This window comes from Ochotona curzoniae, unplaced genomic scaffold (assembly GCF_017591425.1).
Source record: "Ochotona curzoniae isolate NIBS_2020 unplaced genomic scaffold, NIBS_Ocur_1.0 contig_3527, whole genome shotgun sequence".
In the NCBI taxonomy this organism is placed as follows: domain Eukaryota; kingdom Metazoa; phylum Chordata; class Mammalia; order Lagomorpha; family Ochotonidae; genus Ochotona; species Ochotona curzoniae.
The window spans coordinates 373,537-445,625 of record NW_024465897.1 but is presented as its reverse complement, the minus strand read 5'-3'; the positions used below and the strand labels follow the sequence as shown (position 1 = coordinate 445,625).

The 72,089-nt window shown below is 41.1% G+C and overlaps 1 protein-coding gene across 1 annotated transcript; it reads right to left on the bottom strand.

The window, feature by feature from the left end:
• Positions 1-27,365: 27,365 nt before the first annotated feature.
• On the bottom strand, positions 27,366-64,949 carry LOC121157579 (steroid transmembrane transporter SLC22A24-like). Its single transcript, XM_040981863.1, has 10 exons — positions 64,548-64,949; positions 63,245-63,348; positions 52,730-52,884; positions 52,469-52,637; positions 41,154-41,277; positions 38,965-39,080; positions 37,877-38,091; positions 28,651-28,759; positions 27,999-28,202; positions 27,366-27,426 (listed from the first exon to the last, which is right to left on the bottom strand). Exons 1-10 carry the CDS (start codon positions 64,947-64,949, stop codon positions 27,366-27,368), a joined length of 1,659 nt encoding a protein of 552 aa, XP_040837797.1.
• Positions 64,950-72,089: the final 7,140 nt, after the last annotated feature.

The window sequence follows — 72,089 nt, the reverse complement described above, 5'->3', positions numbered from 1 at the left end:
CTTGTCTGTAAACAGGGAGCTCAAGGAAAGTTAACAAGAATGCTTGGTCAAAGCATTATTAGAATGGGGAATAAGTAAGGAATACTGTCTGCCATCAGTTAGCTGACTAGACAGAGCACAAATGTTCACCTTTCATCAAGGAGAACATGAATACACCTGCAAGGATTCACTGGGAGCAACATGTATGCTGGGTGAAGGGCCCTTTGCTTCCTCTTCCTGGAGCCTCTTTTCAATAGGTTCCTAGCCTTGAATCTGTCACCCCAGCTTATCTTGTTGGATGTATTCCAACAACAAGGGATTTTGAGAGGGGGAGGGCACACCACAGAATGGGGCTTCCTAGAGTCCAGGGAGAGGTAAGACTTGTTTTTAAGCTTTTACTTAAGCTGTTTATCTTTTACAAACCCTGACTGGTTGACATAGAATCAACATTTCTCCTGGAGAGAGAGAGAGAGAGAGAGAGAGAGAGAGATCAACTATCCTTTGTAATCAATAGAAGATTCAGGCTTAGGCAGTTTTGTAGAGCTACAGTTGCCAGTGAATTAAATTGTACTTGGGGGATTAGGATAATTTGTGTCACTTCCTATAGGTCATTCAGGTATTGAAAGGACAGGTTATATGATAAGTGAAGGAGGTGGCCAGATCTTTAGCTTCCTTGGCCAGTCCTTTGGTTATGTCTATTGGGATCAGTAAAGGGCTGAGTGAGGGCTACCCTGTGATTTTGAGTAACAAATTGACGCATTAAGAGCACAGGTGTGACTTATCGATTACACAGTAGCATCATTTTCTCTAAAAAGCTTTTTTGTTTTCTTTTTCATTTCTTCATTGACACATTGGTTATTCAGCAGCATGCTATTTAACTCCCAAGAGGATGTGTAAACAATGGTCTTACCCACTTTCCTGAAGCCCTTGACCCTTTGTGTCCTAATAAACTATGTAAAGATTATCAAAATAAAATCATAATTAAAAAAATAAAAAACGAAATCATCATTTCTGTTGTTGACTTTGTTTTATGGCTTTTCATTTAAGGGAATATATAATAACTGTGTAATAGAGACTATCATATCCAGATGTAAAGATACAATGCGGTATGCATCTACTTCCAAATCAAAGATGGTTTCCCAATGAAACTGTTGGATATGTCTTGACAATAGGATGCTGGACTCTCTGCCATTGTCTGTACCTGCAATGCCAGGATACACTAAAAGAACAGAGTGTTGGAGTTATGACTGCTTATGAAGGACTATGCTATTATAATTACATAAGGGAAACCAGTTGGGGAGAGGGGATTTAGCAGGGGGTAGGGGAAATCCCAGAACCTATGGAATTGTATCATAAAAGTCAAAATAAAAATAGATGGAAAAAAGAACATAGGTGCTTCTTTTTCTCTGGAGAGTACATTGAGAGTAGGAACTAATAAGGTGAAGTTATAAACCCCATGCCATCATGGAGGCAGGCATTGACAAATTGTGATGTAGCAAAGGAGGGAGTAGTTGACCAAGGCTGTGCAAGTCATATTTGCTGAAGGCTCCACATTATAGCAAATAGTGGAGTGTTGGGAGCCATGCAGTTGGGTCAGATGGCATAGGTGTGTGATGAGAACCACTGCTTGCTTAGCAGGCTAAGAGGAGTTTCTGGCTGCATGGCAGGGCTTGGCTGAATGTCTCTGGTCACCTCATTGCTGCCTCACCCCATTGTATGGACACTCAATCACCTCTCTGATGTTTCATAGAATTCTCCTGAGGATGTTTTTTTTTTTTTTTGATAATGTGAAATGATTCCCGTAGCTGGTATAACACCTCATACTGATCAATCATGTTATGATAAAAGCATCTTTAGCTACGTAAGGGTACAACACACAGCTAAAAGTATACAATAGTACAATTGAGCCCACGATGTCTCCAAACCTCCTGTTATGTGCCCACCTTTGTCCTGAGGTTTGCCCTAGTATAAGTAATGCTTTCCTTAAGAAATGGCTTGATAATATCTTGGAGTAGAAGGCAATCATGGACGTAACAACAGTTTGTTTACCATGTGCCTCGAACTGTTACAACACATGATAAGATGCATTTTAGTTTCTCACCACAGAAAGCAAAAGTATATGGGGCATCTTCTAAAGGGAAATAAATGTGAACCACACAAAAATGGCTTAAAATCTCAAAATTATACTGGCACTTATATTTATGAAAAGAAAATAGTTTATAAAAACTTCTGGGTTTTTTCTTTTTCTTTTTTTTATTGTTATTAACATTGTATTATGTGATACAGTTTTATAGGCACTGGGGATTCCTCCCACCCCTCCCACAACCCTCCCCCCATAGTGGATTCCTCCACCTTGCTGCATAACCACAGTTCAAGTTCAGTTGAGATTCCTTCATTGCAAGCATATACCTAGCATAAAGTCCAGCGTCTTATTGTCCAGATAAGTTCAGTGGCCTCTTGGGGAGACCTTCTCTGGTCTGAAGGTAGAGCTAACAGAGTAAAGTTCCGGTCAGTTAAAAGCCCCAACAAAACCTCAGCATCGATATACAACATTATGGAATTAATTGACATAGTATTGAGTAAACAATATGTTAAAAATAATGCAAGTTTAATTCTTCAAAACATCTGGGTTGAGACAGTATCAATGACAGGTTCAAAAAATAACCAACAACCAAACAAAAATTACAGGTTAAATCAAGGCAAACATGTGGTATCTAACCTTTTGGGATTCGCTCATTTCCCTTAGCATTATAGTTTCCAGTTGGGCCCCTTTAGCCACAAAGAACTGCATTTTGTTTTTTTTAATAGCTGAGTAGTATTCCATGAAGTAGATAAACCAAAGCTTTCTTATCCAATCTTCTGCTGATGGGCATTTCGGTTGCTTCCATGTTTTTGCAATTACTGATTGTGCTGCTATGAACATAGGGATGCATGTTGGTTTGTCGTGAAACAGGTGTTTTGGATATATTCCTAGGAGTGCTATTGCTGGGTCATATGGTATGCAGATTTTGAGTTGTTTGAGTGTTCTCCAGACTGATTTCCATAAAGATTGTACCAATTTGCAGCTCCACCAGCAGTGGAGTAGGGTTCCCTTTTCCCCGCATCCTCGCCAGCATGCGTTGTTGGTGTTCTTGTTTATGTGGGCCAATCTTACTGGTGTTAGGTGGTACCTCATCGATGTTTTAATTTGGATTTCCCTTATTGCCAGGGAGCTGGAACATTTTTTCATATGTTTGTTTGCCATTTGGACTTGTTCCTTTATGAAATGTTTGCCCATTTCCCGTGCCCATTTCTTGAGTGGCTTGTTTGTTTTGGTTTTTTGGTTGTTTTGAAGTTCTTTGTATATCCTGGAAATTAGCCCCCTATCGCCTATATAGTGTGCAAAGATCTTCTCCCACTCTGTGGGTTGCTTTTTTACTTTGTTGATTGTTTCCCTTGCTGTACAGAAGCTTCTTAGTTTGATGAGGTCCCATTTGTTTATTCTGTTCTCAACTGCTATTGCTTTTGGTGTCCTTCTTAGAAAGTCGGGACCTACTCCTAGGTCTTGCAGGGTATTTCCTACATTTTCTTGCAAGAGTTTGAAGGTTTCTGGATGTAGGTTTAGGTCTTTTATCCATGTAGATTGGATCTTAGTGTATGGTGATAGATGTGGGTCTATCTTTTTGTTTCCTCTGGCTATCAGCCAGTTGTCCCAACATTTACTAAAGAGGCCTTCCCACTTGCTTGGACTGTCATTGGTCTTTTTGTCAAAGATTAATTGGTTGTATCTGTGTGGGTTCCCTTTTGGTGCTTCTATTCTATTCCATTGACCTTCCTCTCTATCTTTGTGCCAGTACCAGGCTGTTTTGATAACCACTGCTCTATAGTATGTCCAGAGGTCCGGGATTGTGATTCCCCCTGCTAACTTCTTATTCTTCAGGATGGTTCTAGCTATTTGTGGTTTTTTGTGCTTCCAGATGAACTTTTGAATCATTGTATCCAGTTCCGTGAAGAATGTTTTGGGCAATTTGATTGGAATTGCGTTGAAAATGTATATTGCTTGTGGTAGTATAGACATTTTAATGATATTGATTTTGCCTATCCTGGAGCATGGGATGTTATTCCATCTTTTGAGGTCTTGTTCAATTTCCTTTTTGAATAGTTTGTAGTTTTCTTCGAATAGGTCTCCTTCACTTTTGGTTAGATTTATTCCCAGATACTTCATACTTCTCTCTGCTGTTTTGAATGGTATCCTGTTGGTTAGATCTTCTTCCATCTTGGTGTTACTTGCGTACGCTATGGCTGTTGATTTTCGTTCATTAATTTTGTACCCTGCCACTCTGCCAAACTCTCGTATAAGTTCTAGCAGTTTCTGTATTGAGTCTCCTGGTTTTTCTATGTATAGGATTATGTCATCTGCATATGGTGAAAGCTTGACTTCTTCGTTTCCTTTCGTTTGCCTATAAAAACTTCTCCCTTATTTGTCACGCATATTTAGGGAAAGAAATTAGTTTATATAGCTGAAAGGAAGTTTCTTGTAAAGGCCCTCTGTTTTACATTGGCTGAGTTGCCTTGATCCCTTTCACTGCCCTTTTACAAAAGGACAAAAAAGCAATTAAATCAACACTAAGAACAAAAACATTTGAATCAGCATGATGTGAAGGTGAAGATAATTAATGCATGATTTAATTATAAGGTTTAGCAATGAATCTATGTTATGTGATTTTATAAAATCCTTTGATTTATGATTTTTTAAAATTCTGTACTCTTTAATATTAGTTAGTTTGTGTTTAGTAAAAATTGATCTTGAATATAAGTAAACCACTTTTCACTATGTAATTGCATGTGCTGCCAACCATGGAGTTCCTGGATTCAGCTGGGTAACTGCAGGTTTGAATGAGTAATGGTTTGTTGTATATGTTTTCCTTGAAGTAAAATAATATTTTTTAGGATTGTTTTTGTATTCTCTTAACCATGAAGTAAAAATGAAACAATTGGATAGTGTGCAAAAGCTTGTAATTATTTGTGTATAAATAAAGAAGGCAACTTTTTCTGAGTTGTCCATTATGAGCATCATGCCATAGTGGTCTACGTCTTATCTCTTCTTCATATTGTCTAGCTGATCCACTCATCCTTTGTGAGCTCTCGAGTCAGCTGGAACTGGTCTCTGGCAGTGGAGTCAGAGCTGGCACATTTTAAGTCTCCTTTGAGCTGTTAACTCAAAGGGCAGTTCCCATAAGAATACCTCTGAGAGCCAAGGGGTTGGTTTGTGATAGAAGAGCGAGTGGAGTTCAGAAATGTGATGAGAGAAGAGGCTAGCTAGAGGTGACCCAAAATACATCACAGGCAAGGGACCTATCCTTAGAATATTGGGTTGAGCTTTTTGGACAGTTAGGCAACTGGGGTGACAATTGGTCCCATCTGGTGCCCCAGGGCACATAGAGGAAATCTGCCATACCCAGGAAAGACAAGGTTGCTTCTTTGGTGTTGGGCAGCATCTGTGACCAATTTTTTTCAGTCTGGGTGATGGCCTTAAGTGTGGGAATGATGAGTCCTACCTTGAGAGACATAGTGAAAACTTAGATGGAGAGACCTGATAGCCACAGTGAGGTAAAAAATTTAATAAAGAAAAGGTGTTGGTGTGGCTACCCTGGAGGAAGGGGCTGTGGAGGAGAAGGTCAACTACATACTGGATAGGTTTGGAGTGGAAGGGTGAGGGATGATAGGTCCTTAGAGAGAACCAATCAAAAAGGTTGGGCTGTCCTTGAATCCTTGAGGTAGGACAGTCCAAGTGAGTTGGAAAGAGAAGTGGGAGTCAGTCCATCCACAGAAAGGCCAAGAGCTCCTGGGCTGGAGATGTAGCACAATGGAGAAAAAAGACATCCATTAAATCCAGGACTGAGAAAGAAGTACTATCAGTGGGGATGGTGAAAGCAGATTGTGACATTTGGGAGCCACTTGATGGAGAGAGATGACTGTTGAATGAGCTACCTGAATGAGTCTGTAGCATTGTAAGGCTTTGAAATGGCTAAGAAAGGAGTGTTAATGGGAGCGTTGGCATGTTATGGGAGGCCCTTTCAAAGCAGATCAGACATGATGAGCTTTAGACCCTTTAGACTGTACAGGGGGAGAAGATATTTGCAGTGTGTGGGAAATGCCTGGGATCCTTGAAGGGAATCTGAATGAGATGGTGGTGGGTCAGCACAGAAGGACTTTGGATGTCCCACGCTATGGGGTAATGAGGAAATATGAGAATGACACAACCATGAAGCAACCAGTCATGATTAGGAAATAGGCTTTGGACTCAGATTTGACCCTGCACTTAGAGACAGGTTCTTCATGAGATGAGGAAATTTGGAATCTTAGGAACACTTGCTTGCTGCATAACTCTAAGTCAGGGGAAGGAAAATAATGTTCTCCTGTGAACTCTGATATCTGGGACTGCTCCATAAATACATGGGCCACAGAGCTGCTCTTCTTTAATGATTTACTACTGCTTGTGCACTGGGAAGTCAACCTCCTCCACCCCCTTGAAGTTGGTACAGAAAGCGTATGGCCTGTGAACTGTAAATACTGAGCAAGTCACCTATGACACAAATACTTACACAACCACCATCTCAGCCCATAACGCAACTTTATGTTCTCTGCTGTCAAAATAGGTTCCCAGGAATCACACTGTGGACACACAGTAAAGTCCAACATCTAAGGAAAAGGTCTGTTGCTACTCTCGCTTGTATGTCTCAAATGGCACACAGCTCACAGTTGGGGTAGCCAGAATATCTGTTCTCATAAGCCTTTCAGACAAGCCTAAGTATTCAAGTGCTCTTATAAAGCTATTGTATCCCTAACAGCACAGTGCTAGCTTAAAAACAGACACAAAGAGAAAGGGAACAGAATAGGAACCCCTGAAATAAATCAGTGCAATCCTGGCCAACTTATCCTTGACAAAGGACCCTGGAGGAAAGGACAGTCTCTTCAACAAATAGTACCTGGAAAATTAGATTAGAAAAAAGATGTTGGGTGGGTCTCAGGATGGGGCGTCTCATGCCTGGATCCCGGGCAGCTGCCATGTGCACGTGGTGAGCTGTTTCCCGGGCCTGCTGGGTTCCGGGGGCTGCTTCCTTAGGGGTGAGTAGACTGAGGGGGCAGGTATCCGGGACTGGCCAGTTCCGGAACCCACCCGCCACCTTCATGGGGTGGTGAATGGGATTTGGGAGGGGCACAACCTTGGGTCTGGGAATTTAAACCTCCAGCAGCCTCCCGGCAGCTGGTGGGTCTCAGGACGGGGCGTCTCATGATTGCATCCCGGACAGCCGCTATGTGCACATGGTGAGCTGTTCCCTTGCGGCCAGTGAACCATTTGGTGCTAGGCTCCGCCTGCTGGCCACCTGGCCAGGAAGCTCTGGGTATTTGCTTCTTTGAGTCGCTGCTTGATTAGCTCCAGGTTGAACCCATTGTGCTTCTTGGACCTGGAACAGGCAGTAACTCTTCCTTTGCAAAACTTGTAATCACTAATAATGCTGAGCACCAAAAACCAGTCCATGCAGAAGCTATGGCTTGGGGCTTGTCCTGCAAAAGTAGCTCAAACAGCTGGCGAATGTGTCAACTGGTAATGGAACAGAATAGATCAGGCACGAGTGAGCAAACCTTAGCCCACAAGTAAAGCTAGAAACCAGGAGGGAGCATAGGTCATGCCGAGCTAGGCTCTTGTACCTACTGGTCTGTGGGAGCCAGGGACGCTAAGCCACAGTTTCTAAGGCAGAGTTCGGGACAGGGGAGGGACTGTGCCAAGCTGAGTCAGAGCATCCATTGGCAGGCAAGTGATCTATGGCTGAGAACAGACCCAGTTGGGGAGCAAAGAGGACAACCCTAGCTGGGCTGAGGTTCCCACCAAGAGGCACGTGGCCTGGAAGGGGGGCTGCATTCTGATCTGGAAACAGTTGTAGTCTCCCTTGGCATAAATGTGGACTGGGATTGGATGCACCGAACCGGGCCGGACCCCGACTCCCCCTGGTGTTCTGGAGGACCAGGGCAGATGTGGGATGGACTAGGCAGGGTCTCAAACCCCTACTGAGCCATGTGTGAGCCATATGTGGGTATGGATAAACCATGGCTGGGCTGGAATATCCAACAGCAAGAACCAGATTGGGTGGAAGGCCAGTCAGGAAAAGCCACAGTTCCTGCTATGACAGGAGGTGGACTGAGTAGGGTTGGCTCATGGACCCACTGGTAAGCGTGAAACCTGGCATTGGGAGAGGTTCTAATGGAGGAGCCTGGGCAACTCCTCTGGCAGGACACAGACCCGGCAGGTGAGCGCAAGAAACATGATAGGAAACAGCCCAGAAAAGGCCATGGAAAGCTACACACTGGCATACAATTGGCAGACGTGGGGGCAAGACCAGGCTGAATCTGTCCACGTCATCCACTGGCAAATCCAGGCACCAGTGTAGGTCGACCCAGGTTCAGTCGCAAAAAAGCCTGGTGCACAATATGGAATGTTGAGGTGAGGTTGCCTGTACTGGAAGGGACCGCAGTGCCCAACCAGCCTGAGAATAAGAAAGGAAGTGGGCAGAACCAGCAGGGGAATAAGGGAAGTTCCTTTGCTGGACAGCTACTTCCACAGCAGAGCATAGGCTGGGATGTGGGCAGACCAGACTAGGCAGAGCTACCGCACCTGTGTGCCTCATGTGGACTACATCAGGGAAAAGCCGGGCTTGGTGGATTATTCCTACTGGTGCAAACAAAATTAAAGTGGGCGAGGGTTGTTTGGGCTTAAATGCAGCATCAGCTGGAATCTGGGAGTGGGAGAGGCCTGGGAGGGAAATAGTGGGCTCATCCCTCTTGGGTTACCACTTCCACAGGAGGACGTAAAACTAAGATAGCGGCTGGGGTTGAATGGGGTGTGGGACAGATTAGATTACTGCTACACTTACTGGCAAACCAGGGTAGGGGGTGGGCCTCGTGGGGGTTATTGTGGGTCGCTCCAACTAGGCTGCAGCTCCCACTGGTTATGTGAGGGCCAAGTATGTGCTGGGCAGAACCAGGCTGGACTGCAACACCCATTGGTTCCAGTGGAAGTCGGGAGTGAAAACAGAACCAACCCAGCAATTGCAACCACCAGCTGATTGGAGCGATGGACGGTGCCTGGCCCTGTACTTGTTCGTACATACAAGAAATTTCTTTGGAGATCTTCCTAATCTAAATGCTGGACTCAGAATCCTAATGAAGAAAGGAGAGAAGACAGAACAGGTCAACCAACCATCTCAGCTATGATGGACTATGTCAATCAGTGGATTTTTCAAAGACCGCATAGTGCTTGGAGTGGCAAGATTGACAGCAATTCATAACTGTTGCAATATCAAAACCACTTGAGCAAGAACCTCAGAGCATGCCCTACATCCGGGACCTGGGGAGGGTGAGAAACTGGGTGGGCCTTCTCCCTTAATAGCCCCCTTTAAACATGAAGGTAACAATATGGAAAACATACTAGTATTATCCACTTTCCTGTAGCCCTTGAACCTTCTTACCCTAATTAACTATGTAAAGAATGTCAAAATAAAATTTTATTAAAAAAAAAAGAAAGAAAGAAGACCTTTATGTCCCATGTTGTGCAAAGCTAAACTCATTATGGGTCAGAGATGCAAAGTCCTGAAATGATGAAACTAGCAGAAGAAAACACAAGGACCCAGTTCAAGACAAAGACATCAGCAATTTACTTTCAGTAAGACCCCCAAAAGTACAGGCAAGAAAAATCCAAAACAGACTGATGGGATCCTAAGTTCAAAATCCCCTCCATTTCACTCCTGAGAGTGATAATGCCCCCTCTCTCCCTGTGCTCTCACCTGGGTGAGACAACTACCCAGTCCTTAGAATAATCACCTGAATCCAGTTGGGTCTCAACCTGTGTGCTGACTCAAGATGTCCCAAAGACAATGGCATTCTGCTTTGCTCTGACCACAAACACTAAGCAATTCTGCTAATTCTAAACCCCTTTTTAGAAAGAGCTTATAAACTCTGTATCTCTCAGGGTTCATATTATCTGCAGGATTTGGCCCCTTCACTCCTTTTCAAAGCAAATAAACCCCATTTCTGCTCACTCCTCAGCTCCTGTGAAATGTTTCACAACCTCAGGCACAAAGCCTTGCAAACCAGCCTTTCATCTGGGAACCACACAGGGATCTGCCGCCATCTTCAGGGACAGACCTCATCCTGCAGATAGAATTTTCATAAAATTTGATGACATTGGAGGACAGACAGTCCTTTCTTTCCTCTCAAAGATTGCTGGTGTCTCGTGACTCCAGGCCGCTAGACTCCTCCTCATTGTCTGCTAGTTTCATTACTCAGGGACAGTTGTCTGCTGATGTCAGATAGCAAACATCACCCTTCCACAAACCACTCCTGTTTTCTTCCTTTTAATTGCCATTTTTGGACAACAGCCTGTTTACCCACTAAGAAAGGGAATCCCATTGACATGACTTTCTCAAAAACTTTCCCCAGCCCTCAGACAATGGCTCAGTGGCTAAATCCTTGCTTTGCATGTACTGAGATCCCATTTGGGTGCTTGGTTTTGCTCTGGGTGCTCCACTTTCCATCCAGCTCCTTGCTTGTGGACTGAAAAAGCAGTGGAGGATGGCCCAAAGTCTTGAGACCCTGCACCCGCATGGGAGACCTTGAGGAGTCTCCTGGCCCCTGGCTTTGGTTTGGTTCAGCTTTAGCTTTTGTGGTCACTTGGAGAGTGAACCAGAGGACCAAAATGACAGAAGAAAGACACCTCCCACTTAGCAGATATGCCAGTCCTGAATGGCAAAATCCAGGTGTCTATGGGTTATCTGACTGATTCTAGTGCAAGAGCTACCAATTTCAATGCCATGGATTTTACTCTGGATACCATCCACTCTGCCTTCAAATGAAAGGCATAGATAAGACTCTACTTGAGAATAAAGTGGAAATTCAATGTAGATGGTGAAAAGTGTTGTCAACGGAGCCTAGTCCCACCCTAATAGTCATGGTAGCTAGGAAAACCAGCCAAGAAGAAGTGTTCAGTAAAGAAAAGGAAGACAAAAGCCCAGTGATGGACACTGGTGGACTTGAGGCAACACCATCAGTGCAGGAGCATTGTGTCTAACTCAAAACATGGAAAGCCAGATTAGAAAACGTTCTGCTAGGTCTGGTGATGGTTGAGTGGCTAAATCCTCACCTTGCATTCACCAGGATCCCATATGAGCTTGGGTTTGTGTCCTGGCTGTTCTGCTGCCCATCCAGCTCCCTGCTTGTGGCCTGGGAAAGCAGCAGAAGATGGCCTGAATCTTTGGAACCCTGTACCCATGTGGAAGACCCAAAAGAAGCTCCTGGCTCCTGGCTTCAGATCAGCTTAGCTCCAGCTGTTGCTGCCACCTTGGGAGTGAATGAGCAGATGGAAAATCTTTCCATACCTTTTTCTTTCTTTCTTTCTTTCTTTCTTTAAAAAATCTGCCTTCTTAATAAGTATAAATAAATCTTTTAAAAAATGCTCTGCTGTTACAGTTGAAGAAAATATGCTCAATTGTTAATTATTTTAAGTTGACTGTAATTATGCATATGAACAGGGTGCAGTTTGGTAATGCTATATGTATACATGGTAGAACATATTCAGCACCTCATATTCTTAACATTTTTTTACTGGTAATCATATTTACATTCCACCTTTTGGCAATTTGAAAATATGCATGACTTGTACATGACTGCATTCACCATGTTGTACACTGACCATGTATATCCATTTCCCAGACTATTGGCAATGATATTGTTGAGCACGTGGGATTAGGTGTCGCTCTGACATGCTGATTACTTTGCGCAGCCATCTAGTAGAGGGCTTGTTAGATAACATGGTATTTCTGTAGTGAATTAGTTGAGGAGTTGCCGTAATGTTTTCTGTCATGGCTCAGCTTATTCACATTCCCACCTATGGTGTTAGAAGAATTTTCTTTTAACCTAGTGACACCTTTCATCTCTTGTGTTTTGGATAATGGCTATTTTCAAACAGCTGTGAAGCAGTTTTCATCTGTTTTTCTCTGGTTACTAGTGGTGTTGAAAATTTTTGTGCCTATCTGCTGGCCATTTTTATGGCTTCTTTGAGAAATGTCCTTTGAAGTGCTTTGCCCATTCCCAACTGGGTTGTTTTGCTTGAGTTTCTTATTAACACCTTGCTAAATATGAGGCGGCAAATATTCTCTTCTTTTTTTGTAGGTTCTCTTCACATTATTCATTGTTTCCTTTCACATGCATAAGCTTTGTAATTTGGTGTATTCCAGCTTTTCAATTTTTATTTTTGTGGCTTATGAATTTGAGGTCATATGATTGTCCATGTTAATGTCATGGGAAATCCCCTGTTTTCTTCTAGTAATTTTATTAAGTTCTTTTTTTAAAAAAAAGATTTATTTTTTATTATTTTTTTATTGGAAAGGCGGATATACAGAGAGGAGAGACAGAAAGGAAGATCTTCCATCCGATGATTCACTCCCCAAGTGAGCACAACAGCCGATACCATGCCGGTCTGAAGCCAGGAGCCTCTTCTGGGTCTTCCACGTGGGTGCAGTGTCCCAAAGCTTTGGGCCGTCCTCGACTGCTTTTCCCGGTCCACAGGCAGGGAGCTGGAAGGGAAGCGGGGCTGCTGGGATAGAACTGGCGCCCATATGGGATGGGCGTGCAAGGAGAGGACCTTTACCACTTGCGCCACCTTGCCGGGCCCAATTTTATTAAGTTCTTATGTGTAAACTTTTCCTCCATTTTGCATGAAGTTTGTATGTGATGTGAAAAGTGCTTAATATCTTTCTTTTCCACGTGGATATTCTGTTTACCCAACACAGCTTGTTGAATAGATTTTCTCTGCTGTACGATTCTGATGTTTTGTCAAAAATTACTTGATTGAACATCTGGGTTTACTTCCAAGTTCTTTGTTTTGTTTCATTGTTCTTCAGGTCAGGTTTTATGGCAGTGTTGTGCTGCTTTGATTTATATAGCTTTGTGACATATTTTAACACTGGGCAATGCAATTTCTGTGGTTTTGTTCTTGTTTAATACTGCTTTGGATCTTTATAGTCTGTTATGGTCCTACACAAATTTTAGAAATTTTAAAAATATTTCTGTAAAAAATTTCATTGAAATTTTGATAAGCCTTTAAATGCATAAATCACTGGTATGTGCATCAGCATCTCTAAACTCTGTGGTCCAATTCTCTGTCATGACTGGGATGCTCCTGGGAGGCGTCTTCTATAGCCACAAACACAAACAAATCACTCCTTGCTGTTTAATAGTCTTTGGTCCTTTTCCTCAGGGGCGCTAGGAAGGATGGGTTCATGATGCTGAAAATAGCACAGAAGAAAATGTACGTATCCAATCACTCACCTCATGACCCTTCATTCAAGATATACTTGGCACTCTTCTCATGGCACCACAGAAGTGATTGTGTCAGTCCAAACCTCTGTCCTAAGAAGATTACATTTTACTTATTAAAAGTTCCAAGCCCACAACTGAGTGGACATGCTTCAAAAGTCTTTCTCTTTTTTTCAGACCACTCCTTTAGAAAGCAATAGAACTGTAGGTAATGAAAAAAATTATTTACATAGAAGTAAACCATTTGATAGTGACATAAATATTTCATTACACAGTATGTTAAGCATTGAAAGATTATAGTGCAGTAGGCACATTGCTTAATCATGAATAACTGTATTATCATGTCAGGGTCCCAATATCAAGGTGGTTTTACAATAATAAGAGAAAAAAATAATAGCTTTTAAAATATTTGAGTGTGATCAATATCAGTTAAGATGAAATATTTGCTCCTAACAAATTTTAAATGGATTTTTAAGTTGAATTAATTGTTAACAGATTTAATCTGATATATAGATATAATTCTAGGACTCTAATGATATTACTTTCCCCTTCCCACTTCTCCCTTTTTCCCACCCTTTTTTCTTCTTCCTTATTTTTTTTTAGTTGAGGTAACTTTTACTTTACAGTGATAAGTATTAATAAAAAGTTTAAAAACCAAAAACCACAAAACAAAAAGACCTTGGTTTGTGGAAATGCAGACTGTAAACAATAACTCAATGGGAAAAAATAACCGTTTCATCTATATGCAGTCTATCTCAAAGTAAATAATTTTAAGCGGACTCTTTAGAAGATGTCAAACAGCAAGAAGCAAAGTGCTGCTAAGATTCAGTTTCCACTGTGGATACAAGGAACACGAAAGGGGTCCAGAGTGGCACTGAGGGGTCCTTGCTGATGGACTAGCAAATTCTTTTGACAGAGGTGTTATTTGTTTTCTCTCTCAACTTCTCCAGTTTTTGACCCTTCTATTTTTAGCCCTTCTTTTTAAAAACAAAATTATGAAGACCAACAAAGTTATACTGCAACAAGGTAAATAGCTGCTGTGACACTTGCATGCCGTATGTGTGCCAGTTTGAGCCCCAGCTTCCTTTGCATGATTCTTCATGAAGTAAATAAGAGTTTTAAGACACTAAAAGGGCTGTTATTACTGCTCTGCTTGGCATTACTGCTATTACTACAACTGCAACAGTTGCAGGGACTGCATTACATCAGTTGGTACAAACAGCTCATTTCATCCAGTGATGATACCAACATTCAGAAGCTTTGTGGAAAACACAACAATAAATTAATGGAGAATTATATGCAAAACTTACCAAGCTGGAATTGGTTATAGTGTTGCTGGTAGATTAATCTGTTAATCAAACTTTGTTAAAGTGTGACTTTTATATTATCCCTACTCCATGGAATCAAACTTTGTTCCCGTGGGATGTTATAAGCCATCATTTGTTGCATCACAGAAACCTTTCTGGCCAATTTTTGAATTATAAATGAGAATTTTGGATATACCTTTTCAGAAAAGTTACAGGAGGTCTCAGGGTAAAGACTGATTTAACTGAACATCTGTCCTGTATTAGTTTTTACCAATAGTTATTTTATGGGAAAATAGGAATTATTTTTTGGTTATAATAATACGCCTTTTTTTATTATGACACTGTTTAGTGCAAAACAGATCCAACAATACCAGGCAATAATGTAATACCATTGTAGTGTCACTATGTTCATAATTTGTAATTTACACAAAGGGGGAAATTAAAGAAATGAAAGAATTAGTTGTAATTATGACTGTATGCTTGAAGTCTGGGCTCTCCAAAGACTTGTGTTATGAGAACACTCTGCTTCCTGAAGCACAAAGAAGCAAACAGGAGATAAGCAGTTCCTGGGCGTGTTAAAGATTTTTGGGACAGACAGCATTCTGTATACTACTGTTTGCACTGAAGTAATAAAGTCAGAATTCTTATCAGTAAACATGGTACATTCTTCCAATACAATGGAATTTCAAAATGTTTGTGAGAAATGTGCTTCATGAAAAAAAATGGTGTGGATTGTAAATATTTTTGCAGTAATAACAACTGAAAGTCAAGAAGTTCTCTAAAAACTGAGGCTTCAACAGAAGGTCCTTATAGAAGATGCTCCATGAAGATGTACTTTCCATTGCTCTTTTTTTATTGTTGTAATTTTAAATTTTATTTTTTATTTTATTTTAATATCTGTTATAAAGGTGAGGGAATTGAAGACACTAGTGGAACTTCAATTAAGATAGAGAGGGTTGGAGAATCAATATGGCAGAATAGGGTTAAGGTACATTTAATCAGATGGACACGGGCATTAACCAGGGTAAAGCAGAGAAGGCATATTGTAGGGAAATACAAGAGGACAGACCAACAGCAGAGGGGCACCTGGAGACTGACAGATTTGGGAAAACAGTGGAGACAATGGTGTGGTCTTACAGTGACCAGACACTTCAGCAGCAGTCAGCAAACAGAGATCTGAACTCCACTGGTGGCTGGAGTTCCACCAGCAACCAGGTCAGAAGGGATTTCACAGGGACCTCAGGAGGTGAACCCAGACAAAGAACTGCCCATGCTGCTCTTTTGTTTCAAAACACCAGGAGCAGAGACAGAGCAGTAGATCCCCACTAGGTGGTGCAGCAACAGGGAAGATTTTGCAGTCCAGATCCCTACTAGAGCCATGTTGGGTGTCATTTTATGTAGGGAGGGAAAGCCTATGGGACAGGATTGTGGGTGCACTAAGCTGGATGTGAACCTGTTTCTGGTTCGGTCCATTGCAGCAACGTGGCATCCAACAGGTGTCACCAGAAATAGCTCAGGTGAGCCTCCAAAATTAACAGCCAGCAGATCCAGAATTCCACAAGTGGCACTTCAGGTGCCATTTTGTAAAGGGTGGCAAAGGCTTTGAGACCAGACAGAAAACAGAGAATTGTGCATGTACTGAGCAGGGAGGAATCTCATTGCACCAGTCCCACAATGAAAATAATACTGGCGTTGTCATCTTACAACTCAAAATAGTTCCATACAACTCAAAATAGTTCCGTGCAGCACTCAGACCTAATGGCTAGCATGTTCTGGCAAAATCAGCACCACCAACAACCTAGTTATTCGGGACACCTGGTGTCTCCCTAATCCTGGAACCTGCTTGACCTGGCACTGGTAGACAGGTGGTATACACAACCATGTGGCCACAGTATGTGATCATAGGAGTTGGAGAGGGGTGAGCCATGAGCTAGGGCTACAGAGTCCATGGCGGAAACCTAACAAAAGAGCCCAGAGCTGAAACTCATTGGGGGGAGTGACACAAGTGACTGTAAACAAAGAACTCTGTACCAACTACAATAATTAAACTGATTTTCAGATCTGTAGGTGACACAGCTTAGAAACTTGCCCTAAGGAGAATTTCTAACCAAAAGTACAATGAGCAAAGCAAAAGAAGAGACAAAGGCACAATGAATACTACTGAAGATCCCTGAAAAAGAGTAAAAGACTTTGTTGGCCTTAGAGTTAGTTGAGAAATACATTGAGGAAATGGGGGATACAGAACTCAGAAAACTCATTATGAAGCTCCTTATCAGCAATGAGAAGAACATACAGGAGTTCAAGAAATATAAGGAGAATGTCACACAGGAAATAGCAACATTGAAACAAAATCAAACTGAATTCTTGGAAATGAATGATGCAGTAGAGCAAATTTTAAAAAAATCAGTAGAAAGTTTTAATAATACAAGGAAGGAGGCAGAAGAAAGACTCCTAGAATTATAAGATTCTTGTCACAATGGAGAAACAGTCAAAAATCTGGAACTAGAGCTGGGTCAAGCTAAAAAACGTTTCAAGAATTGAAAGACACTATTAAAAGCCCAGATATAAGAGTCATGGGAGTTCAGATGTTGTAGAAAGAGAAACTGCTTTATGCTGAAATCAATGAAATACTAGAAGAAAATTTCCCTAATTTAGAGAAGAATTGGAGAACAACATCCTAGAGGTGCATAGAATTCCTAACAGGGTTGACCAAAGGCAATCTTCACCATGATAATCCAGCTCTCTTTAGTTTGACATTAGGAAAAATCCTTAACTGTGCGTGTGAATAATATCAATTTGCATATAGAGGGATGATAATTAGATTCACAGGTGACCTCTCTGAGGAAACTTTACAGGCCAGAAGAGAATGGAGCAACATATGTCAGATTCTAAAAGCAAAAAATTACTGGCCCAGGATAACATACCAAGCAAAGCTTTCTTTTGTCTTTGAAAAGGAAATAAAACCTTCCACAGTAAAGTTAGAACAAAATACCTCTTGGGCTCTGTGCGGTGGCCTAGTGGCTAGGGTGCTTGCCAGGATCCCATGGGCACTGGTCCTAGTGGCTCCCATCTGGTCCTAGTGGCTCCACTTCCCATCCAGATGGGAGCTTTTGTCCGATAAAAGCTGTCGAGTACGGCCCAAAACCTTGGGAACCTGCACCCACATGGGAGACTTGGAGGAGGTTCCTGGCTTCTGGATTCAGACTGGCGCAGCACTGACTGTTCTGGTTACTTGGGGAGTGAATCATTGGACAAAGAATCTTTCCCTCTGTCTCCCCTCCTTTCTGTGTATCTGACTTTGCAAACAAAAATAAATACATCTTAAAAAAAAGAATATGCCTCTTTCATACCTGCCATACCAAAAAAAAAAAAAATCAAAGATGTTCTCTTGACAGAGAAAGGAATAACGCCCACCAATACCAATGGCAAATGTGAAGAACACCCCAGTAAAACAGCAACAGAAGACTAAATCAATGAACAACCCATTGCTAAAATGACAGGAACAAATTACCACCCATTCACATTAACTCTGAATGTAAATGGCTTAAACCCATCAAGCAAACATCCTAGATTAGTAGACTGGATTAAAAAAACAAAACAAAACCCATGTATCTGTTGTCTATAGAAGACATATTTCACCAACAAAGATAAACAGAAAGTGTATCTTATGGATTTTGATGGATTTGTTTTTAGTTTCATTTCTTCAAAACAGTATTTTTTTGTCTCATAGTAAATTCTTCACTGACTCATAGATCATACAGTAGCATCATTTTTCAAAAAGGTTCTTGATTTTTTTTTCATTTTTTTCAGCGATGCATTAATCATTCCGTAGCATGTTATTTAACTTCATGGTGTTGCAGATTTCTATTTTTCTTTCTGTTGTTGATTTTGTTTTGTGGCTTTTCATGAAGGGAATATATAGTAATAGTGTAATGGAGATTGACATATATAGGTGTGACAATACAATGGAATATGCATCTCTGCTTCTATATCCAAGATGGATCCCCAATAAAACTGATAAACATGTTATAACAACAGGATGGTGGACTTTCTGCGATTGTCCATGCCTACAATTGGCTTACATAGTTCTACTTTATGCAGAACTATACTATTTGTTGTACTGTAGTGGAACTCAGTGATTGAGGGAGGGATTTGGGGCAAGGGCAAGGGAAATCTGAGAGCCCACGGAACTGTCTCATAAAATGATTAAAATTAAAAAATGAAAAAAAAAAACCAATTAGGACCGTTGGAATGTGGCTTGTCCCCAGCCCCAACTCTCATTTGTGCCCATGAGTGCTGCAATCCTGTCCTGGCTTTTGCATACACTAGCAGGTATTGTGACCTAGCTCACTACCCTGAAAGATTCCTTACCAGGTCTGTTCCTAGCCCCAGTGCTTGTTGTGACAGTGAGTACTGTGGCCCAGCTCAGGCAGCCAGCTCAAAACCCTTACCTTTGTGCATACCAGAAGGTTCTTTTGTTTCTACAGGCTATCATCCAGTTGTCCCAACAGCATTTATTGAAGAGACCTCCCCATTTGTATGGGTTGTTGTGTGTTTTTTTGTCAAAGATTATTTGGATGTATCTGTTGTTTCTATTCTGCTCCATTGGTCGTCCTCTCTATCTCTGTGCCAATACCAAGCTGTTTTGATGACCACTGTTGTATAGTATGTCCAGAGGTCCGGAACTGTGATTCCCCCGATAACTGCCAATTCTTCAGGATGTTTCTGGCTATTCTTTGTTTTTTGGTGTTTCCAGATGAATCTTTGTGTCATTTTTTCGAGATCTATGAAGAATATTTTGGGTACTTTGACTGGGATTGCATTGAATGTGTATATTGCTTTTGGTGGTATAGACATCTTGAGGATATTGATTTTACCTATCCAGGAGCATGGGATGTTTCTCCATCTTTTGAGGTCCTCGTCAATTTCTTTCTTAAGCTTACAGTAGTTTTCTTCAAGGGGTCTTTTATGTTTTTGGTGAGGTTAGTTCCCAGGAATCTCATACTCTTCTGTGTTATTTTGAATGGTATTGTGTTGATAAGATCGTTTTCCAACTCGGGGCTGTTTGCATACAATATGGCTATAGTTTTTTATTCATTTATTTTATACCCTGCCACTCTTCGAAACTCTCATATAAGTTCTAGCAGTCTCTGTATTGAGTCTCTTGGTTCTTCTACATAAAGAATCATGTCATCTGCGAATAGTGAAAGCTTGACTTCTTCATTTCCCATTTGAATTCCTTTGATTTCTTTTTCCTGTCTTATGGCCACTGAGAGTACCTCTAGGATTATGTTGAATAGTAGTGGTGATAGTAGACATCTTTGTCTAGTTCCAGATCTCAGTGGGAAGGGTTCCAGTTTTTTTCCATTCAGTATGATGCTGGCATTGTGTTTTTCACATATTGTTTTGATTATGTTGTAGATTGTTCCTTCTATGCCTACCTCATTTAGTATTTTTAGCATGAAGTGGTGTTGGATTTTGTTGAAAGCCTTTTCTGCATCTATTGATGCTATTACATGATTTTTGTTCTTCAGGTTCTGGATGTGGTGAACTACAATTATGGATTTCCGAATGTTGAACCATCCTTGCATTACAGGGATGAATCATACTTGTTCCGGGTGAATGATTTGTGTGATTTTTTTTTGGATTCTATTGGCTAGGATTTTGTTGAGAATCTTAGCATCAATATTCATCAGGGAGATTGGTCTATAGTTTTCCTTCTCTGTTAGTTCTCTATCCGGTTTTGGGATTAAGGTGATGTTGGCTTCATAGAATGTGTTTGGAAGGGTTGCTTCCTTTTCTATTGCTTTGAAGTTTGTAGAGGATTGGAATTAGCTCTGCTTGGAATGTTTTGTAGAATTTTGGAGTGAAACCGTCTGAGCCTGAACTTTTCTTCGTTGGGAGATATTTGATTGCTGATTCCATCTCTGCCTCAGTTATGGGTTTCTTCAGGTCTTCTGTTGCCTCAGGGCTAGGTTTTGGTAAGTGGAGGGAATCCAAGGATCTTACCATTTCCTGGTGGTCTTCTGATTTGTTCGAGTATAATTGTTCATAGTAGTTTCTGATTATTTTAATGGTTGCAGTGTCAGTTGATATGTTGCCTTTTTCATCCTTGATGCTGTTAATTCTTGTTTTCTCTTGTGTTTTTCTTTGTCAGGTGGGCCAGTGAGGTGTCTATTTTGTTTATCTTCTCAGAGAACCAGCTTTTTGATTCATTGATTTTGTGTATAGTTTTTTTTTTTAATTTCTATCTGGTTTATTTCTTCCCTTGTTTTGATGATTTCTTGTTTCCTTTTGTTTGACGGGTCCTTTTGTTGCAGTTTCTCTAATTTCTGGAGGTGGGTGTTTAATTCTTGTAATTGGTATCTTTCTTGGGCTTTGACATAGACGCTGATTGCTATGAACTTACCACACAACACGGCTTTGGCAGTGTCCCACAAGTTCTGGAATGTTGTAGTTGAGTTTTTGTTGGCTTCCGTATATTTTTTTTTTATCTCAACCTTTATTTCCTCTCTGACCCACTGTTTGTTTAGTAGCATGTTGTTCAGCCTCCAGGTGTTTATGTACTTTCTGTGGCATTTTGATTTGTTGATTTCCAGTTTCAATCCTTTGTGGTCTGAGAAGGTGCATGGTATAATTCCAATTTTTTTGAAGTTAATGAGGCTTGCTTTATGCCCTATCATGTGGTCAGTTCTGGAGAAGGTGCCATACACTGCTGAGAAAAATGTGTATTCTGTGTCCGTGGGGTGGACAGTTCTGTAAAAGTCCACCAGGTCCATTAGTTCTATGGTCTGTGTGAGTTCTACTGTTTCTCTATTAAGTTTCTGTTTCGTCTATTGCTGTTAACAGGGTGTTGAGGTCTCCCACAATTATTGTGTGTTCATCTATGTCCCATCTTAAATCTATCAGCAATTGCTTCACGTAGCTGGGTGCACCTGTGTTTGGTGCATAGATATTTATAATGGTAATCATTTCCTGCTGGATGGTTCCCTTCAGCAATATGAAGTTTCCATCTCTGTCTCTTTTGAAGTGTGTCACGTTGAAGTCTAAGTCATCTGAGATTAGAACAGCTACTCTGGTCATTTTTTCTCTTCTATTGGCGTGAAATATCTTTTTTCATCTCTTCACTTTCAGTTTCTTCGCATCTTTTTTGGTTAGATGTGTCTCTTGTAGGCAACATATGGTTGCATTCTGTTTGTTGATCCCTTCTGTTAATCTGGGTCTTTTGATTGACAAATTTAGGCGATTTGTGTTTAGTGATAAAATTGAGAGGTTGTGATTTTGAGCTGCCATGCGCATGTGTAAGCGTGCTAGTGTGTATTTGCATCTATTGGGATCTCTGATTAGATGGCTTTCCTCATATGGGTTTTAGTGGGGAGGTCTTCCCATTTTCCAGCTTTTGTTCTGGTTTTCATTTCTTATTTCTGGGTTTAGCACTTCCTATGGAGATTTTCTAGAGCTGGTTTCGTGCTGACGTATTTTTCAAGTTTCTCTTTACTGTGAAAGAATTTAATTTCATTCTCAAATACAAACGAAAGCTTCACTGGGTACATTATTCTTGGTTGGCAATTGTTTTGTTTCAGGACTTGAAAGGTGTTACCCCATTCTCTCCTTTCTTGGAGTGTTTCTTCTGAGAGATCAGCTGTGATTCTGATTTGCCTTCCTCTGAAAGTAATCTTATCCTTTCCTCTTACTTGCCTTAGGATAGTTTTCTTATATTTCCTTGAGGGGAGCGTGAGGACCACATGTCTGGGCAAGGGTCTTTTTGGGTCAAATCTATTGGGAGTTCTCTGACCTTCCTGGATTTGAGCTGGATTTATATTTCCAGTGTTCTGGAAGTTCTCCTGTATTATTTCATTGAACAACCATTGTAAGCCTATCTCTTTTTCCACTCCTTCAGGAAGGCCCGTTATTCTAATATTTGACTTTTTGAGGTTGTCTTTCATTTCCTGTATGAACCTGTTGGCTTTGTTCAGGTTTGTCTCCAACTGTTTGATGAGCTGCTGACTTTCATTCTGATTGTCTTCCATTTCTGATATTCTGTCTTCTGCTGTGTTCATTCTGTTAGTTAGGCTCTCAATTTTGTGTTCAAGATCAAGGCTTCCCTTTTTGACTTGGTTTATTTCTGTAATGACATGGTTTTCGAATTTCTTGGACTCTTCCCAACGCTTTTTGCTGTCTCTGATGAATTTCATCACTATTTTCTTAAATTCTTTATCTGGTAATTCCTCTATGTCTTCATCTCGCATCTCAGAGATTGAGATTAGTTTTTGGTTTTTTTGGGGGGGAAGTTCTTGATCTTTCTTCTGTGTCATTACTTTTTCTGATACTTTTCCTCATTGTGTTGTTGTTTCTTGTTGTTTTGGGATTTTAGCCTCTAACTTGCTTGTCCTCGGCCGCTGCCCTCAGTGCTGTAGCCTGGAGGTGGAGTGATCCAGTTACTGCTGGATGGAATGTTGGTAGAAGCAGAATTCTTCTTGCTCTATTGGGGATAGTAGGCGATGCTGGGGTGGGTGTTGGGTTGTTTCATTCACCCCTGTGTTTATATCTCTGCGACCTGGTTCCATTGCAGCTAGTTGGTTAGGTATTGTCTTCCATGTGCCAACAGGGATAGAGTGTGGATGAGAGGCTTTGTAGCCTTGGGCTTCTTGTCTTTGCTCTGGGTAGATATAGAGCGGGCAGTTCCACACTCTGCTACACTCTCACAAATGTGCTCCCCTGTTGGGAAACATGTTGCTGTGGCCCGCTTGCCTGCACCTCCACCCAGGTCAGCAGACTCTGTTGAGCAGTGCAATGCCTCTGGGGTTGGAGCTGAGTACAGCAGGGGCTTCTGCCCCAGTCTCCAGCCACCTGCCATTCTTCTGACCCTGAGTTGTGTCGGAAGGCTCTGTGGGCCAGGCCCTAGTGCAAGGCCCCTCTTCCTGTTACATTCTCTCAAAGGCGCTGCCCCACTGTGAGAGACACACTGTCATGTCCCTGCAAGCCCGCGCCTCTGTCTGGATCAGTAGACTCTGTTGAGTGGTGCCCTGCCTCTGGGGTAGGTGCTGAGCACAGCAGGGGAATTCCATCTGAGCCTCCAGCTGCCTGCAGCTTGGAATCCGCAGCCCCAAGCTGGTTTAGGAAAGCTCAGTGTGCCCAGGCCTAGTGAGGCTCCCTGTTGCACTCTCTCAAAGGTGCTGTCCCACTGTGAGACACACTGTCATGTCCCTGCAAGCCTGCTAGCTTGTGTCCCTGCCAGGGTCGGCTAGCTGTGTGGAGCAGTGTCACCCCGCCTCTGGAATTGGAGCTGAGCATGGCAGGGGGTTCCAACCGAGCTTCCAGCTGCCTGTGGCTCAGAATTCGCAGCCCTGAGCTGGGTTACGAAAGCTTGGCGTGCCCAGTCCTAGTAGGCTCCCTGTTGCACTCTCTCTAAGGCGCTGTCCCACTGTGAGACACACTGTCGTGTCCCTGTTAGCCCGCGCCTCTGTCCGGATCAGTAGACTCTGTTGAGTGGTGCCCCACCTCTGGGGTAAGAGCTGAGCACAGCAAGAGATTCCATCTGAGCATCCAGCTACCTGCTGCTCGGGATCCGCAGCCCCGAGCTGGGTTAGGAAATCTTGGTGTGCCCAGGCATAGTGAAGCTTCCTGTTGCACTCTCTCACAGATGCTCCCCCATTGGAAGGTGCGCAGCTGTGTCCCTGCTAGCCTGCACCTCTGTCTGGGTTGTCTGACTCTGAGGTGTGGTGCCCCACCTCTGGGGCTCAGGCCAAGCACATCAGTAAATTCTGCAGCTAATCCACAGTTTGGAGCCAAGTTTCTGTGACCCAGTCCCAGAGAGTGGCTCCAGCCCCCTCTGCACTTTCTCAATGGTGCTGACCTGTTGGAAGGCGTGCTGCTGGGATCCCCCACCCCTGCTTGTCCTCAACCTCTGCAGGGGTTGATGGCCCCTATGTTCAATCCTGTAGCCACCTTTAGGGTTTCCAGGACTCCAGTGGTTTGTGGCTCCCGCTGGTGTGGGAACTTGTTTTTGCAGCTGCCCTTGTCTTCCCTGGGTATACGGGGCAGACCTAATTAGTCCACCTGCTGTCCTAGCCAGAGCAGTGGCCTTTCTTGACTGACCCTCACCCATTCCACTTTTTAGTGTTGGGTGCTACAGCCCAGCTAAGCCTGGTCCACACCCAGACACAGCTCACACATGACTCAGCAGGGTTAGAGACCTAGCCCAGCCCATTCTATATCCATCCTGGTTCTCATGATCACCAGTTGGTTCCGGAGTTTAGTCTAGTCTTACATGCCCCAGACCCAGTCCACACCTGTGCCAAGGGACACTGCATCCATATCCAGAAGTCTTATCCCTCGCTCTTGTCCAAGCATTCACCATTGGGACCCACAATTCAGCCAGGGTGTCTCCTTAGCTCTCCAACAAGGCCTGGTCACAACTAGAGATTTTGTGCTTGCCAGTGTTCATTCTGCCCCAGCTTGGCATAGCCCCTCCCCTGTCTTGGCCTTTGCGTTCAGATGCTGCAGCCTGGCCTGGTCCAGCCAGGCTGCAGTCCCAACTACTGCTGGTGTGTGCTACAACCTGGCCCTGCTCAGTCTGTTCTCATTCCTGGTTCATGCAAACCAGGAGGTATGACAGACTCACCCAGCATGACCTGCACTCCATTCTGTTTTCTGTGCTTGCCAGTGCACTATGGTTTGCTGGACCCTGCCTGGTCTGCTCTCTTCCAAAACCAACTCACACACTTGCCAATGGATGGAGCTACACTGCCCAGCCTGCCCCAAAACCCAGGCCTGAATCACATGCTCATCAGCACTAGCTATGAACCACTAGGGGGAGTTTTCCAGGCTAGCTCACTTGGGTCACTCCCAGACTCAGATCTCACACATGCCAGGAGGTGCTTGGCCCTTACCTGATGTGGCCTTTCCCACCTGTCCCGGCCTTTGTATGAGCCTGTGCAGCCTGGTCTACGCATCACCCTGTTTTAGCATGCTCATGTGGGTGCTGCAGCCTGGGCCTGACCTGCCTATTCCCAGCCATAGTACTGCTGAGCTTCAGTGAGTTCATGGTCACGCCTAGCGCAGCCCATCACCATCCCAACCCTTAAGTTAACTCATGGTACTTGTAGTTCTATAGGTTTCGGCCCACACACCCCCACAGAATCCATCTCCAGACTTGGTTCTCTTGCATGCTGGTAGGCGTCCTGGCCCAGTCTAATGTGATCCATTTCCTGATTCAACACTCAGTGCCAGATACTGGGATCTAGCCCTATGAGACAGGCTCCCAGCCATAGCTTGCATGTGCCCTGGTCAGCCATGTTCTATGCTATCAAACCCAACCCAAGACTTCTGGGTGGGCTGGTATATTATTCTAACTCAAAAATATCTTCAGGTCTCTCCCCTCCAAACCACCAGAGCTTAGTTCCCTTGTTTACCTGCAAGTGCAGTGGCCTTGTCATTTGATGTCCCTCAGGAGTTATTCCTCACCTACACATACTATGGCTTTATCCATAGATGTCCTTAGACAGTAACTCCGTACTCCCAAGATCCCAGAGCTTGCTGATGGGCAGCCAGCAGGTGGAGCCTGGTACTAGATTGCGCTCTGGCTGCCTACAAGCCCAGGACCCTCCAACAGCCTAAAGTGATGGATGAGGAGCTAGGATTCCCTGCAGGAAGCCTGGGCTGGCACGCTTACCCCCAGTCACCTGTGCTCAGACTTATCTGGACTCCTGGACTTTATTTCAGAAAAGGTAATTACTGCTATTCATTACATAATCTTTCAATTGAGAGGTAATTTTTGGTGGCAAAATTTCATATATTGTTTGGATACCCAAGGAAATTTTTCTGGATGTTATGGCTTCTGGTCACATCTACTATTGCCATTTTGATGAGTGTAATTCAAATAAATTCAGTATAAACTTCATTATATGTGAATACCTTTGTCACCTTATGTGCTTTTTCTTTTCAAACAGATTCATTTTTGAATTTATGGAAAAATTATTTGTATTTACTGTATTGCAGTTGTATTTTTGAGATGTAATTGTGTAACAAAATGTTTAGATATGGCTACTTACCATATCATTATAGTTTTATGTCCTTTGAGCATCATTTCTGCAAATACACCCCTTATCCAACTGCCTCAGCTTCAGGTAACCATCCAATACACACTATCTGTGAGATTGATTTATGCTGGGTTCTACATGGGAATGGGCTCATGTGTTTGTCTTCTCTTGCTTGGCATTTTTCTCTTGTCCTAACATCCTCTAGATATCCTCTGTTGCAAATGATAGGATTTTCTTCTTTTAAACAACTGAGTAATATTCAGAATCTGTACCACCAATTTTGTGTCTGCTCAGCTTTTTACATTTAGTTTGATTCGAGATTTCAGCTTATGAGTAATGGTGCACAAACATGGAAATGAACATACTGCTGACACAGCAATCTAATTTCTTTGGGAAATACTTAGTGATGGGGTTTCTGAATCACACAAAATGTGCTGTTTTACTTTTTTCAAATCACTTTGGCAGTTAATCATTTTTTGATGACTTTGGAGTTATTTATCAGGTACTCCCCCCAAATAAATAATTGTTTCGTGAATTACTTAAGCTCAAGCAATTTTGGGCAAACAGATATATCTAGCTTGATGAATGGAAGAGATCCATTTGTTTATCACATTTTCCAGATTTCTAGGTACATTGAAGCAAGACTGCTTTTTTTCTCATGTTTCTCTGGATCAATTCTTGGGAGACCTTAAAATTGTGTTATTTTCAGGGAAGCATCTTCCTCCTTGACTTTTCTTGATTGCTTTTTGCTGGGAAAAGAAAACCAACAAAACCAAGTCAGCAAGGAAGGAGAGACAATATAGAATAACTGCGTGCACCTGACAAATACATCATGAGAACCACCTAGTATACACGCACTACCATTTTTATAAAGAAGCTTTTCTGTATTCTCATATTTCTCCCTAACTAAAATAACAAGCAAGTTTATGTGCATGAGGCAAACCCACTTCCTTTTTCACATTTATCAAGTGCTCACTGGGTTGATAGATGGCAAAACCAGTGTGATGAGGAAGAACCTGTTTTAGTAGACATACATGGAAAGTGTGTCTTGTCAGGGCAGAGCATGAACCACTCCTAACTCGGATATTATTTACTTTTTTACCACTAACCCTACTTGTGCAGCATAATCTCCATGACCTAGAGAGCCTCACAAAGAACTTGAAATTCCTGTGGGTAGGAGTGAGGCTGTCACTGAACAGGGACATAAACAGCCCAGGTCTGAGGCTACCAGGACAAAACCCAAGTGATAATTTCATTGCTCATGACAGAGCTGTCAGCACAGCAGCTCTCTGTTCAGATCAAGGGTGGAAGATTTACTCACGAATTTTCTACATCCTGAATGGTTTCGGGAAATGGCTGATTCCTGGTTTCTGGAAGGCAGAAGACAATTAGTCCAGAAAGCATGGGGAAGACTCCATACATGATCCAGGGCAGGAGAGGCGAGTACACGACTAGGGTCATCAGGAGAGGAGCCAGGACTGCTCCAGTTCTTGAGAACAGATTATGGATTCCTGCAACTGTTGACCTGTGCATGCAAACAATAATACAAAGAAAATTCTGTGGATATACATATATGCAACACCTTGATTTGATTGTAGGGGTTTCTACAACAGTCATTACACATACAAGTTTTGACAGCAAGTTCTTAGTGGTCATGTTTACTGTTTTGCCCCCTGTTTGACTGTATAATGTTGGTTGCTGCTAGAACCCTTGGTTCTATTACCATTAAGGCAAAGATGATTGTAGCTTGAACCTTGTAGATGATTGTTAAAGTAAATGATGTGACACATTGCAGGACTTGGCACATTTTTGGGTATAGAGTTAGCTTTAATAGTTGTTGATAGTTGATGCCTTCATTTGCATGACAGTATATTCTGCTGACATCTAAACTAAGTTTCATTATCACAGCACATGCCAATCATTCCAGAAATGTCCTGTTTGAAGCAAGACCAATTTTCTCTGAGTTCTTGTACCTGCATATTGTAGGGATAAGTTCTGCGCAGTGGATTGCAAAAGCAGTAGTAGCAGCAGAACTAGCACCAACTCCCAACGTGGCTAAAATCAGACGTAGAATCTGCATTTCTGGAGAGAGGAAGAGGAGGGAGAGTCAGAATATTTTGGGTGAAGAACTTTGTCATCCTTCAAATAGTACACATTTGAATGCTCAATGCCTAGTAATTGTGATAGATTCTGCTGGAAGGATTACTGGGCATTGAACATTCAAATGTGCAATCTAACATAGATGTACTGCAAACTCCCTGAGTTCATGCAGTGATTGAAAGACAGATGAAGACAGATTACAGAATGTCATGGCTTAAACTAGCAAATTCGGTTTCAAGTCTATCTGCTTCTGGGAGTGGTTTTATTCACTTTGTCACTTTTTAATATAATTTCTCTAAGACTTGGATATATGTGCAGATAATAAATTAATATACATTTCCTATAGATAATTCATTATCATGGCATAAATAATGTAGATAAGTTTTAAGTTAGTAACTGCAAACACAGATATTACTGTATATAATATTGTAAATTGTATATATAATCATATATTAAATAGTTGACAATTAAGAGTATAGGGAAAATTTTTCATATGGGAAAGGTATTCTACCAATTAGTAACAAAGGAATTGTTGAATGGATACTATGAATAAACAAAGATTCTAGATTAGTAGTTTTCAAAATAGTTAAGGCTTTAAATTGGTAATGAACAGTTTACTAGGGAAACACTAACACCAAAAATTCAAAAATTCAAAAAGGAACTTACAGCAAGTTGCAGCAAAAAGAGGGAAAAAACAAAACAAAAACATGTGCTGCAATGAGCAAGCCCAACAGGCAATCACACAGCTGGCACCTTCCCAGCCCCAGGCACTGTTGGAGCCACCAATGGGATAAAGGCTGAGCAGCTAACAAGGTAGCCACAGGATGGGATCACAGGGTGAGGAAAGTGGAGACCTAGGTGGTGGTGGCTCTGGAAGTCTTGGCAGGAGTGCAGCATGAGAATTGAGACTGAAAGTTGAAGAGAGAGTGGCACTCTGTCTCTCCTTCTCTCTGTAAGTTTGATTTTCCAATTAAAAAAAGAAATAAATCTTTAAGAAAAAGAAAAGAACCACATCTGTGAGCAGCCTAAACCAGGCCAAATTACAGTATCCACCAGCATCTGTTTGCGTCAGTTTTGTGATAATGTCAGGGTGGGTCAGTTTATAGCACCTGCTGGCAGATTTGAGAGCAGGGTGCAGGATAGGCCAGGTTGGGCTGCAATACCAGTAGTTCACATTGGGGCTGGGACTGGGGGCTGGCAGGGCTGGGCGAAGCTGCTCCACCATTATGAGTTGGTACTGGGGATAGGCCAGGCCTGGCCAGGTCTGGTATCTGCTGGCAAATGTTGAGGTGAGGTGGGCCATGCCAGATTGGGCCACGGCACTCACAGCACATGTAGAGGGGCAACTTGGGTTCCCCTACTTGGCCATTGCTCTCACTGGTGATGTGAGAGCTGGAATTGGTGGCAGAGTAGGCTGGGCAGAGCTACATGTGAACCAGGTTTGGGGAGAGCCAGGTTAGCCAAATGACTATTCTTTGCTTCAATGCCCATTGATGTGGATGAGAGCTTAATGGGATGTGGGACAGACTACACCAGCTGCTGTACAGACTGGCTGGGCTAGTCTGCTGCACATACTGTCAAGTAGACAAACCAGGGCTGCAGGCAGGCGTAGTGGGGGGTTATTGGAGATTGCTTCAACCATGCTGTAGTTCCTGCTGGTGTATGTGTAGGTTGAGTACCTGGTGGGCAGGATTGAGCAGGGATTGAGCAGAATTGAGCAGAATCTATTGATTTATATAAGAGAATGCAGCTGGAGACAGAACTGATCATATGTATAGGCTGATGTGGGTGATGGACTGAGTCAGATCTGGGATCGCTTTAGAGGTGATTTCTTTGGGAATCCCCCCAAATGAACTACTGGACTCAGAACTCTGGCCGTGGGGATAATTGTGAGATCTGTGGTCTGACTACGGAGTGCATACCCAAATAAATGCACATAGAGCTATGTGGCAGACCGTTGGGGTCTACAGAGGACATCTAGTACCATAGCAGGGGATGGAGGGCCAAAGGACTACTCCAGCTAAGCACTGACAGCAAGTATCTGGGTGAATGGAGACCCTAAGTTGGACTATATCAGCCAAAAGACCTTGGAAGAATTCCCTAGCCCTGTCAGCAGGTTGACAGCATTTTCAAACTATTGGAACAACTCGAGCAGTCCACTCGGAGCATGCTCCACATCAGGGATCCTGGGATAACATTGTGTGGCCATTTCCCATTTCCAGCTACTGATATGGTTGGGGTGCTGGGTATGGCTTCTCCTCTTATTTGCCCACATGCCCAGAAATAGGAAAAAGAAAAATAAAATTTGGACAATGTCTCTTCCACATTCCCCTAATCCTTGACCTTTCCCACACTAATTGGTGGTCCACATGGGCATGCATCCACCTCAACTATGTAAACATCATCAAAAATTCAATTAAAAAGAAACAGGAATCTCATTATTGGAAGAGCATAGAATTCCAGATGTATTTTACCAGATGCAATCTTCACCACGGTACCTCAATTTCAGTCTTTCTTTGGCGGAACATAAAAACAAGACACTTATTTCTGCACATGGGAAAGGTCAGATAGCTTTTAGAACACCAATCAGATCATGTTTGTGTTTTCAGAGGAAAGTCTACCGGCCATAAGAGAATGCAACGACATATGCCAGATTCTAAAAAAAAGAAATTGTCAATCCAGAATGACATAGCCAGAAAATTTTGCATTTGTATTTGAAAATGAAATAAAATACTTACAAAGCAAACAAAAACTGAAAGGCTTTACTCCTGCCAGACAAGCCCTATAAATGTTATTTAAAGTTGTGCTACAGATAGAAAAAAAAAAACAGTGCCTATCATAGCTAAAAAAGGCAAAAATGCTGTAGATTTCAATGAAGCCACAAAATAAATGTAAATTAAACAATCAGAAAACCAGTCACTACCTGTAGATATTAAGCCTGCATACAAATGGTTTAAAATCATCAAAAGACATAGATCAGTCAAATGGGTCCAAAAACATGAGCTGTCTGTCCAGCAGGAACACATCTCCCCAACAAAGATAGGCAAACTGAAAGTACAAGGATGAGAGGCTGATGTAGTAGCCTAGTGGCTAAAGTCCTTGCCTTGAAGGCACCTGCATTCCACATGGGCACCAGTTCTAATCCTGGCGGCCCTGCTTCCCTTCCATCTCCCTGTTTTTGGCCTGGAAAAGCAGTTGAGGATGGCCCAAAGCTTTGGACCCTTCATCCACGTGGGAGACCCAGAAGTGGATCCAGGCTCCTGTCTTTGGATTGGCTCTGCTCCAGCCATTTTGGCCGCTTGTGGAGTGAATCAATGGATGGAAGCTCTTTCTCTCTGTCTCCCTTCCTCTCTGTATATCTCACTACCCAACATAAAAATAAAATAAATCTTCAAAAAAGAAAGTGCAAGGATGGAAAGGGATATTCCAGGGCAACGGGATGAAAAATGAGCTGTTGGAACAAATCTAATATAAGATAATATAGACTTCATAGACATCAACACAAAACAACACTAACACAAAAGGGCTCCACATAATGATTAAGCGATTCATTCAGCAACAGGAAATCATGACACTAAATGTACTCACACCAAATTCCAGGGCACCAAGCTGCAGATTTAAAGAAAGATACAAGAGAATCAAGATGGCAGAATAAATAAGAACATGTTGAATGGACAGGGAAGCGTTCAATCAGAATGAAGCAGAGAGGACATATTCCAGGAAATAGGAAAGGACAGAACAACAGAACAGGGGTACCTGGAGACTGACAGACACAGAAAAGCAGCTGGCACAGCAGTGTGGTGTTGCAGTGACTGAAACTCCAGCACAGTGATTTGAACTCCACCAGCAACGAGGTAGGAAGGGACTTTCACTGGGAGCTTGGGAGGTAAATCAGACAAAAAACTGTCTGTTCTGCTGGTCCATTTGATTTGACCAGGAGCAGAGGGAGAGCAGCAAATCTCAGATGGGCAGTGTGAGAACAGAGTGGAATTCATAGACCTGTCAGCCCCCTAGAGCTGCATTGGGTGCCATTTTGCATAAGGAGGAAAGGGCAAGGGAAAGAATGGAGCATGCTCTGAGCTGGGAGTGAGCTCATTTCTGACTCGGTGAACTGCAATGATGTGGCATTCTACAGGTTCCACCCGGGGCATATCTGGGTAGCCCTCAGATCTGATGGTCAGCAGATCAATAACTGTAGTGGTGGTACGACAGGCACCAGTTTGTGCACTGTGGCAATAGCTTTGGGACTGCAGGGGACAACAGTGAACTGCACATGTGCTGAGCTCACAAGAACTCATTGAGTTCCCGCAGAAAAAAATACCGACTGTGGCATTGTACGAGTCAAAATAGGTCCATGTGACACTCAGACCTAACATCTAACAGGTTCCAACAAGATCAGCACCACCAACAACCTAACTAGATAGCACACCTGGTGTCTCTAATCCCGGGACCTGCTCCACTAGAAGTGGGAGAAAGGTTGCAGAGACAATGGTGCAGCCTCAGCACAGTATCACAGGAGGTGGAGAGTGCTGAGCCAAGAGCTGTGGCTGTGGAGACCACGGTGGAAATCTGACATAAGAACCCAGACCTGGAACTCACTGGAGGTTGTGGCACAAGTGGTTGCAAGCAAAAATTGTGTACCAACTGCAATAAGTAAAATTGCATTGTAGACCTGTGGGTGACAGAGCTTAGAAACTTGTCCCAAGGAGAAGACTCTGCTAACCAGAAGTACAATGCTCAATAGCAAAAGAAGAGACAAAGGCACAATGAATATGACTGAAAACTCCCCTGCAAAGGAGCAAAACCCTTTGCCAACCTCAGAGTTAACTGAGGAAGATATTGAGAAAATGGGGGACACAGAATCCCTAAGACTCATTTTAAAGATTCTGATCAAAAAGGAGAAGCTCATGCAAGAGCTCAAAGAATCTAAGGAAGCAGTAAAGCAAATCAAGGGTAATATATCAGAAATTATAAACACAGTAGAGCAAAAGTACTGTGGAGAGTCTCCAAAATAGAATGAAGCATCAGAAGAAAAAAATCTCAGAATTGGCAGATATCTCCTGTCATCAGGAGGAAACAAACAAAAAGCTGGAAGCAGAGCTGGATCAGGCCAAAAAAAAGTATTCAAGAATTGAAAGACACTATTAAGAGGCCAAATATAAGAGTCATGGGAGTCCCAGAAGGTTCAGAAAGAGAAGCTGAGTTTGCAAATGTATTTAATGAAATAATCAAGGAAAATTTCCCTAATCTGGAGAAAGAATTGGGAAACAAGATCCAGGAGGGGCACAGAATTCCCAATAGGCTTGATCAAAAGCGATCTTTGCCACAGCATATGATAATCAAGCTCTCATCAGTTGAACATAAGGAAAAGATCCTGAAATATGCACGTGAAAAAAATCAATTGACATATAAAGGATTCCAATTAAGCTCACAGGTGATCTCTCACAGGAAACTCTAGAGGCAAGAAGAGAATGGAGTGACATATTCCAGATTCTAAAAGAAAAAAATAACATTCCCTGCAAAGCTTTCTTTTGTCTTTGAAAATGAAATAAAATTCCTCAACAGTGAAGAAAAGCTAAAAGAATTTGGCTCTTCCAAACCTGCCCCTACAAATGATACTTCAAGATGTTTTCTTGACAGAGAAGAGCAATAGCACCTACCAAAACCAAAGGCAAATGTGAAGAACATCCCAGTAAAATGACAACAGAAGACTAAACCAATGAACAACCCATTCCTAAAATGACAGGACCAAAGTACCACCCATGTATATTAACTCTGAATGTAAATGGCTTAAGCTCAATCAAACATCATAGATTAGTAGATTGGAAAAGAACCCAAAAAACCCATGTTTTTTTTTTGTCTGGAGGAGACACATGTCACCAACAAAGATCAGCTGAAACTATATCACATGCATTTTAATGATTTCTGTTGGTTTCATCTCTTCAAAACAATTTCTTCTGATTAAATCCTTTAATGACACGTAGATCATGCAGTAGCATCATTTTCTTCAGGAATATTCTTGAGTTTCATTTCTTCAGCTACATGTTAGTCATTTAATAGCATATTGTTTAACTTCTTAGTGTTGTTCATTTCTTTTTTCTCCCTGATGTTGATTTTGTATCATGACTTTTCATTTAAGGGAATGCACAGTAGTTGTGCAATGGAGACTGTCATATCTGATAACATGTCATTTAACTTCATGGCATTGTCAATTTCTGGTTTTTTTTATATTGTTGATTTTGTATCATGACTTTTCATTTGAGGGGATGTACAATAGCTGTGAAATGGCGGCTAACATCCTGGTGTGAGGATGCAGTGTGATATGCATTTCTGTTTCCAGACAAAGATGGACTTACAATGAAACTGTTTACTATATCTTGAATCTAGGATTCTGGACTCTCTGCCATTTTCCAAGCCTACAATGATTGACATATGACAGAGTATGAAGAACTATATGTTAGTAATAATATAAAGTAACTAGTTGGAAGGGGAGGTAATTGGGGAGGGGAAAGGGAATATGGAACTGTAGCATAAAATGATAGCAATAATAATAAAATGTGAAAAAAACAAGTGAGAGAGATACAGACTCCAATACATTATTAGTATGGGACGTTAACATCACACCAACTTCAATGGATAGATTGACCAGATAGAAACTCAGCAAGGAGACAAATGAGCCCATCCAGACCACAGAACAAATGGACTTAGTTAATAACTACAGAAGCTTGTATCTTGGAGTCATAGCATACGGTTTTTTTTCTCCATCAGTGCACTGAAGCATCTGCAAGACTGGACCTCTTCATAGGTTGCAAAGTAAGCCTTAGCAGATTCCAAAAAGTGAAATAATACCATACAAGTTGCCAGATCATCATGGAATGAAACTGGAGACTAGCAAGTCCAAATACTTCAGAAAATACAAAAAGTAATTGGAAACTGTACAACATGTTGCTGAATGAGCCATCAGTTACAGAAAAAAAAAAATCAGAGGAAATAAAATCCTTGATCTAAATGAAAGCATTAGCACAACATATCAAAGCTTGTGGAACACTTTCTAGGCAATGCTAAAAGGAAAGTTTATTACAATCAGTCCCTACATCAAGAAGCTAGAAATGTACCAGGTGAATGAAAGACCTAGAAAAGCAGCAGGAAAACAAATCCAAGATTAGAAGAAAAATGAAATATTCAAAATAAGGGGAGAAAGTATGCCAAATAGAGACTAAAAGAATAATAAATAATATTAAGGAATCAAGAATTGGTTCTATGAAAAAAAAAAATCTACAACATAGCCCATGTAATCAAGTAAAGGAGATGGCCCAGTGGCGAAATCCTTGCCTTGTACATGCCGGGATTCCAATTCATATTCTGCCTCCTTTCTCATCCAGTTTCCTGCTTGTTGATTTGGGGAGCAGTAAAGGATTTTCCAAAGCCTTGGGACTCTGCACCTGTGTGGAAGACCTGGAAGAAGCAACTGGCTCCTGACTTTAGATTGGGTTAGCTCTGGCTGTTGTGGCTACTTGGGAATGAACCAGTGGATGGAAGATTTTTCTCTCTGTATCTCCTTCTCTCTGAATCTGCCTTTCCGATAAACATTAAAAAACAACACTGAAAAAAGGAGAATATATGAATAACCAAAATGAGAGATGGAAGGTGGTGAGTGCATCCGTGGACAGGAGAGCTATTCACAAGCCAGGAACATCCGGGCTTGTGTCTAACCTTGGAACCCAAAGGGGCAGACTGAAATCTACAGTGTTATCTCTCCTTTGAGCCTCCCTCTGGTTAAAAATAACAGAACAGAGAGCATCCCTGGCCTCAATACTATCTCTTCCTATGCTTTCCTTGAGTTGTAAATAACAGACCTCAGCATATCAATATGCTGTGCTAATGTCTTCTCCCTTACTTTTTTTTTTTTTAAAGATTTGCTAACATAAGAATAATTATTCTAAGAATTGCCAGCTTCACATAAGGTAAGAATTAATGAAAGCTTTTGTGTGATACCTGCATTTTTTGGGGGTATAAAAGTCTGTATTCTCAAATACAGTGCATCATCCTGAAAGTGTGGATGCTGATTACAGTGTAGATTAATAAAATCATTTCTGCATTAAGCATCTCGTGTTGTCTGTTCTATTAATCCTGGCAAGAGATGAAGAAGGAAATGCAACAAAGGAAACCTCAAATGTACTCAGAGTAATCAGGAACGATTGCAAACAGATATAAAGCAACCAATAGGAAGACCTAGAAGAAATGGAAAGATTTCTGGATGCATGTAACTTACAACAACAATTGAATATTGAGGTAAGTAAAAACTCTATTAGACCTTATTTGAAGAAGCTCAAATCAGTAATTAAATCCTTCCCAATGAGGAAAAGCCCTGGACTGGATAGCTTCACTGATGAATTCTACCAAAGGGTTCAAGCACTGAAGCCAATCCTCAACTAGCTATTCAGAACAATAAAAAGGGTAGGGGTGAGGGATCCTCAAATGTCTCCATGAAGCCAAAACTCTCCTAATACCCAAACCAGATGGAGTAACAATAGAGAAAGAGAACAACAGACTGATATCTCTAATGAACTTAAATGCAAAAATCAATAGTAAAGTGCCAGTTGACAGACTCCAACATCAGACAGATCATTCACCCACAGCACGTGGGATTTATTCCTGGCATGCAGGAATAAATCTAGGGTTTGCTCCAACACACACAAATCAACAAATATAATACACCACATCAGCAAAATCAAAAAGCCATATGATTATCTCAATAGATGCAGAGAAAGCCTTTGATAATAGAAGGCATTTATCCAAAGGCAGGTGGCATGACCCTGAAGGAAGCTGTTCTGAGTAATGGCAATGGGCGTCTTAATACCTCCTGCCCATGGTGGAGACACCTATGGCTGTGAGCCATCTCTTGCTGACACTGGTTCTGTGACATATGGCACAGACTCAGTGTCAACTGAAGCCCAAGTCAGGATCAGTGTCAAAGCTTAGTAAGTTCTGGTCACCTTCAGCTCTCAGTGCTAATGCTATTCTTCTTACAAGGATGAAAACCAAGTAATTCCAAAAGACTAAAGGAAACACTTCTCCCCAAACTCCCAAGGTGCTCACCTTTGGACAAAAAGGTGTTGATGATAATGCAACTTCCTACCACGAAGAAAAATATCAATTGACTGGTGCGTCGATCCAAATATTTTAGTAACAAGAAGACAGGCCATCTGGATATGAATGTGATAGCTCCAAAGAGAAGCTGGAACATGAAGATATTACTCCCAAGTTCCTGCAGGTTGAGTACCAGGCCCATAAAGGGTACAGTTGCTCCCAGTCTGAAGTGAATAAGAGGTTAAAGACAAATTTAATAAGGTTTGAAATCCAAGAAATTCTACTTACTATTTTGAAGGCAAGCCTTGTAATGGATGAAAATATTGTCTAAAGTCAGTGTTGTATAAAAGCAATAAAATGTTGATATAAATGAACATAGGAGGTTTGCAATTTGTGCTCATTTACACTTTCTTTCCATAGGATGTTTCTAAAAAGCAAGTTATTTGGGCCCGGCACAGTGGTGCAGTGGTTAAGGTCCTCGCCTTGCATGCCCAGGATCCAATATGGGCACCGGTTCTATCCTGGCAGCCCCACTTCCCTTCCAGCTCCCTGCCTGTGGCCCGGGAAAGTAGTCGAGGACGGCCCAAAGCTTTGAGACCCTGCATCAGCGAGGGAGACCCGGAAGAAGCTCCTGGCTTCGGATCGGCATAGCATCGGCCGTTGCGCTCACTTGGGGAGTGAATCATCGGATGGAAGATCTTCCTCTCTGTCTCTCCTCTCTGTATATCCGCCTTTCCAATAAAAAAAATAATAAAAATAAATCTTTAAAAAGCAAGTTATTTGTGCTAAATCTTCACCTCATCCCTTTCTCCAACAGTGAACTTAGTGCTGGGAAACATACATGTAGCCAGGTTAGGTCCCACTGAATCCTAGTGTGCTTGAATATCCTTCATGTGGCATTTTTAGACAGTTCTTTTTTTTATCATTTTCAATTCTGATGTGAACTCATCTGTCACCGAAAAAGCCAGCTATATCGCTATTGTCCTAAATCTGTATCATGAAAAATGTGAACAAAATTCACTTAATATAAATATGTGTCTTAAAAGAAAGATGACATTTCAGTATTTTAAGTTTCCCCACCAGCCAGTGGACCTCACCTTCCACAGCTTATCCAGAAGATCCTCATGCGCAGCTTGGGTGCACGTAATATCTCAGAGACTGATGGCATGGTTTTGGCCTTGTCCAGCTCATCCTGCACGGTGGATCTCACAAACTTCAAAAGTAAAGCAAGAACAAGCATCTGTGAGACGTGTGTCAGGTACAGTGGTGGGTCCTAGAGGGTGAGATGGACACGGGACACACTGCACTGCTGGACACTTCTGTCTAGTGGGGAATGTGGGCACTTATTAATCTAGTCCTTATGTTATGTGGCAATAGAACTAGTGAGGAATGGGAGTTCAAACGGTAAATGAATAAATCCAGTTAAATATTAGATTCCAGAGGAACAAAAATAATTAAAAAGGATTTCTATTAAAAGGGAACATCATGAAAAGGCAATTGATTCAGGATTCATTTAGAATTTTTAGTATGCATATAAGACCTATCCTACAGTCTCAGCTGGATCAAGTATGTAACAGAAAAAAATTTTAAAGCTACAAAAATAGGTCACCATTTTTATAAAAACAAGTTTTTGCTGCGTGACATGACATGATTCTTTATCTTATGTATTCTGAAACATGCATCAAATCCAATAGATACACAAATTTAGTGCAGTTACAGAATATAAAATTAGCATACAAAGATTGAACCTTTTATATATAAATGAACTTGATGTAAAATAAATCATAAAAGAAGTATCATCACCATGCCTACAAAAATGCTCAGAAATAAACTAAATGAAACACTTGAAAAGTTTTCTACAGTGAAATTGATAAGACATTTATAAACGAAATTGAAGAAGACTTTCCATATTCATGTACTTGAAGAATTAATACTTGTGTTATGAAAATGCCCATATTACCTAATGTAACATACAAATCCAAAATTCCAGGATATTCTTTGCAGAATTAAAAAAAAATCCTGAATTTCACAAAAGTTTGGAAGAGCAAAACATTTTTGATCAAAAAAAAAAAAACAACAAACCACCATTTTGAAGATTTCATAATACCTATTTCAAGACACGATACAGACCGATAGTAAAATAGTACAAAATAGACATATATAGTCTGGGGAACAGAATAGAGATCCCAAAAGTGCATCAACAGCCTACTGGCATGAAAAGCACACCAAACATCAGGGACACAAGTGGTGTTCTGGCAGCTGCATGAGCCTCATGTTTTGATTTTTGAGAAATCCTTGTCCACGTGTCTCAGGCACATTGCCTCTCTCCATGAAAGGGCGCAAAGATAAGGGCCATGAAAAGAGCAGGGTGTGAATTGGACATGAGAAGAACTGTGAGTAATGGAAAAGAAATTTGAGGGTTTCAACTTATAATTTAACTTATAATTTAACCCTAGGCTAATGTTCTTCAGCAGTGTAGACATAGCTTGCCAGCTTTATTGAGTTATAGTTTTACAGGAGAAATATTTTCTGGTGTCCTATTGTACAGTAGAGGCTATTAATAATGATAATATGTAAGGTTGCTTCAAGCAGTTCATGAAAAAAAGCAATAAAAGATCATTAAACTTATATATTTCCAAAAAATGAAAAAGCAGAGGTATAAAAGAGTCTAATGTTTTTAGTACATATTCCTGATTAAAATTTGAATAAATAGATGTTTCTTCTGCTCTGATCAATATATGATGCCTATACATATATATGTTTAATATACATAAAATTAAATAATAAATAAAGGACGCAAACACATATAATGTAGTTATTATGCCTCAGTGTAAGGATAAACTAGCACTTCTCTTTCATGGGGGTTATCTGAAATTCATCTGAAGCTTCATATGTCAATATGAAATGTATATGTTATATTAGACAAAACCATTTATCTTGATATTATTTCATTGTTGCCTGACTTGAGAATTTAGCAATATTGGCAATAATTCTCCTTTGATAGGATTTCTGCTTAATCCAAAGGGAACTTTGAGGAGGTGAAATAACGTGAAATGAAAGTATACTCAGCTCTTCATTGAAGTCATTTTGCACACATGTGCTGGTGAATCTATGCATTATCTTGGATGACCTCGCTAAGATGAAGAATCCATGGGGAATCAGGAGAGCTGTAATACTCCATCCACAGAATTCTAATTTTATCCTGTGTTCTTGCTGGAGCCCAGCTGGGGAGCTTGTGTATTTGTGGCATGTTTGTACCAATTACCAGATCCCCTCCCCAGATCACCTCAGTGGTCAGAATCTTTCCAGCATTCTTCTTTCCATTTATGTGTGCCACCCTTGTAAGTGCCTTTGTGGCCTCTTCTAGCTTATTGGTGGTAATCAACCACCGAGGCGACTCTGTCAGCCACCTGATGGAAGAACACACAAACCATCAGTTAACACTCAACTGCTTAACTGTCTGTTAACCTTGAGATCCTTCCCCCTTCCTTGTAACACTAACATAAATCTAGCAGTGTCAACCAGATGTGCCTCATCCATTGTACTCATCTTCACAAGGGGATTAAGGTATGTGACTCTCAATAAATGTCTACATGACCAAAAAAATGATGGCATAGATGATCTACATGAGCTCCAATTGTTATTAACGTGCATTTATGACACAGTAATACTTTGATGGGCACAATTCAGTGGTTTCTTAGATAATTATGAGGTTTTGCAACCATTTTCATTGCCTAATTCCACAATATGCTCAACACTCCCTATTAAAATATTCCATACACATTAGCATTCATTTCCAATTCTGCTTCCACCCCTGGGGATCATCCTGTACTTTAGGTTTGCCTATCTGATCATTTCTGTCATGTTCTAAGGCTAAAGTCATCCTAACTTCAAAGCATGACCAAGACAGTAGAGTAAAACTGAAATTGTATCATTTATGAATATTAGTGAAAGAAGTATCAACAAAAGTAGACAACAGAATTTACTAGCAAATTAAAGGATCATGACATTAAGGGACTAATCTTAGATACATAAAAATACAAAAAAAAATGACCAATGTAATATATCATATTGCCAGAACTAATTGGGAGGAAAACCAATAGCTTTTGACAGAAGTCAAAAATTCATAAAAAAGTGTAAGTCCAGAAATCTAAATAATATACACTAAATGTATCTTTATGCACTGCTCTACTTTATCTATGTTTGTTTTTTATGTCAGTAACATGATGCTTTGGTTGTTTAGAATTATAATATGTCTTGAAATCTGGTATTAACAAGCCTCTTGTTTTCTATATTTTTCAAAACTGCTTTGGTTATTTGGGGGCATTTTCTTTTTCCCTATGTATTGGAAGGGATTTTTTTCTAATTTTTTCTCAGGATGACATTGATGCTTTGATGGAATGGCATTGGATTTGTAAATAACTTTGAATAGAATATTTTGATGATAATCTTCTAGCCATGAACATAGGAGGTCTTTGTATTTTCTCATGTCTTCTTTATTCCTCTCAGTAGTCTTTTGTATGTCCCATTGTAGAGTTCTTTCAAATTCTCAAATTTTATTTGAAGGTATTTAACTCTCATTGTTAAGGTGAGTGGATTTCTCTTAGTGTGACCATTGTTGCACATGAATCTTATTGTCATGGTGGGTGTCTGTCTCTTGAACCCTGTGGGTTAGGGGTCCTGCAGGTCCTGGGCCATCTGGCCTTGGTCCTGGGTCTCAGCTGTGGTGTGTACTGGGTCCAGTAGGGCCCGTGTCATCGGGCCCATGTTTCTTAAGTCCACCTGTGTGGTGGATGCCTAGTTGGTGAGCCCAGGGATGGGATGTCCTGTGGGACCCTAGTCACCTGTCCTGGGTCCATGATCCCACCTGTGAGAACTAGTCCTCCTCAGTGCAAAGGATGGAGTGGTGTACGGCAGGCCTTGGTGCACATAGAGGATATGGTAGACCATTGGCGCTTGCAGAAGACATCTGATACCATAGCAGAGAATGGAGAACAGAATAAATTGGAAAACTACTCCAGCCAAATGATGACAGCAAATATCTTGGCAAATGGAGACACTAAGATTGACATAGTCAGCCAATGGACATTGGAAGGGATTTCTCACCCATAGATTGTTGAGGTCAGCAGCGTTTCAGAACTATCACATCCTCCTGGGCAGGACACTTGTAGCATGTGCCACATTGTGATCCTGGGTTGATATCGACTGGCCATTCCTCATGCCCAGGTACTGAGGTGGTTGGGAGGTTGGATGTGGTTTCTCCTCTTATCTCCCTCTTCCCCCCCCCAACCCCCACCGAAGAAATGGGAAGAAGAAATAAAAAGTTTGGAAACAATGATTAAACCCACTTTTTCCTAATCTTGGATTGTTCCCACCCTGATCAACTAGGTAAACATCATCTAAAAACAAAAAAGGAAAAAAAAAAAAAGAATAGAAAAAAGAAAAAAACCTGAGTTTCACATGAAAACAAAAAAGAGGAAGAAACAAAACACACAAAAAGGCAAAACTGTTCTTGCTTTTGTGTGTTGATTTAGCCTGAACTTTTGCTGAATTAATCCTTGTTGGAATCTTTCATTTCACCTACTTAGAATCTTATTTATAAACAGGAATAACTTGACTTCCAGTTTTCCTATTTGTGTGTCTTTTACTTGCGTCTGTTGCTTAATAGCTCTTGCTAAAAATTTCAGTGATATACTGAATCAGGGTCACAAGAATGGACTTTCTACTGGGTTCCAAATACTAATCAAAATGCATTCAGCTTTTTCCAACTCAAAATGATGGACTTTGGGTTTTTTTTTAACCCTTTTCTAAGCTGAGGCGGGTTTCTCCTATACTCATTGTGCTTAAGGTTTGCATCTTGCAAGGATTTAATCTGTATTTTATCTGTTGCTTTCTCTGCATTTACTGAGATTATTAAACACATTTTCCTTTATTTGGTTGATTTGATGTGGTTCTCCCTTGATTTGCATATGTTGAGGCATCTTTGTCTTTTTGGGATAGATTCCACTTCACCAAGGTGCTTGAAATTTGTTTTTGAGATTTTTGCACCTATGTTCACCAGGGTCATTTAAATAAAAAAAAATTATTTTTATGTTGTAGTTCCATATGCTCAGAGGTTTCTCCTTGTACCCTCCCAACAAACACCCTCCTACTGTTATTCCCTGTGTCATTACAATCGTATAGCCCTTCAGCAACAGTCACAAGTCCACCACTCTGCTGTTTAAGTACATCATGATATTGTAGTTACAGACAATGACAGAGAGTCTGGCATCCTGTTGTCAAGATATTTTTAACAGTTTCATTGGAGATCCATCTTTTATTCAGGAGTAGAGATGGATGATGCGCTGTATCTCTTCTTCTTGGTTTGTTAGTCTCTCTTATACAGTTCTTCTAGAGCAATATATGAATATGCATATTTGACTATGTATCTGGTGATTTTGCATTTTGTGTGAAGGTTGCCTTATATCAGAGAGAACAGGGTCATGGATCTACACTTTTCTTTCTTTTGGTGTTTCCCTCTCTGGTTTTGAAATCAAGATAATGATGCCCTTGTTAATGGTAGGTTTTCTTTACACCTCTTCATCCAGAAGAATAGGTGCTACTTCCTTAAAAAAATTCTAAAATTTAGCTCAGAAGCTATTCTGTCCTGGGCTTTTCTTTGTTAGGAGATATTTTGTTATAGACTCAGTCTCATCAATGGTTTCTGATATGTTCAGGTATCCTATATGTTCATGATTTATCTGTGGTATGTTTATGTTTCCAGATGTCTCAATTTTCTTCTAGCTTTTCTGATCTGTAGGCATAAAATTATTCATAATAACTCCTAATGATTATTATATTTTTCTAGTATCATCAGTGACATGTTTTTAATCTCTGATTATTGGTATGAGTCTTTTTCTTAATTATTCTAGGTAACAGTTTAGCAATTTTATCTTTTTAAAAAAAAAGATTTATTTACTTTCACTTGAAAGTAAGAAACCATTCTCTGGTTCCTTCCCCAAGTGGCTGCAATGATCTATACTGAGCCAGTCCAAAGCTGGGAGCCAGGAGTTTCTTCTAGGTCTCTCAGAGGTGTTCTGAAGTCATCTCTCCCTTCCAGCCTTTAGCAGGAAATTCGATCAAAAATATTACAGAAGGGACTCAAGCCAGCACTCATACAAAATGCTGGTACCACAACTTGAGGATCACCCTGTACGCTCTTGCATTTCATTGAATCCTAAAAAAGCAACTTTAAAAAAAGCCAAAAAATTTTATTGTATTATTAAACACAGTTTCACAGAAGATGAAAACAAAGGAGAGAGAGAAAGAAAGAGAGAGAGAACTTTATTCACTGGTTAATTTCCCAGATGGTTAATGCATGCAGTCATTGGTCTTTCTTTGCTGCTTAAGGCCTGGAACTATATCCACTTCTCCCATGAGAAGCAGAGGCGAAGTGCTTGGGCCACATCTGCTGCTTGCCCAGGTGTATTAGGAGGTAGCTGGATTGAAGTAGAGCACCTACAACTTGGTCCCGTACAAAATCCTGACTTTACATGCAGTAGCTAATCCCATTACACCATTTGTTCTTATTTTTCTAGATCCTTCAGAACATCGATATGTTTGACAATGGAGAATGTGAAAATTTTCTACTTTTTCAAGTAGGCACTTATTGCTGTAACCTTTCTTCTTAGTGTTGTTTTATCTAATAAGGTGTGATATGTTTTATTTGTATCAACCTCAAGGAAAAGTTTAAATTCTCTACTTATCATTTAATGACCAATTATTCATTCCTAATGTTTGTATTCCAGGTAGCTGTAGATTCTATAGCCCCTTTTGTCTTAGTTAACAACTTTATTGAAAACTGGTCAAAAAGAATACATAATGTGGTTATTTATTTTTTTAAAAGATTTATTTTATTTTTATTGGGAAGTCAGATATACAGAGAGGAGGGACAGAGAGGAAGATCTTCCCTCCGATGTTTCACTCCCCAGGCGGCCGCAATGGCTGGAGCTGAGCCAATCGGAAGCCAGGAGCCTCTTCTGGGTCTCCCACGTTGGTGCTGTGTCCCAAAGCCTTGGGCTGTCCTTCACTGCTTTCCTGGGCCACAAGCACGGAGCTGGATGGGAAGCGGGGCCGCCGGGATTAGAACCGGTGCCCATATTGGATCCCGAGCATGCAAGGCGAGGACTTTAACCACTTGCGCCACCGCGCCGGGCCCAGTTATTTATTCTTATGCATGCTGCTTTTTGTATTCTGTTCATTTTACTTTTTAAAAAAGATGTATTTATTTTTATTGCAAAGTAAGATATACAAGGAGGAAGAGAGACAGAGAGGAAGATCTCTGTCTCGTGATTCACTTCTCAAGCAGCCAAAACGACTGGAGCTGGACCAATTCTAAGGTAGGAGCCAGGAGCTTCTTCCATGTATTCCATGGGGGTGCAGGGTCCCAAAGGTTTGGGCCATCCTTGACTGCTTTCTGAGGCCACAAGGAGGGAACTGGATGGGAAGCAAGGTTGCTAGGATTTGAACCAACACCCATATGGGATCCAGGTGCGTTCAAATGGTGGATTTTAGTCGCTAAGCCACTGCACTGGGCCCAGTTCATTTTACTTTTAAGAGCTTGGCTACAAGGTGTTGTTTTTCTTACGTGCAGATTATTACTGTTCTTAACTGGAGTGAAGCATAATGTTGTGGCTTCTGTTTACAATGTTCTGATGGTTAGGATTCTTAAGCATTTTGTCATATGTCTGTTGGCTTTTCGTGTTCACCCTTTAAAAACTGTCTGTTCATGTGCTCTGCTCATTTCTTTACCAGGTGTTAGTTTTGTTATTACTGAGCTTATTGAACTTTTTGTATAAACTGCAAATTGATTCTTAGTCATACACATAGCTTGAAATATTTTCCTGCCATCTTATCAATTGCATGTTGAGTGTTTCCTTTGTTATAAAAATATTTTTAGCTTTCAGTAATTCGTTGGACATCTTATGTTATCCTTTAGACTCCTAACATATTTTTCAGTTAAAAAAATTTTTTTTTCTTTCCATCAGTGAAATAAGTAAAAAAAATTTATCATTTTCTGACTTGTGTATTCTTTCTTCCCGCTGACTTAATCTATTATTAAGGCTTTCAACTGTATTTTCGACATGTTTTTAAAATGAACAAATTAATTATTTTATGACACAGTTCCCTGGGCTCATGGACATTTCCCCCACTGCCGTGTACCCCTCCCTCCACTGATTTAATGGTAAATTATTACAGTAGTATAATTCTTCAAGAACAGCCACAAGTCCATCATTCTGCTATTTAATTTTATGCTGATATTGTAGGGATCGACAATGATAGAAAATCATTCTGTTGTCAATCTATATTTAACAGTTTCTTTGGGGGTCCGTCTTTATTTGGGAATAGACATGCACATTGCAATGTATCTTAATTTTTTGGTTTGATAGTCTCTGTGCACAGTTCCTCTAGATTGATTTATGTGCTTGCGTGTTTACTTCTTCATCTGTTGATCTTGTATTTTGCACAACAATTGCCTCAAAGCAGAGAGAACATATGATATTTATCCTTTTGGGATTGGCTTCTTTCACTGAGCATAATGTGAATCCCCCAGCTTGATTTTTATTCTTTGGGATAGCATTGGCTATTCATGGTCTTGTATTTCCAGATAAATTTTCATATCATATTTTCTATTTCTGAAAATAATACTACTGTGATTTTTATTGGGATCACATCGAATCCGTGTATTAGTTTTGGTAATATGGACTTTGATGATGCTTATCCTTGCAATCCAGGAACATGCTAAGTTTCTCCATCTTTTAATGTTTGCTTCTCTTTTTGAAAATGTTTTGTAATGTTTATCATAGGTGTCTCCCACACCTTTGCTTAGCTTAATTCCAAGGTATTTAAGATTCCTTTCTGCTGTTTTAAAGAGAACTGTTTACAAACTATTTCTCAGCTATATAGTTATTTGTACATATCAGTGTTATCAACTTATGTTCATTAATTTTGTATCCTCATACCCTGCCGAATTCCTTTGTGAGTTATAATAGTCTCTTGATTAAGTCTTTTGGTTCTCCTATGTAGTAAATCATGTTATTTGTACACAGAGATAATTCAAATTCTCATTTCTAGTTTGACTTTCCTTTAATTTATTTTTCTTGCTTAATAAGCTCTGTGTGTACTGAGAGTACTATATTGATTAGCCGTGGTGTAAGTGGTCGTCCTTGTCTAGCAGAAGATGTTATTGGAAAAGCTTACAATATTTTCCCACTCAGCCTGATACTGGCATTGTTTTCATTGTTTTGTAGAATACTCCTTCTATGCATACCTGCTAGGGATTTTTCTTTTATCATGAAGTGTTTGTTGGATTTTATGAAATGCCTTCTTAGCATCTGTTGAAATAATCCTACGGTTTTTGTTTCCCATTTGTTGATGTGATGCATGACGTTTTTTATTTGCATATGTTGAACCAACCTTTCATGCCAGGGATAAATCCCAGCTGGTCTGGTTGAATGATCTATCTTTTATATTGTTGGACTCTGTCGGGCAGTATTTTGTTGATGATTTTTGTGTATGTGTTCATCAGGGTTATCGGCTTATAGTTCTCATTAATCCCAGAACCAGACAGAGATGTGATGTTAGCATCATAAAAAGTTTGGAAAAATTACCTCCATTTCTATTGCTTTGAATGGCTTGTGGAAAATTGGGGTAAGTCCTCTTGAAAAGTTTGGTAAAATTCTGCAGTGGAGGAGGGCTTTTCTTGGTTGGGAGGGATTTAACTACTGAGTCCATCTCCATCTTTGCTATAGATCAATTTAAATTAATTGTCTCATGATTCAACTTTAGTAGGTTGTATGAGTCCAATAATCTACCCTTTTCTTCTAGGGCTTCTTCTAGTGGCTTGTGATGGTCCCTGATTATTCTATGTGTCTGAGTTTTCTGTGGTCATATTTCATTGATCTGAGTCTCTAAATTCATGTCTTCTCCGCCCTTTAAAAAAAATTTTTTTTTGACTACTGGGTTAGTCAGGAATCTATTTTGTTGATTTGTAAAAATATGTGTATTTATTTCTATTGAAAAAATCAGATATACAGAGAAGAAGAGAGACAAAGAGGAAGCTATTCTTATTCACTCCCCAAGTGGCTACAATGGCTAGCTAGAACTGAGCTGATCTGAAGCCAGGAGTAATTTACCCCAGCAGTTTGCCTGATTGAGATTTCAATTGGTTAATTGTTTATTTACATGTGTGTTTAAGAATATTTTCTATATGGTCGACTGAAGAGAGCTTCAATATGATTTGTCATAGTGAAGGCTTCCTTTGCTTAGCCCTGTAGGGAGTTATGTGCCTCCCCTGTGTTTTATTCCCTAGTTCTTTCTCCACGTTAGACATGTTCTCATTGATTATTTCATTGAATATATCTCTGAACCATCTTCTCATTCTGCACCTTTGGGAATTCCCATAACCCTTATATTTTGGCTTTTGCTGGTGCCCTTTATTTCCTGCATGCTTTTCTTAGCTTGACTAGTTTCTCTTCAGCTTTTTAATTGTTTCCTCATTACTGCTTGAGATGCCTTCTGTTTCTGAGATTCTTCTGCCTCACTCGTTCCATCACCGAGGAGTTCCACTGAAATGTGCTGCATTGTTCTTCATTTATAATATCTCTGGTTTGATTCATCATTGCTGTGTAACATATTTCCTTATATGCTCCTTAAATTTTTTGAACTCCTGTATGTGCTCCTCATTAAGAAGACTTATAACAATCTTTTAAACTTTAATTGTTTGGGCCCAGCACAGTGACCTAGCAGCTAAAGTCCTTGCCTTGATCACGCCAGGATCCCATATGGGAGCTGGTTCTAATCCTGGCGCTCCAATTCCCATCCAGCTCCCTGTTTGTGGCCTCAGGAAAGCAGTCGAGGATGGCCCAAAGCCTTGGGACCCTGCACCCATGTGGGAGCATTGGAGGAAGTTCCTGGCTCCTTGGTTTGGATTGGTACAGCACTTGCTTTTGAGCTCACTTGGGGAGTGAATCATTGGACAGAAGATCTTCCTCTCTGTCTCTCCTCCTCTTGTATGTCTGACTTTGTAATAAAAATTAAAAAAAATCTTTTTAAGAATTACTTTTTCCATGTCTTCCTCGGTTAACTCAGAGTTTCACAAAGGTTTTTACTCCTTTATGGAGGAGGTGTCAATAATATTTCGTGTACCCCTTCTTCTTCTTTTATTCTTTGTCATTGCAACTCTGTTTAGTGGATTCTTCTCCCTAGGGGCAGTTTTTAAGCTGGTTCACCCACATATCTATAGATCAACTATTCTGATAACATTCAGAATTCTGCTCTTCATTTGCAGTAGCTCATGTCACTCCCTCCAGCGAGTTTCAGATCCAAGCTGTTGTGCTTGGCTTCCATCGTGGTCGGTAGCCCTATCTGCTGGCTCATCACTCCCAATGCTTTGTGATCCCATGTTGTGGCCACATCTTTTACCGTTCATCCTTTCTCCTTGTAGTTTATCCAGGGACCCATTTTTAGGGAGACATCAGCTGTCCCATATCAGAGGTTTGTCAGTGGTGTGGTCTTGCCAGTACCTGCTGGCCGTTAGGTCTGGCTGTCATCCAGACTTACTTTGGTATAAAATGCCAAGTTGGTATTGTCTTCCCTGTTGGATCAGTGCAATGTGTTGAGCCAGAAGTGAGATCTCTCCTGGCTTATCACATGTGCAGCCAGCTTCTGTCCCTCCAGCCCCACAGCTTTTTCCTCAGGACTCAAAATGGTGCCCAATGTGGCATAATTGGTGGTCCATGCTGTGAAACCCATTCTATTCCTGTACCCAAAAGCGTGGGTTCTGTCACTCTGGCTCTGCTCACTGTCTGACTAAGTAAAAAAGCAGGATGGGCAGTGCTATGTCTGGGTTCATCTCCTAAGTTCCTGGTGAACTCTTCCCGATTGGCTGCCCACAGATTTCTGATCACCCATCACCACTGGGGTATCTCATTAGTGCAGCATTGCTCTGTTGTCTCTGCTGCTTCCTCATGTCCAAGGCCCTCCAGGTGTCCATCTGCCACTGGCCCATCCTTTTCTATTTCCAGTGTTTATACTCTCTCTACTTCATCCTGGCTTATGCTTCTCCATGTGTAAAAGCCTGTCCTCACTCTATTCAGCCATCTTTGCCTGCTTTGTGACATACTAAATTCTTAATTTTTAGTACTTTAGTTTCTTTTTAATTTTTCTATATAGTATTAGCTCTGATTATTTATAGAAAGTGACAACATTTCAAATTTATAACAAAATGCATAACTTAATATATTTTACTTATATAGCTCTAAGAGTACAATTATATTACTCAACATACCCCTCTTCTTTCTCCTTTATTTTAAAAAAATACTTACTATGTCATAGTTTCAATTTCATTTATGATCACATTCCCCAAAAATAGTAATCCAACTCTATTAAGCATAAGAAACCATTATTCTTGAACCATAGAGAGAAAGGCATAAACAATATTCAAATCTCAAACTGTCAACTTCTGACATAGGCATTGTACTTTTTGTAGCTATTACTACTGCTCAGGATGGATTGTTTGGCTTCTTTCTAGATTCAAGTCTGTGTTGGAGGGCCTAATATGGTGTTTCCTGGAGAGACAGGTAAGTGTGTATGGCCATTGATCCCATGCCAAGTGATCAGTAGGACAAGGTTTGGAGAAGAGGTGGCTTGGAAGCTTCTTGGATCTGAAAGAGGATATTCAGGGCCACCTGATAGCTCTGTAGTTTATCTCAGTGGGCGCTACCTTCAGGCAGACTGCCTGGATGGTACCTGGGACTTGAGGAATGTAGATATGCTAACTCAGCTGGTTTGTTGGATTGAGTTGGAGAACTTTTGGATGCAGTTAAGAAACCCCAGTGGGTGAGCATTCAAGAAGGTATTGTGCAGTCAAGGCTTATGTGGGGAAAAATATATCAATGGATTGCCTGTTCCTCTGGGGTAGCACAGTCATGTGGTAACTAAGAGGCTCCACCAAAATTCCTCAGTGCCTGTGATAGCAGCAGCAAAGATACACATCATTTTCCTATCAAACAGTGCTGCTTATGGTTGAGGGCTAACATTGACAGTGTGATTCTGAATGCTATGTGTTTAGTTTCCGCTTTTGTGATGCTGTTTTGTGCCTCCGTGCATGCCACATCTCTGCTACCTTCTCAATATCTGTAAAAATCTGCCTCAGACTTTCCAGTGAAATGTCCTTTTTTTTCATGTACTTTCAAATGGCTCCTTAGGCAAATCACCAAACTGTCATATAATATCACATCTTGCTGTCAACCACATTTCTTACAAGTATAAGAACCACCATACAATCTCCATCACTTTCTGCCTTACAAAGTTAAACAAATAATGTCTTTGCTTCATGACAAAGTACATATTATTGTCTGTTATGAATGATTTCTTAAATAGTTCTGTCTCGACCACGGTGATGACTACCAGCTCCTAGCCAAGTGGCATCCATTTCCTTATTTATATTTTACATATTCTGTGGGTATCATGGATGTACTCAGGTCTACACCAAATAAATGTTTAACTGACAAGATTTACTTTGTGTATTTTCACCATAGTCTACCCTAGGATTGTACTTACCTGGAAAGCAAGCTGATGACAAACAATGGTGTAGACATAACCAGCTGTAGTGTATACCAGTCTCGAATGGCAAAAGCTAATCCTCCCAAGATCGCCTGCCCAGAGCTGTAGGCACATGACAACACTGTTGCTACTATAGTTTGTGATTGGGGCACTGTCCACTCAATTGCTGAAAAAGCCACCATATACACAATTTTAGACAAAGGGCAATTCCAATGCTAATTCAAAACATAAATACAATGTCTCAAATTGTCAACTTACAAAGTAAGTAAGGGTTTGTCAAAACAGTCATGATAAAAAATCCAGCCAAAAAGCGTAGAATGCAGAAGATGATGAAGGTTGGAGCAAAGGCTACACAGGTTTCCATGATGGCTACCAGGAGAACACACCACACGTACACTGTTTTCCTCCCATACCTAAGAAATAAGATTATTTAGTAAGAAATATAATATATGGGAAACTTGACAAAGATGCCGTATCATGAAATTCAGGATACATGTTCAGCAATTCAAACATTGTATTTGAGCCTGGTAGAATACCACAGTTTTCAACAGCATAAATCACAGATCTATTCCTCAGTTATATGAGACCGTTATCTACTCTCTATGGTCCAACAATCACCAGGAATATTTACTGCATATAAAACCGTGTGACTAGAATCAAAGCGTGAGACATAGTCTTAAGGCTTTTTTTTAAATGCAAATGTATCAATTGAATGCAGTATATTTGTGTCTTGTGTTTAGAACAGTGAAGAGTGAATTTTAGAGATCTGTAGTTTGTCCTTGAGCAATTGATGTAAAGCTTTTTTCAAAAAAGATACCCATTTAACCAATCTCTGGTCAAATATATCATTGTTTTTCCACAAGAATCCTATGTGATTTTTCTTTTGTTCCCTGCTCAAAGGCATATATCACATCTTTTAAATAACAGTCAAATACAAAATGTAATTTTTCTCATGTGTATTACATTCTTTTGTGCTTTGTGTACTAGTTACCATAAACCAGAGAACCATGGTATTTGTGTTTCATGAGCTGACTTATTTCATTGACCATGATGATTACACCCATTTTGTTACCAAAAACAGTATTCCATTGTTTTTTATGCTTTTGTAGGATTCCATGGGAACACTCCAATTTCATCACTAAATAGATCGATTTGACACAAAAATCATCATTATCATCACCAACAGTAACAGATCTAACCTACACTATTGAACCAATGGCCCTAACTGATATCTACAAAGTATTTTTTTTCTTTCATCTGCAGATTATATATTCTTTCATTCAGGGCATTTGGAATTTCTTTGTGATAGACAACTTATATGTTAGGCTATAATACAAGTCTCAAGAAATTTTAAAAAATGTGAAATGATAGCACATATCTTGTATAATGAAAGGAAGCTGGAAATTAACACCTTAAATTTTAGCAAATCTGAAAATATACGGAGACTGAGGTACTTGTTCTTAGATTTACAGTAGATTGTAGAAGAAATCAAAAGGGAAATAAATGTTTTAGAAGCAATTGAGATTACAGTTCCAGTATAAACTTTATGGAATACAACAAAAAGAGTGTTAATAGGCAAATGTCTCCTAATTGGTACCTTCATGAAAATCTTGGACCATATCCAAAAAATTATCTAAAATTATATGTCAAGGAGCCAGGAAAAAAAACAAGAAAATATTGCAACATTTTATTTACCGGATAAATTCAATGGTTATTTGGTGGGAGACCATTTCTAGTCTGAAGGTAGAGCTGGCAGAATTAAAGCCCCAATATAGCATCAACAATATTTTATAATATTATGGCATTACTTTACATAGTGTTGAGTAACCAATATGCTAAAAAATCCAAGTTCTTAGCCAAATCCTGCGACTACTTCATTGACATTTCATTTTTAGTTTATATACAGAACCAGCTGCTATACACCTTAAAGTGGCTATAGGGTACTATCCATCTGTCTCGTGTCTATTTTCATTTTAGTATTTAGCAGTTTAGTGTTGAAGCACAATTTTGCTGACCTTGACAGATTTTAGGATAGTCTAAACTGGCTTATAAGTTTAACAAGGCATATATCAACAGTTGAGGTGCAGAACAGTTTTAGGAGGGGTGTGCAGAGAAATCCTCAATACACCAGTGACAAGTAACTAATGTTTGTGTCCTGCCTAGCAAGGTATAGGTGGATCAATGCTGACCATTTCCTGTCTGTTTCTAAACTTTCCTTGTTGTTCTCTGTCTATCTATTCTAATTTTCTCTTTGTTTGCTTTTTTTTGGGGGGGGGAGGGTTGGAGGCTCTAGAGTGACCCTGATGGTCATTGGAAGAGAAGGTGTGGATCCAAAGTTGGAAGAGAAAGCTCCTATCCCAAGTCCTTAAGGACGTTTACTGTTTTTCTGTTTCTGTGGACCATTCTGGGCTCCTGACTGTTGTTCTGGTGACCTTGGATCCTGTGAGCAAGGATTTGGGCTTCTTCCATCTCATATGTGGTAGATCCAAACAGGAGTGGGTGACCTCAGAGTTCTTGGCCTCCAAAGGCATTCTAGTTCTCCATGATCTCTTTGGCAGTTGGGATGTAGTCCTTGGTGCCCATACTGATAGTCCTTGGTGAGGATCCGGGAGCCTCCAGAGTTTGGATTCAAGCCTCCTCCTGTCCACCTGCTCCACTCTGGGGTTCCTCCCTGCTCTTTGCGTATGACCTCCTGTTAAGAGGTTGTCAGGATCGCTCTTGCTGCCCCCTATATGTTTTTGTAGTTTTACTATTGTCTAATACTGATTGAGTCTGTTGTCTATGAGTTCCATGTTATGTTCCCACTAGGTTATACCTCACATGTTCCTCACACCTTTTATGGAGATGAAAGATTTCTCTGCTCTCCCACCCCCATTACCGAATAGCTTAGGGTCTTAAAAGTATATTAGATTTTATAATTCTTTGATGTAGATCATAAGCACTCTGACTTACATTGATTGTTGGTTCATTGGTTACATTACAATATGTTATTTCATGAGATGTAGGCTGTTTGGCATTGGAATAATATTACAGTTTACAGGTATAGTCTTTTGTATTGACATAATTTTCACTTAAATTAAGGCAAACATGTGGTTTCTAACCTTTTGGGATTCGCTCCTTTCCCTTAGCATAATGGTTTCCAGTTGGGCCCATTTAGCCACAAAGAACTGCATTTTTTTTTTTCAATAGCTGAGTAGTATTCCATGGAGTAAATGAACCATAGCTTTCTTATCCAGTCTTCTGTTGATGGGCATTTCAGTTGCTTCCAAGTTTTTTCAATTATTGATTGTGCTGCTATGACCATAGGGGTGCATGTAGGTTTCTCATGTAACAGATGTTCTGGGTATATTCCTAGGAGTGCTATTGCTGGATCATATGGTTGTTTGAGTGTTTCCGTACTGATTTCCATAGAGGCTGTACCAACTTGCAGTCCCACCAGCAGTGGAGAGGGGTTCCCTTTGGCCCACATCCTTGCCAGCAAGTGTTGGTGGTGGTTTTTTGTATATGAGCCGTCCTTACTGGCATTAGGTTGTACCTAATTGATGTCTTAATTTGTATTTCCCTTATTGCCAGGGAACTGAAGCATTTTTTCGTATGTTTGTTTGCCATTTGGGTTTGTTCCTTTATGAAATGTCTGCCCATTTCACATGCTCATTTCTTGAGTGGTTTGTTTGTTTTGGTGTTTTGGTTGTTCTGGAGACCTATGTATATTCTGAAGATTAGTCCCCTACCAACTATGCAGTGTGTAAAGATCTTCTCCCATTCCCATTCTGTGTGTGTGTGTGTGTGTGTGTGTGTGTGTGTGTGTGTGTGTGTGTGTGTTTTACTTTGTTGATTGTTTCCCTTGCTGTACAGGAGCTTCTTAGTTTGATGAAGTCCCATTTGCTTATTTTGGGCTTGATTGCTAGTGCTTTTGGTGATTTGTTTTTAGGAAGTCAAGGCCTACACCTAAATCTTGCAGTGTGTTTCCAACATTGTCTTCAAAATATTTGAAGATTTCTGGTGCAGGTTTAGGTCTTTTATCCATTTAGATTTGATCTTAGTGTATGGTGAAAGATGTGGGTTTAGCTTCTTTTATCTGAAGGCTACCAACCAGTTGTCCCAACAGCATTTGTTGAAGAGACCTTCCCATTTGCATGGATTGTCATCTGTCTTTTGTCAAAATTATTTGGCTGTATCTGTGTGGGTTCCCTTCTGTTGTTTCTATTCTGCCCCATTCTTCCTCCTCCCCATCTCTGTGCCAGTAGCAGGCTGTTTTGATAACCACTGCCCTACAGTATGTCCAGAGGACCGGAACTGTGATTCTTTCCCCTGTTAACTTCCTATTCTTCAGGATAGTTCTAGCTATTCATGACATTTTTTATTTCCAGATGAACCTTTGTATTATTTTTTCCAGTTCAATGAGGAGTGTTTTGGGTAATTTGATTGGGATTACGTTGAATGTGTATATTACTTTTGGTGGTATAGACCTTTTAATGGTATTGATTTTACTTACCCAGGAGCATGGGATGTTGTTCCATCTTTTGAAGTCTTTTTCAGTTTCTTTTCTAAAGTATTTTGTAGTTTTCTTCAAAAGGGTCTCCTACATTTTTGGTTAGATTTATTCATAGATACTTCATACTTTTCTCTAATATTTTGAATGGAATTCTGTTGGTTAGATCTTTTTCCATATTAGGGCTGTTTGCATACACTATAGCTGTTGATTTTTGCTCATTTATTTTATACCCTGCCACTCTGCCAAACTCTCGTATAAGTTCTAGCAGTCTCTGTATTGAGTTTCTTTGTTCTTCTATGTAAAGGATCATGCCATCTGTGAATAGTGAATGCTTGACTTCTTCACTTACCATTTGGATTCCTTGAATTTCTTTGTCTTGTCTTATGGCCTCTGCGAGTACCTCTAGGACTATGTTGAATAGCAGTGGCTATATGTTGAAATCTAGTGGGTGACTAGATCAGGTCTTGCTGACTTAGATTTTTTTTTTTCTTCTCTGTGCTTTGTGGTGCCTGGATTCCCCTCTCCCTACTTCTTCAGGCTGGGGTCTTGTGGGCTGTTTAAACAAGGCGAATTTATGGTAGCTTTTGGGTCTCCCTTCTGTGGGGTTCTCATGGCCCTGGGATTGGTGCCACCCTGTGCTGGGGAGCTCTAGCTCCCAGGATCACCCAGGCTCCTTGTTTCTGTGCCTGGTCACCTTCTTCGTCCCTTCTGCCCAGATCCAATCCTGCCGTGAATTACTCAGTTCAGGCACTCTTGATTACGTTTTGTTCCCAAGATCAGTTCATCACTCTGAATCTCATTTGTTCCTGAGATCTGTTCAGGCTCCCTTCACAATGTTTTGTTTCCAAGATCTGCCTGCTCCTAGTCTCCTGCTAAGTGCGAGCCCTTCCCTGTGTCAGTGACTAACTGAGGTTCGCTCCCCGAATTTCACTTGCCAAATTTTGCTTGAGTCTCCACAGCCCAGAGCATCCTTCTTGTCCTTCTCAGGTAGCTGATTCTAGTGTTTGACATCAGTTTTACTGCTGTGTGCCATCTTTCTCGGTCCTGGCGGTACTGGGGGATTTCCCACAGTGTTCCCTGCGGTTCTTTTCTTCTCAGGCTCACTTCAGAGAGCTCCAGTCTCTAACTTTTAGGACCCTCGGTCACATCAGTCTAACTCCATTGGCCATCTTGACTCCCTGAGAAGCATTTGCAAAACCAATATCATTCACAATTGCTACCAGAGATTAAAATTTCTAGGTATATATTTCACCAAAGATATGGAAGATTGTTGGAGGCACTGACCATTTCCTGCCCTGTGATTGGCCCTTTGCCCTGATTGGTGTGCCTTGGTGTTCTTTAGGCTGATTGGACAAGTTTGACAGAGAAGCAGGGGGCTTGGCGGGGGAGGAGCTGGAGCTTAACGGTCACAACGGTCATAATGGTCACAATGGAAGATCGGAATAAAGCGCCTTGGAGACTCTCTCAAGTGTCGGGTGATTTCTTCCGCAGGATGGGAGGACCCCCGATAGAAGATCCAGTGCCGTAACTCGGATAGACGATAACTGGCGCTGTGAATCGGATAGAAGTCAGCTGGTGAACGCCAGGAAGGTAAGCTGAGCAGATCGTTCAGGGAGCCGCTTATAGCGGGAATTAGTTTACAACTGAGCTTTTTGCTCAGGAAGCCGCAGCAGCTGGGGGCCCATTTAAGCTGAGGTTTCAGGTTACCTCAGGGAGCCGCAGATAGCAGCGGGGACGTGCACATCAAGTTTGCAGGTTAGTGACGAGTCAAGTTCACGGCTTAGCGATGAGTCAAGCTCGTGGGGTAGCGAGGAGTCAAGTTAGTCAAGTTTGCGGGGTAGCAACCATTAAAGCTCGGGTCTAGCGAGGAGTCAATTTCACGTGGTAGCGACCATTAAAGCTGGGGTCTAGCGACTATTCAGATTCATTCAGGTTCACTCACGATAGTGTTTACTGCTCACTCACGATCGTGTTTACCGCCCATTTATGATTGCATTTACGGCCCATTCACGATCAATCACAGTTTGCCGCCATTCAGGGTCGCGGTTTGCCCCCATTCAGAATCGCGGTTTGCCGCCATTCAGGTTTGTGGTCTAGTGCCCATTCAAGTTCACGGTTAACAATCAGTCAATTTCGCCATTTGACGATCAGTCAAGTTGCAGGTTAGTGACGATCAAAGGTGTTAGAAATATGGCCAATTTAACTTTTTCAGCGCACATGCAGCCTTTATTGCAGAAACTGCTGACGGTACTGTTGTTTTTGCAAACTATGCAGAGGATCGCCCTGTGGTTTCTGAAGGAGGGCCTTTTGATCCTGCCATAATGGGAGCACTTAGGCAGAGACTTAGCTAGGGCTGAATAGCAGGAGCCCCTCGTTCCAGGAAAAGTCAGGACTGGACGTTGATTAAGTCTTGCCTGAGAGATGGCACTGATACATTCAGAGGACTTATACAGGAAGGTAAGAAAGTCATATTGAAATGCAAAAAAAAAAAAAAAAAAAAAATCAGAATGGATGGTTTAAAGACCCTTAATGATTTCCAGCAGGTATGCAGGTATTGGGGTATAATAATTGGATCCGACCATATTTTTGTATTATTAGACAATGCCAAAATTGTGTCCCATTTTTATCCCAGCCTTGTTTTGGGGTAAATCCCCGTGGTCTTATGCCTAATCATATATGGCAGATGGATGTTACCCATGTTCCCAGTTTTGGTCGCCTTTCTTTTGTTCATGTCTCTGTTGATACCTGCTCTGGGGTTCTTTATGCCTCAGCTCATACAGGAGAGAAGGTTCACGATATTATATCTCATTGCCTTCAGGCTTTTGCAGCCTGGGGCGTCCGCCAGTGTTGTAAGACTGATAATGGACCTGCCTATACAGCCAAAGCATTTGATAAATTTTGTTCTGAATTTGTGATTAAACACTCTGCTGGTATCCCATATAATCCCATGGGCCAGGCTGTGGTAGAGCATGCCCATGCAACTCTCAAAGCATTATTAATAAAACAAAAAGGAGGAGTAGGAGCCACCCTATATCCCAATAGTCCTAAACATCAATTGGCTTTAGTTACTTATATTTTTTATTTTTTGATTCTGGATTTGGATGGCCGTTCTGCCATGGAATGTCACACTGTTGGTGCAGGCCCCTGCAAAAATTGGGTGATGTGGAAGGATGTTTTAACAAAACAATGGATGGGCCCACATCCTGTCCTATGACAGATGCAAGGAGCGGTTTGTGTTTTTCTGCAGGATTCTGATGGACCTGTGTGGGTGCCAGAACATTTGACGCGAGTGATAAGAAAGCTGGAGCAAGATGAACCTGTGGACGTGGTGGATGCTGACCAGCCTGATGTTCATTCAGATACTGAGAGGAGACAGCCAGAATCTCTAGCTATAACTGCACTATAAAAGGGGTGCAGCAAATATTGACTCACTGTCTAGGGTCTTGGAAATGGCCCCCAGAATGGGCTGCTGTCAAAATACTGTGACTCCTAGAAGAGTAGGACCTGATCTTGCTGTGACCAATTTATTTCCTAGCTGTTCAAATTCTGCCTTTGTGGGGTATAACTATACATACGGTAACCCTGTTCAATCTGTTTCTGCTAAGTCTTGGAATGTCTGGGTACTTTGCACTAGTAGGGGTGGGTGTTCAGATATATCAGCTTTTGCATTTATTGATAAGGTAGTGATAAGAAATTGTAATTATAGTAGTAATAGTTCTAGAATATGGGAAGAAGATGTTACAGTTAATTGCAGTCGTGACGTTATCTATAATGCTATTTATGTGTGTGTACAAGCTCCATTTATGTTTATTGTTTCCATGAGTGCTAATGTTACCCTTTTGAATTGCTCTGTAGTTAAGTGAGCCCTTAACCAGTGTTGGGATTGCTCTGGCACTGTGGTGCTGGTACGCATTCCACAACTTATTTCCATCATATGGGGACCTCCTGTGTGCTTAGTCTCCTGGAATGTGTGTCACTCCCTCTATTGTCACCAATGGTTCCTGAGCATTGAATTTGTCCAGAGACTTATCTGCTATGCTATCCCTTAATGGAAGCTGGTCCATACGATTTGATAATTTGACTTAGGAACTAAGATCCCAAATTACAGCCATAAATAGCACAAAAGTAGAGATTGCCACGGTAGTGCAATGGACAAACTGGTTGCTAAAGGATCTTTCTTTTGCACGCCAATGGGCCGGTATAGTAGGCCTGGGCCTTATCTTATTAATTATCATTCTTTGGGGTCTGTGGATGCTTCATCTTTGAGCACAGCATCAGCAGCAGTAACAGCGGCTGCTAGTGCAAACTGTGCTTGCCCTTCACAACAGAGAATCCCCAGAAGTCTGGCTAGACATGCTGGACCGGTAGCCAGAGACGGGTAAGTATCAGATATGGCTTCACCAACCAAAGACAGGCGCCACATTCCTAGCCACGTTGTTAGCCCATGACAGGTAAGGGGAGTCTGAACTAGGAACACCTAAGACAGGCACGGTCCCTTGCTTAATAAAACAAGAAGTGGGATCTGTTGGGAGCACTGACAATTTCCTGCCCTGTGATTGGCCCTTTGTCCTGATTGGTGTGCCTTGGTGTTCTTTAGGCTGATTGGACAAGTTTGACAGAGAAGCAGAGGGCTTGGCGGGGGAGGAGCTGGAGCGTAACGGTCACAACGGTCATAATGGTCACAATGGAAGATCGGAATAAAGCACCTTGGAGACTCTTTCAAGTGTCGGGTGATTTCTTCCGCGGGACGGGAGGACCCCCGATAGAAGATCATTTTGATGAAAATTATTACACACCAAGGATTGAAAGAGAAGACACAAAAAGGAAAATTGTTCTATCTTCAGGATGTGAAAGAATTAATATCATTAAAACACCCACACTACATACAACAATTCAGATATAATGCAATTACAGTTAATATACCAAAGGTTTTCATCTGAAAGATAAAGACATTTCTGAAATTTATCCAGAAATACAGGAGACTCTGGCATCACAGTCTTAACCAAGGAAAACAAAGATGATATAATTACAGGACCAGATTTTGAGACATATTAAGGCAGTAACCATCATAAAAACGTGGTACTTGCACAGAATTAAACATATGGTCTAATGGCACATTTCAGACACCCTAGAAATCAATGCATATATCTTCAACTAATTAATTTTTGGAAAATGAACTTACATTAGTCCACGTGGAAAGGACAGTGTCGTCACCATATGGTGTTGGGGAACCTGATCTTAACATTCAGAAATATGAAACAAGACCCATACCTCAGAATTTAGATGAAAATCAACTCACAATGTATAGAGTATCTAAATGTATGACTGGATACCATTAAGTTACTAGAGAAAAATATCTGAGGAAACTGCACAAGACATTGGCAGACTGATGAGAAGGCGCTTAAGATCACTAGCTACCAGGGAAATGCTAATAACAACCACAGTGAGGTTTCAGCTCACTCCCATTTGAAAGGCTGTCATCTGAAAACCATAAACGACAGATGTTGGAAAAGGTAGAACACAAAACACCCTACTACACCATTAGTGGTAAAGTGAACCAGTGCAACCTTTATGGAAGGCAATTTGGAAATTTCTCAGAGATTTGAAAATAGATCGACCGTATGAACCAGCCATCCCATTCCTGGGTTTTGCTCAAAGGAAATGAAATCAGTATTAGAAAGAGATTAAAAAAAAAAGATTTATTTATTTTCTTTGGAAAGTCAGATAGAGAGGAAGATCTGTCTGCTTCTTCACTCCTCAAGTGGCCACAATGGCCATAACTAAGCTGATCCACAGGCAGAGGCAGGAGCTTTTTCTGGGTCTCCCATGAAGGTGCATGGTGCTATGGCTTTGGGCTTTCCTCTACTACCTTCCCACACCACAAGCAGGGAGCTGGGTCAGAAGGTGGAGCCACCGGGACACAAACCAGCATCCATGCGGGATCCCAGTGCATACAAGGTGAGGACTTTAGCTGCTAAGCTACCGTGCTGGTCCCAAGAAAAATTTTTAGACTCATGTTAATTGCAGCCTGATTCACAATAACCAATCTATTAAATGAGCCCAGATGCCTTTTCATCTCCTCATGTACATAATGAACTGATTTATCACAACCCTGGTCACACAGCAAACAGTGTTATTTGTCTGTATTTTCTGAAGTCAGAAAGAAAAATGAGTATGAGGCACAATCTAAAGTACATAGTACAGGCTTACAAGGTTTTCTAAAATACTTCAATGTCTGCATCATGAGGTCAGCAAATCAAAAGAGAGATGACACTTACCTGTCTGAAAGATGGCCAAGTGTCAGGCTTCCCAGCAGCGACCCGATCATAAAGAGGGTTTGAACCACTGATTTTTGGGATTGATAATCACATACCAGGTCCCACTGGGAAAGGAAGCAGCACAGCAGAGTTTTAGAAGAGTTTAAGCCCTTTTGTTAAGCCTGATGACAAATTCTTACATATGACACATGGCCTCCTGCTATGGGGCTGCTCCCTCTCCAGCTTCACCTGCCGTCACTCTCCTCGGGCTGCCCACACTCCAGAACTACTGAACCTACTCAGCCTTTCACATGCGACTGCATTATTTATCCTATGCTATTCAGATAATCTGCTGCCATGTGCCTGATTTGGTCTTTTTTTTTCTCATGACATCAACTCTTTATTAAATTAATGATAATGCATTTAAAATACAGTGTAATTGAAGTCATATAGAATTTAATTTAAAAATCATTTACTACAAATTTTAACTAATTGGGAAAAATCCATGTTTTTTCCTTCATCATGTCACTCACATGTCACTCCAAATGTATATTCAATTACCACAAAATTTTTTGGATCTCTCCTCTACATCCAGGCAGGCAGCTGGGACCTTTAGTCTTTTCAGTAATATCCATTCCTGCAGGGGTGAGGTGACATCTCATTGTGGTCTTGATTTTTGTTCATTTCTGTGATGGCTGATAATCTGACCATTTTCACACGTAGCTCTCGGGCATTTGTGTGGGTCACCTATTGAATTAGCTGAAGAACTTCCACAGCACTGAATCCTGGATCCTATGCCCAGGGTTTCTGTATTGGATTGTATTGCAGTACAGATAGATAATTGCTAACAGAGTATATTATCTTTATTGGGACACAATGAATAGAATAATTTCCAATGCATTGCTAGTGTTAGTTCCAACACATGCACTTCTCACTTCTCTAAAAAGATCCTTTCTAAATTTTTTAGGTTTTATTTGAAAAGCAGAGTTCACAAAGAGAGACAGAGAGGACAAGAGAGAGAGTGAGAGAGAGAACTTCAGTTCACAAATTCATTCCAAATAGCTACAAGAGCTAGGATAAGTAGATCTGTTCTGTAGCTGGAAGCAGGAGCCAGAAGCTTCTTCTGAGACACTGGCATGAGTGCAGGGACAAAAGTATTTGAGTCATCCTCTGCAGATTTTTGAGGCAGTAGGAAGGGATCTGGATCAGCAATGAGCAGCTGGGACAAGAATTGGTGCCTATATGGGATGCCATCAAGACAGGTTGAACTTATTCTATTACACCATGATACTTGCCCCCAGAGATTTGAACTGAGGATCCTTACCTCTGTCACAATGGTGGAGAGGAAGGAGCTTCGGTCATACACCCAGCCATCCACACAGGGCTCTGTGTCTGACTCACTTATGTTGGGGAAGGTCCCATTCAGGTGAAGGAGCTGCCACTGGGGATGGATGAAGCGACGACACTTCTCTGGCTTCAGGTTTGAGTCCAGGGGGATGGAGACTCTCAGGAGATCATCCTGGCTGAGGATGCCAGTGTCATTGTGGGAGACAGTGTGATTGTCAAGGAGAGGGACCCAGCAGCGATGCTCAGGAGTGGCTGCAATGAAGTTTTCCAGGAAAGTATGAGAGTATGTGATTGTGGTTGCAACAAAACAGAAAGCAATCTGAAGGATCTGGAATCTTCCCAGAGTTCCAGCTTGATCCAGGAGCTCATCAAAGGCCATTGAGGCTGAAGGGCTTGTCTCCAAGGGGAAGCAGAGTTGTTTTATGGAGAGAAGTTCAGAGGAGACAATGATTCCTTTCCCCAAGTTCACTGACACTGTGTAGGCCTTGACTTCACTTGCTCAACAAGACCCATCTTATCTCTGCTGATCAGAGACTAGAGTTTCCCAAGAGCTTTGAGTTAAGCAGCAGGAGGCTTTCAAAAATTCACAGATACAGTAATTTGGCAAAGAGACCTGAAGTTGTTGATTACTGAACCGGTTTAGAACGCCACTGTTTTGAGTAATCCTGACTGTTCAGCTTCCTGAGAGGTGAGCGTGTTTCAGGTGAATGCAGTCTTCTTAGCACCAAAATACCTGCTCATGGGTCTGTCATTCCTCAGAAAAGGGATGCTGCAGACTCACAAGGTAAGTTCCTTAGGATGTTTGTTTCCAATGGATAGAGCAGGGCTTTTCTCCATTAGATCTGAATGTTGACTAAAAGTTATGAATAATACAAAGCAAGGTGAAATGTTAAAGACTGACTTTCACATGTTCATAGCAGTTCTGCTTCAGTTAATTTATACCAGTGGCAGTGATTTATAAACATTTTAGCAATGGAGAAATATGACATGGGGCAAAGAACACAAAAAGCTTACTTCCTGTGATAGTTGATTTTATCAGATTTGTTGGCCAGTTTATTTCCAAGTGTACTGCCTTTCTGCTGTTTTTTGTAAGCATAAAGTCACTGCATTCACTGATATATACTAGTATGCTTGATTTATATGTATGTATAAATTATGACTGGAGGTTACAAAATCTCACCAGTTTTGAGACACATACATAAATATTCTCACTTCTGTAACAAACTAAAGCCATAAGGAAGACACACAGTTCGCTTTTGAAATGTTGAATTCATTGGTTATGGTGAAATCCCTACAGAAATGAACTTTTACTCATTCTTGATGAGATGTTATTGGGACAGTGAAGTAGTAGATGGTATGGAAGAACCTAATTTTTGAAGGCAACAGTAACAAGAACTTAATTATAGTAAAAAAAAAATCTCTGGACAATTGCATTGTGTTGCTATCAACATGAGGTTACACGTGACTCTTTCATTTGCATATTTTCTTTTTTTTGGATACTTACTAGAGTAGAATGCTGCTTCAGATGGCATATCTATTTTCAAATATCTGAGGACTTTTACACCAATTTCCCTATTGGCTGCACTTGCCTACACTCCCACGAAGAGTGTAGGTTATTTTTTACTCCATTGCTACACCAGCAGGTGTTGTTTGTAAATTTCTGAATATAGGCTAATATAGGTAGAATAGTCAATTTTGATTTTTACTTGTATTTTTTTGATAGGTAGGGAGCCTGAGCTTTTTCATATATCTCGTTTAGCCATTTGAATTTGTTCTTTTGAAATACGCTTGCTTGCTTTCTTCACCCAATTCTTAACAGGGTTACTTGCTTTGTTGTCATTGAGTTTCTGAAGCTCTTTGTAAATCCTGGATATTTATTCTATATCAAGCATGTAGTATGCAAAAATTTTCTCCCACTATCTTGATTGCTTCTTTACTTGATTGTTTTTTGTTTGTTTGTTTTTTGCTACAGAAGGTTGATGTAGTCCCATTTGTTCATTTTGGCTTTGACTGTCTGTGCTTTTGGTGACTTTTCTCAGAAGTCTTTCCTGGTTACTGTATATTATAGAGTGCTTCCTGTGGTTTCTTCTAATAACTCAATGGTTTCTGGGTTCAGCTTTAGGTCCTTGATCCATTTAGAACTGATTTTTGTATGAGACATAGTTGGGGTGTCTTGCATCTTACTTCTGCTAGCTGAAATACTTTGCTCAATTCTATGAGACATTAAAAGAAGTAAAATTCCATAAATGTTGTCTTAAATCAGAGAGAGCATGTATACATGTAAGTATGTGTATACATATATTTATCTAAAGAATCTCTATAATGGAGGGAAGTGTACCATGAGGTAGAAATACATTGCAGTAGGCATTTCTTCTTCTGAAAAAAAGATGGACTCCAAATGAAACTGTTAAACATATTTTGACACTAAAATATTGTATTTCATACTGTTCTTATACCTCCAAAGTCAGGTACACTTATACAGAAGAATAATGGATTTATGACTGATAATGAGGGACTAAACTATTGGTATAACATAGGGAAAAACTTGGAGGTGGTGTTGGGGGCGCTGACAATGTCCTGCCCTGAGATTGGCCCTTTGCTCTGATTGGCATGCCTTGGTGATCTTTAAGCTGATTGGATAGAATTGATATATAAGCCAGGGGCTTCTGCATAACAGAATTAACAGATGTAACAGTTTTAACAGAAGGTTGGAATAAAGCGCCTCTGAGACGCTTTCCAGTGTCAGGTGATTTCTTCCACGGGATGGGAGACCCCGAACACTGGTGCCATGACTCGAATAGAAGTCAGCTCGTGAGCACCAGGAAGGTAAGAAGTTGAGCAGATCACTCAGGGAGCCGCTTACAGTGGGAATTAGTTTACAACTGAGCCTTTTGCTCAGGAACCCGCACTAGGCAGGGATGTGCACATCAAGTTCGCATGTTAGCGACAAGTCAAGTTCGCAGGTTTAATGATGAATAAAGTTCGCGGGTTAGCGATGAGTAAAGGTATTAGAAATATGGGCAATTTAACTTCTTCAGTGCACATGCAGCCTTTATTGCAGAAATTGCTGACAGTACCGTCGTTTTTGCAAATTCTGCAGAGGATTGCCCCGTGGTTTCTGGAGCAGGGCCTTTTGACCCTGCCACAACGGGAGCACTTAGGCAGAGACTTATCTAGGGCAGAAAAGCAGGAGATCCTCCCTCCAGGAAGGTTGGGTTCTGGACATTGATTAAGTCTTGCCTGACAGATGGCACTGATAAATTCAGAGAACTTATACAAGAAGGTAAGAAAGTCATATTGAGATGCAAAAAAAAAAAAAAATCTATTGATACCTGCTCTGGGGTTCTTTATGCCTCAGCTCATACAGGAGAGAAGGTTCACGATGTTATATCTCATTGCCTTCAGGCTTTTGCAACCTGGGGCATCCCCCAGTGTTATAAGACTGATAATGGACCTGCCTATACAGCCAAAGCATTTGATAAGTTTTGTTCTGAATTTGTGATTAAACACTCCACTAGCATCTCAAAGCATTATTAACAAAGAAAAAGGGGGGGGGGGAGTAGGAGCCGTCATATATCCCAATAGTCCTAAACATCAATTGGCTTTAGTTACTTATATATATATATTTTTTAAAGATTTATTTTTATTATTTTTTCATTGGAAAGGCGGATATACAGAGAGAGGAGAGACAGAGAGGAAGATCTTCCGTCTGATGATTCACTCCCCAAGTGAGCGCAACGGGCCGATACTATGCCGATCCGAAGCCAGGAGCCTCTTCTGGGTCTCCCACGCGGGTGCAGGGTCCCAAAGCCTTGGGCCGTCCTCGACTGCCTTCCCAGGCCACAGGCAGGGAGCTGGAAGGGAAGCGGGGCTGCTGGGATTAGAACCGGCGCCCATATGGGATCCCGGGCGTGCTAGGCGAGGACCTTTAACCACTTGCGCCACCGCGCCGGGCCCAAGTTACTTATATTTTTAATTTCTTGATTTTGGATTTGGGTGGCCATTCTGCCATGGAACGCCACGCTGTTGGCGCAGGCCCCTGCAAAGATTGGGTGATTTGGAAGGATGTTCTAACAAAATGAGGGATGGGCCCACATCTGGTCTTACAACAGACATGAGGAGCAGTTTGTGTTTTTCTGCAGGATTCTGACAGACCTGTGTGGGTGCCAGAATGTTTGACGCGAGTGATAAGAAAGCCGGAAAAGATGAACCTGTGGACATGGTGGATGCTGACCAGCCTGATGTTCCTTCAGATACTGAGAGGAGACAGCCAGAATCTCTAGCTATGAGCAATAGTGAAAGCTTGGCCAATCCCCCTTCCAGTGAGAAGCGATGTTATGACTGCATCAGTTCCCTGACTGTGCCTGAGGAGTGAATATAACGGCACTATAAAAGGGGTGTGGCAAGTATTGCCTTGCTGTCTAAGGCCTTGGAAATGGCCCCCAGAATGGACTGGCTGTCAAAGTACTGTGACTCCTAGAAGAGTAGGACCTGATCTTGCTGTGACCAATTTATTTCCTACCTGTTCAAATTCCACCTTTGTGGGGTATAACTGTACATATAGTAGCCCTGTTCAATCTGTTTCTGCTCAGTCTTGGAATGTCTGGGTACTTTGCACTAGTAGGGATGGGTGTTCAGATATATCAGCTTTTGCATTTATTGATAAGGTAGTGATAAAAATTGTAATTATAATAGTAATATTTCTAGAATGTGGGAAGAAGATGTTAAAGTTAATTGCAGTCGTGATGTCATCTATAATGCTATTTATGTGTGTGTACAAGCTCCATTTATGTTTATTGTTTCCATGAGTGCTAATGTTACCCTTTTGAATTGCTCTGTAGTTAAGTGAGCCCTTACCCAGTGTTGGAATGGCTCTGGCACTGCGGTGCTGGTACACATTCCACAACTTATTCCCATGCCCGCTCAGGTGAAAGAAAGTGATCTTCAGGTTCTTATTCATCATAGATTTTAAAAGAGGCATTTTACTTGTTAATCAGAGGGTGGATCTTTTGCAGGAGGCAGTGGAACAACTGCTCCATTATATGGGGACCTGCTGTGTGCTTAGTCTACTGGAATGTGTGTCACTCCCTCTATTGTCACCAATGGTTCCTGAGCATTGAATTTGTCCAGAGACTTATCTGCTATGCTATCCCTTAATGGAAGCTGGTCCATATGACTTGATAATTTGAGTTAGGAACTAAGATCCCAAATTACAGCCATAAATAGCACAAAAGTAGAGATTGCCACGGTAGTGCAATGGACAAATTGGATACTAAAGGATCATTCCTTTGCACGCCAATGGGCCGGTGTAGTAGCCCTGAGCCTTATCTTATTAATTTTCATTCTTTGGGGTCTGTGGATGCTTCATCCTTGAGCACAGCATCAGCAGCAGCAACAGTGGCTGCTAGTGCAAGCTGTGCTTGCCCTTCACAACAGAGAATCCCCAGAAGTCTGGCTAGACATGCTGGACCGGTAGCTAGAGACGGGTAAGTATCAGATATGGCTTCACCAACCTAAGACAGGTGCCACATTCCTAGCCACGTGGTTAGCCCATGACAGGTAAGGGGAGCCTGAACTAGGAACACCTAAGACAGGCACGGTCCCCTGCTTAATAAAACAAGAAGGGGGAGCTGTTGAGGGCGCTGACAATGTCCCGCCCTGTGATTGGTCCTTTGCCCTGATTGGTGTGCCTTGGATATCTTTAAGCTGATTGGATAGGATTGATATATAAGCCAGGGGCTTCTGCATAATAGAATTAATGGATGTAACAGTTTTAACAGAAGGTTGGAATAAAGCGCCTCTGAGACGCTTTCCAGTGTCAGGTGAATTCTTCCGCATGACAGGAGACTCCAGTAAGGTGGGACATAGGGAGTAGGGGAAGGTGGAAGGGAAAATCCCTAAGCCCAACTTTCTTAAGGTACATGAAAAATAATGAATTAAAAAAAAAGTGTGAAATTCCACCTTTTGCAACAAAATGGTCCAAAATGGAGACCTTTATGCTCAATGAAATAAGCCCATCTCAAACAACAATGATCGCATGTTCTCTATGATATAAGGCAACATTCAAGCAAAATGCAAATTAAACATATAGGCAAATATGTCTATTCATCATTCTAATAGTTGAATTATATAATGAAGCTTTGCATACCAGGAAGTGAAGATGTATTCAGTGTGCATCTCTACTCCTGAACAAAACGAGTACTCCAAACAAAACTGTCAAATATACTTTATAATGTGTTACTTGATTTGTTACCATTGCCTATACCTACAATGCAATGAGACACTTACATAGCAGAGTGTTGGGTTTATCACTGGTGCTGAAGAATTATAGTATCTAATAATATGGAAAAAATAGTTGAGGGGAGAATGGAGAGGAAGGAAGTGGAGTTGGAAAGAGGAATATCTACACCCACAAAACAGTTTAAGAATGATAATAAAAGGATATAGGAGATTGCCCCTGGTCTCTGCTTGCCACCTGGTGGGCATGGCCCACAGATTTCCTGCCGATGACCTGAGGCACAGCTTCCAGCCCTGAAAGCAGAATGTGACCTCTCACATGACTGTAGGGTCAAAGGGGAATAGAAGCAGCTTCTAACCAATTAGAGTGTTTTTGGTGGGTGGGGAGACTGTTGGAAGATGCCCTGCAGCCCTCCCTATCCTTGGCCTTTATAAACTTGTAACTTGTGCACAATAAGTCAGACATCCCTCACCATTTGTCTGATGGTTCTCCATCTCCTCATTTCTCTGCTATCTTGGAGCCTGCTGGCAGGAATAAGTGTTGAGAACTGATGCTGAAGAGGGACCTCTGATGACAGGAAATATCTTCTAATTATGAGATTTTTTCTTCTGCTAGTTTCATTCTATTTTGGAGACTCTCCACTGTACTTTCAACTTGCTCCACTGTGTTCTTCATTTCTAATGTATCAGCTTTCATTTGATTAATTTCCAGTGTAACACATTTCCTTAAATTCCTTGAACACCTGCTTTAGGTGCTTCTCATTGTTCACAAGGAACTTTTGAACAAGTGTTTTGAATTCTGTATCCCCCACCTTCTTGATGTCTTCCTCAAGAACTATGAGGTTGGCATAGGGTTTTACTCCTTTGCAGGGGTGTTTTCAGTCATATTCATTGTGCCTTTGTCTCTTCTTTTGCTCTTGATCCTTGTACTTCTGGTTAGCAGAGTCTTCTCCTTGGGGCAGGTTTCTAAGCTGTGACACCTACAGGTCTACAGTTCTATTTTTATTTATTGCCATTGGTACATGGTTCTTTGTTTGTAAACAATTGTGCCAATCCCTCCTGCAGATTCTGGGTCTGGGTTTTTATGTTAGATTTCCACCATGGTCTCTGTAGCCCCCAGCTCCTAGATCACAAGTCTTCACCTCCTGTGACACTGTGCCGAGGTCGCACCATCATCTACAATCTTTCTCCCACTTTCAGTTGGAGCAGATTCCAGGATTAGGGAGACAGCAGATGTCCTATTTAGCTAAGTTGTTGTTGGTGGTAATCTTGCAGGGACCTG

What these genes read in the sequence shown, in the direction of transcription:
- LOC121157579 (XM_040981863.1), bottom strand. Translation starts at nt 64,949, where the DNA reads ATGGCCTTTGATGAGCTCCTGGATCAAGCTGGAACTCTGGGAAGATTC. An exon ending in CAACACCTTTTTGTCCAAAG is followed by an intron (nt 28,760 to 37,876) that starts GTGAGCACCTTG and finishes TCCTCTCTCCAG; the next exon opens with AAATGCAGATTCTACGTCTG. An exon ending in CTTATCCCTACAATATGCAG is followed by an intron (nt 28,203 to 28,650) that starts GTACAAGAACTC and finishes TTGCATGCACAG; the next exon opens with GTCAACAGTTGCAGGAATCC.